General features: G+C 47.3%; 1 protein-coding gene across 2 annotated transcripts; it reads left to right on the top strand.

Moving 5' to 3' along the window:
• Window positions 1–14,634: 14,634 nt before the first annotated feature.
• Window positions 14,635–68,630, top strand: LOC140403389 (tetraspanin-1-like). 2 transcript variants are annotated; one of them, XM_072491321.1, is made up of 9 exons: window positions 14,635–14,859; window positions 25,075–25,143; window positions 41,743–41,820; window positions 44,468–44,674; window positions 48,815–48,889; window positions 57,744–57,851; window positions 61,172–61,306; window positions 64,318–64,401; window positions 67,874–68,630. In XM_072491321.1, the coding sequence occupies exons 2-9, from the start codon at window positions 25,123–25,125 to the stop codon at window positions 67,937–67,939; spliced, it is 774 nt and encodes a 257-aa protein (XP_072347422.1). In that variant the 5' UTR covers window positions 14,635–14,859; window positions 25,075–25,122; the 3' UTR covers window positions 67,940–68,630. The 2 variants fall into 2 exon arrangements, with proteins under 2 accessions (XP_072347422.1, XP_072347423.1); XM_072491322.1 differs by lacking the exon at window positions 25,075–25,143 and having other exon boundaries at window positions 14,636–14,859.
• Window positions 68,631–72,089: the final 3,459 nt, after the last annotated feature.

Here is a 72,089-nt window from a genome sequence, read left to right as displayed (position 1 = left end):
AACTTTTGCTACCCTTTTTGATATTCTGTGCTAATTTCTTTTCATAATTTACCTTAGCTTTTTTATTACTTTTTTAATATCCCTTTGTTTTTGTTTGAATGTTTCCCAATCTTCCAGTCTGCCATTGGCCTTGGCAATGTGATATAACTTAGTTTTTGTTTGTATAATGTCCTTGACCGCCTTGTTTAGCCATGGATGTTTATACCCCTCTTCCCATCTTTCTTCCTCACTGGGATATATTTTAGTTGTGAGGAATTGAGTATCTCCTTAAACAAGTGCCACTGCTCATCCGCTGTCCTGCCTTTTAGCCTTCCTCCCCAGTCTACATGGGCCAAATCTGTCCTCAAGCCGATATAATTTCCTTTAATTCCAGAACATTAGTGTGGAACTCCACTTCCTCGCCCCCAAACTGAATCTTGAATTCTACCACACTATGGTCCCTACTCCCTAGTGGATCTTTATTAACTATGAAGTCATTAATTAATCCCTCCTCATTACAGAATACCAAATCGAGAGTAGCCAGCCCTCTGGTTGGTTCCACAACATACTGTTCCAGGAAACAATCTCTAATACATTCAATGAACTCTGCCTCCAGGCTACCCTTGCCAATTTGATTTCTCCAGTCTACATGCATATTAAAATCGCCCATTATTATTGCCGTACCTTTCTTATAAGCCCACAGTATTTCCTGGTTTATAGTACAGTGCCCCACTGTAGAACTACTGTTTGGGGACCTATAGATTACTCCTAAAAAGGTCTTCTTCCCTTTATAATTTCTTATTTCTAACAAGACTAATTCCACATTTGATCTCCAGTGCTTATGTCATTTCTCATTACAACACTGATCCCATTCCTCCCCAGTAGGGCTTTTTCCTTTCAGCTTATCTTTCTGAAAAACTGCGTACCCTTGGATATTCAATTCCCAGACCTGGGGCGTCATTCTCCGACCCCCCCCGCCGGGTCGGAGAATGGCCGTTGGCCGCCGTGAATCCCGCCCCCGCCGAAGTCTCCGGTACCGGAGATTGGGCGGGGGCGGGAATCGGGCCGCGCCGGTTGGCGGGACCCCCCGCTCAATTCTCCGGCCCGTATGGGCCGAAGTCCCGCCCAGAAATTGCCTGTCCCGCCGGCGTAAATTAAACCTGGTATTTACCGGCGGGACCAGGCAGCGTGGGCGGGCTCCGGGGTCCTGGGGGGGGGGGCGCGGGGCGATCTGGCCCCGGGGGTGCCCCCACGGTGGCCTGGCCCGCGATCGGGGCCCACCGATCCGCGGGCGGGCCTGTGCCGTGGGGGCACTCTTTCCCTTCCGCCTCCGCCACGGCCTCCACCATGGCGGAGGCGGAAGAGACTCTCCCCACTGCGCCTGCGCGGGAAACTTTCAGCGGCCGCTGACGCTCCCGCGCATGCGCCGGGAAACTGTCAGCGGCCACTGACGCTCCCGCGCATGCGCTGCATTTCCGCGCAATTGGCGGGGCAACAAACGCCATTTCCGCCAGCTGGCGGGGCGGAAATCCCTCCGGCGTCGGCCTAGCCCCTCAATGTCGGGGCTCGGCCCCCAAAGATGCGGAGCATTCCGAACCTTTGGGCCGGAGCGATGCCCGTCTGATTGGCGCCGTTTTTGGCGCCAGTCAGCAGACATCGCGCCGTTGGGGGAGAATTTTGCCCCTGGTCTCCTTGTAACCACATTTCAGTAACCCCCACCAAGTCCCAACCTTTTGTTTGTATTTGCGCCGTAAGCTCATTAAGTTTGTTACAAATGCTTCTTGCATTTCAATACAAAGCTTTTAAATTCATTTTAGTGTTAGATTTCACAACTCTTCTATAATTCCTTGGTGCATAAAGACATTTACCTGTTCTGTCCCTCACTTCTATTTTCTGGTAACCATCCAGCATATTGCTCATCTGCACTCTTAATCCCTCCTTTAAATTGTTTTTAAAAATTTCCCCTACAACTGAACCGCCCCCCCAATTTAGTTTAAAGCCCTATCTACAGCCCTAGTTACCCGCTTCACTAGGACTCTGGTCTCAGGTGATTCTGATGAAGACCATCCCATCGGAATAGGTCGCCTCTTCCCCAATACTGGTGCCAAAGTCCCATGAATTCAAACCCATTTCTCCCACACCAATCTTTGAGCCACGCATTTACCTCCTTAATCTTATTGGCCCTGTGCCAATTAGCTTGTAGCTCAGGTGGTAATCTAGAGATTGTTACCTTTTTGTTTTTCAATTTAGCTCCTAGCTGTTCGTATTCCCTTAGCAGAACCTCTGTTCTTGTTCTACTGATGTCGTTGGTACCAACGTGGACCACGACATCTGGATCTTTACCCTCCCACTCCAAGTTCCTCTGCAGCCCAGATGAAATATCCCGAACCCAAGCACTAGGTAGGCAACACAACCTTCGGAATTCTCGATCCTGGTCACAGAGAATAGAGTCAATGCCCCTAACTATAATCTCCGGACGTTGGGTATTTTTCAAAGAAATATTTGTTAATTCAATTGTGTTGTGACTCTGGGTCAAGGGTCCTGGAATTGACCGTGCCCTAGCGCAGGGTGTCGATACATAATTTGGGGTCTCGGGTCCGGGATCTTTGGAACGGTAGATGCAACGTTTGGGTTACAGTATAAATTAAAAAGCGACACCAGGTTTGTAGCAATATAAGAGGATGGCTCTGGAAGCTGCTAAGTTTTTTCTTCTGGTGGACAACTCGTCATTGGTTTATTTAAAAGACAAGCTTGTCAAATTGGCAGGTGAATTAAAAATAGAGATACCAGTTAAAGCTCGGAAGGCAGAGGTAACTGAAGCGATTGCTCAACATTTAAATTTGAAAGAGATGTCAGAAACACAGCCTGGGTCTTGGCAGCAATCAATAGAATTATCTAAACTCCAGCTACAAATGAAACAATTAGAGAGGCATCAAAAAGAAAAGGAAATGAGGAGGTTGGAACGAAAAAGCAATAGAGAGAGGAAAAAGCAAAAAGAGAGAGAGTTACAACTTAAGGCACTGGACATTAGAGGGAGCAGACAGGAACTAGAGGGGGGCTTAATCTTAGAACGGAACCCAATGGTGATATGTTTACATTTTTACATGCCCTCCCAAAATTCGAAGAGAAGGTGGTAGAAACCTTTTTTAGGACTTTTGGGAAAATAGCAACCCAAATGGGGTGGTCAGAAGATTAGTGGACATTATCCACGCAAAGTAAATTGATGGGGGTGGGCACATGAAGTTTATGCTTCCCAGATAGGGTGTCTAAGAATTATGATGAGGTTAAAAAGGCTATTCTGGGTGTATATAAATTGGTTCCCGAAGCATACTGGCACAAGTTTTGGAACTTAAGACAACAGTCAGGACAGGTGTATGACGAATTTGAAAGGGTTAAGCAGAATAATTCTGATAGATACGTACAAGCAATGGGAGCTGATACTACCTATTAGGCTCTGAGAGTGGTCATTCTCTTCGAGGGATTTAAGAATTTCTTACCTTCTATGATAATAACCCATGTTGAAGACCAGAGGGTGACAACTGCTAACTGCTAGACAAGCAGAAATTATGGCTGACGATTATGAGTTAATCTATAAATTTAAATCTTTGTTCCATCACCCCCATAATTTTGAAAAGGATAGGATGTGGGAGAGTGAAAAGAAGGCAGATAGCCAAGGTAAAGAATGGATAGCTGACAATGCTCCAAGACCTTCTCCTCAGACCAGGAAGGAAGGCACCCAGGGTGAAGGTGCGATTCAAAGCCCAGGTGTTACCATTGTAATAAAGTGGGACACGTTCATTCAGCATGTTGGAAGTTGCAAGGAAGGCCCATCGGACTTGTTGGGGTTCATAAGGAGGATCCTGAAAAGGGAACAAAAGTGGAGACTACTACAGGGCAGACTGTAGCTTTAACAGGGCTTACGGCACCCGAGGTAAACACTGCTGTGGGAGCAGGTAGGATGAATGAGGTGGAGGAGAGATGTGTAGGGTTTTTGTTAAGGGGAAAATCATCCCATTTTCCTCTTGGATGGGCACTATTTACCCATCTACCTACAGGCCATGTATAAGTACATTATTAAAATTTTGAATGGAAAATTTGCAAAGGAGGAAGTAATTAAATGTGAAAAATGGAAATTTTGCAAATAGATTAACATACAAACAGGAGGGTAATTTGAGACATTAGAGATGGGACAGATTTCCAGAAACCCTGCATGCTACAGCTTTAATATCAACACAGGAAATATGTAATGTGTGTGCTTTGTACCGGAACTAAGCCCACTGTTTAGTTTCCAAATAATTCAATGTGTTTTAATTATGTAGGGTTGTGAGTCAGAACATCAATTATTTGGTGGAGGGTATTTATATGTAATGTGACACCTCCTCCCCTGCATCTATTTATCTCCCTTTTGAGGAGTTTATACTCTTCCAGTGTTGTCTCCCATTTCTGCTCCACATGCTTGCCAATAATCAGGGAGCATGTTTCCCTCTCGGGCAGGGAATGAAGGCATTGGAGTTGGAAATCTCAGATAGTGCAGTAAATGGGATGGTGTCTGAGATAAAACACATGAAGGCAAATAGAGTTGCTGGTGGCTGGTGGAAAGCCAGTGCTGGCCTAGCTGAAGGAAAGCAGTGGCATGCGCCAGTACTGCTTTGAGAGAGCCAGTGGTCAGTTCTCATCTTACTGGAGAAAAGCCAGTGAGCCATAACAGTTTCTGTTCTTTAGGGGGGGAGGGGGGGGGCAATTCTGTTGTTCTGGAAGAGCCAGTGTTCTTTCTCTGATGGTCCGGGAGAGCCAGTGCTGTTTCCTTGGGACGGCCAGTGCTTTATCCCTGGGAGAGCCACTGTGTCATCTCTCAGGGACAGCCAGTGTTCTGTCGCGCCAGGAGATCAATGTCCTTTCCCCAGGAGATCCAGTGTTCTGTGTCTGGGAGAGTCAGTGTTCTTTCCCCAGGAGATCCAGTGTTCTGTCTCTCTGGGAGAGTCAATGTTCTTCCCCAGGAGATCCAGTGTTCTGTCTCTGGGAGAGTCAGTGTTCTTTCTTGGTGAGATCCAGTATTCTGCATCTCTTGGCAGAGCCAGTTCTTCCTCCAGGAGATCCAATGTTCTGTCTCACTGAGAGAGCCAGAGCTCTGTCTCTCTGGGAGAGGTGGTGCTCTTTCTCTCTGGGAGAGCCAGTGCTCTGTCACTGGGACAGCCAATGCACTGTCTCTCTAAGAAAGCCAATGTTCTGTCTCTCTGGGAAAGCTAGTATTCTGTCTCTCTTGGAGAGTTTGTGCTCTGTCCCAGTGGGAGAGTTGGTGTTCTTTCCCTGGGAGATTCAGTGTTCTTTCCTCGGTACAGTGTTCCCTCGCTGGGAGAGCCAGTGTCCTTGCTCTGGGCAATCCAGTGCTCTGTCTCTTTGGGAGAGTCAATGTTCTTCCCCAGGAGATCCAATGTTCCGCCTCTGGGATAGTCAGTGCTATGGTTCTGAGAGATCCGGGTTGTATCTCTGGGAGAACCAGTGTTCTGTTCCAGGAAGACCCAGTGCTCTGTCTCCCTGAGAGAGCCAGTGCTCTGTATCTCTGGTAGAGCCACTACTCTGTATCTCTGGTAGAGCCACTACTCTGTGTCTCTGGGAGAGCCAGTGCTCTGTATCTCTGGTAGAGCCAATGCTCAGTATCTCTGGGAGAGTCAGTGCTCTGTATCTGGGAGAATTGGCATTTTCTCTCCAGGAGCCAGTGTTCTCGCTCTGTGAGATTTCATGCTGTCTCTCTGGAACAGCCCATGCTCTCTCTCTGAGAGGGCCAGTGATTTCTCTCTGGGAGATCTCATGCTCTCTCTCTCTGGAAGAGCCAGTGTTTTTTCTCCCTGGGAGAGCCACTGTTTTGCCTTTGGGAGAGCCAGTCTTCTCTCACTTTGGGATAGTCTGTGCTCTTTCTCTGGGAGCGCCAGGGCTCTCTCTCTTGATCCCTGGGAGATTCAGTGTTGTCTCTCTGGGAGATCCAGTGTTATGGCTCTCTGGGAGGTCCAGTGTAGACTCTCTGGGATGTCCAGTGTTTTCTCTCTCTCTCTCTCTGGGAGATCCAGTGTTCTCTCCCTCTCTCTGGGAGATCCAGTGTTCTCTCCCTCTCTCTGGGAGATCCAGTGTTCTCTCTCCCTGGGAGATCCAGTGCTGTCGCCTTGTGCAGTCCCCGCGATGATCTGCAGGAGGCGCTGCCGCTTTACTGTCGGCCGACTTTAAATTCCCTCCCGTCTTAAAGGCGCAGTCCCGTGACATGTCCAGGCCGCCTCCCCGCCCCTGGCGCTCAGATGGAATTGGCCGGAGGGTGAGTAACAGCCCCCCCCCCCCCCCCCACACTGCCCCCTTCCCCCACTGCCCCCCCCCCCCACTGCCCCCCCCCCCCCCCCACCCTCCCCCACTGCCCCCCCTCCCCACACTGCCCCTCCCCACCCCCAAACTGAGCCCTGCAGACCCCCTCAACCATGGGCTGGGCTGTCAATCCATTGGGATGCTTCACTCCACCAGGACCAGCCAGTCACACACCTGGAACATCGTTTAAAATCAGGGAATGGGGAAATATTTGAAAAGGAGCAACAGGAGAGGGACCGCGGGGTATAGTTTCAGGAGTGGACATCAGCACCGAGGGGCCGAATGGCCTCATCCTCTGCTGTGTGATTCCTCTTATTCCAAAGCCATTGAGTGCTGGGCCAGGGGTTGCTCAAGAAATGTTTGCGCTGGGCTGAGGTGTGTTGGGGCCTCAGGTTGGAGGACGGGAGGAATGGAATTAGAACCATACCAAGGGTTATTGCGTAAAATAGAAGCTTGCGGTGTAAATTAAAGTTACCATAGTCCCAGGTGACCATAGGCTGCTTTCCCCTTTAGGGGGGGGGGGGTGGGGGGAGAGCTGACTGGTGGTGATTTAACCTGAGGGTCACCACACCTCAGGCGAGGGGGGAGGTTGAGAAGGCGGGGCCTTCTCGAATAACCTCAGCTGGCAGGAGAATTGAACCCAGGCTCCACGTCACAAACCTGCTGTCCAGCCCACTGAGCTAAACCGCTCATGCTGGGGATTAGGGGAGGCACTATATTGGCATGAGTTGAAGATTGGCTACCTATTGGCATAAATGGGTGTTTTTCTGGTTGGAAGGATGTGACGAGTGCCACAGGAATCAGTGCCGGGGCCACAACCTTTTACAATTTATACAAATGATTTGCATGATGGTACTGAAGGTATGGTTGTTAAATTTGTGGACAACACAAAGATAGGTAGGAAAGTAAATTGTGACGAGGACGTAAGGAGGTGACAAAGTGATATAGAGTTAAGTGAGTGAGCAAAAAAGCTGGCAAATGGAGTATCATGTGGGCAAGTGTGAAATTGTCCACTTTGGCAGGAAGAATAAAAAGCTTGTTATCTAAATGCTGAGAGATTGCAGAGCTCTGAGATGCAGAGGGAGCTGGGTGTCCTAGTGCATGAATCACAAAAGACTAATTAATATTCAGGTACAGCAAGGAATTAGGAAAGTTAATAACGTTATTGTTTATTGTGAGGGGAATTGATTACAAAGCAGGGAGCTTGCTTCAGTTGTACAGGACATTGGTGAGACCACATTCGGGATAATACATAGAGTTTTAGTCTCCTTATTTAAGGAAAGATGCAAATGTGTTAGAAGCAGTTCAAAGAAAGTTTACTAGACTAATACCAGGAATGGGCAGGTTGTCTTAGGAAAGGTGGGTTTGTATCCACTAGAGTTTAGAAGAGTAAGAAGCAATTTGATCAAAGCCGTTATAGTCTTAGAGATATTGACAGGGCAGATATGGAGGGGAGGCTTCCTCTCCTTTCAAGAATCTGGAATTAAAGGTCATTGTTTAAAAATAAGGGGTAACTCATTTAATTTAGAGATGAAGAGACTTTTTTCTCTGGAATGGAAGCAGAGACTTTGAATGTTGCTATGGCAGAGTTGGATAGATTCTTGATGAACAAGGAGATGAATGGGTATCGAGGGTCGGCAGGAATGTGCGGTTGAAGTTACAATCAGATTAGCCATGATCTTATTGAATGGCAGAGCAGGTGCTCGAGGGGCCAAAAGGTCTACTTCTAATTCAAATGTTCATATCTTGGAGGCATTGGGGTTTGGGGGAGGGGGAGGCGAAGAGGGAAAGAGAGAGATTATATGGACAAGAAGAGTGTCGAAAGATCAGCTGGTGCCTCAGAGTCCAAATCAGTTTGAATGGTTGAATAACAACGGATTTGACGATCAAGCAAGATCGAGTGATTCAGATCCTGAGGCTGTTCGAGTCATTGTGATCTGGGAGTCTGTGGTGTGAGGCCATCGGGCAATCAAACTGGCCAATGGTCTGAGGCGGTTTGAGTTAGTGTTCCACAATCTCCAGGTGAGCAGTGATCTGAGAGTGGGCACAGGTTCTCAAAGTGGCTTTGAGGAAAGGATCCCAGATCTGCAGAGAGGATTGAAAACCTGAGGATTCCAACACTTCGAACAGCTAACCGGCTCTGTGCTAATGCGTGCTCCTGTTAAATAGTATCTCACCAGAATACGCGGCTACAACGACATACAAATCAGCATGTCAAAAACAGCTTTACTCAGTCAAAAAGAGACAATCGCTAGTCAGGCAGCAAATGTTATAAAGCAAAAGACTTTTGGCAAATGTAGGTACTGGCTCAATAAGAATGTTGGAAGGTGCATAGTCCCATCAACAAGTAAAATAATTTGCTCTAATATACTGAAAGTCTCACTGGAGCCTCTAAGTTTTAAATATGCAAGTAACACTGTTTTACCATGTGGGGGCAGCTCAGGGTACCAAAAGCAGAACAGTCAATTACCAAAAACATACTTTCCTCCCTTTAATAATCCCGTCCCTCTGATTTTTAATATTTATTTTATCGTAATTTTACTCACTTCCTGGAAGCTAAATGTTACAGGGTGTGTCGACTCCATGAAGTGTCTAAAATAAATAAAATCAGGTTTTCTGAGCAAAATCATGATGGATTTTTAACAAATACATAAATTGTATTGAATTGTACCACCATGGATGGCACTTGTACACAGTCATAGCATTTACAGTGCAGAAAGAGGCCATTCGGCCCATTGTGTCTGCACCTACTTAAACCCACACCTCCAACCTATCCTAGTAACTCCACCCAACCTTTATGGACACTGAGGGTAATTTAGTATGGCCAATCCACCTAACCTGCATAGTTTTGGACTGTGGGAGGAAATCGGAGCAGCCGGAGGAAACTCATGCAGACATGGGGAGAAAGTGCAACCTCCACACAGACAGCCACCCGAGGCCGGAATTAAACCTGGGACCCTGGAGCTGTGAAGCAGCAGTGCTAACCACTGTGCCACCGTACCGCCCGTCATTGTTCCATTAAATGTAATATCCATTCTTCCTTCAGAGAATAAGAAGCTTTGTCAAACACTTTTGCCCAGTAGAGTCTGGTTTAGGTTTTTAATCCAATTCCCTTCCTGCACCTAGTGGTGCGCTAAGGCACTCTTTCGTCTGCTTCCATAGCTAGTAATTCCTGGAATAGTTCACTAGTCTGTCTCCAGAGGCTTATAGCTTGAGGGGGTGCCACTCCACGGCAAGTGTGGCTGACCAGGAGTCTCTCCCGCTCTTACTGCCAACCATTGACATGTTTGGAAGAATTTGAAGATTGACGTTCAACCTGTTTGACCGCGTTACTGACGCACCTTCCTTGACCATCAAGTCCTGGGGTGGGACCCGAACCCGGAGTTCCTGGCTCGGAGGCAGGAACGCTAACCAGTGTGTCACAAGTGGTTTAGGTTTAATACGGTTTTAATAGTCAGAATTCAGGAGACCCAAGGATCAGACTGAGGGACGCAACCAGGGCTGGCCAGCTGCTGGTTTCCATCTGTGTTCTGTAAACTCTCTCCAAAAAAACACCCTTTTCTTCAGAAGCCTGTTTAAAGCATGTGCCTTTAATCATATATTAAACATTGCTGCCCCCACAATCTTTTTATTCCTCTCTCAATTTATAAACCATTTAAAGAAATTCTTCAGCACAAGATTATATACTGACATTGTTATTTTTGAAATAGCGTTCTTGGAAATTACATGGCATTCCAATTGAGTTTTAATATTTATAATTTATGGTAATCTTTGTTACTTTATGTCCCCATGCCTGTCACACTTTGCATTTACAGTAAGTCCTCACCCAAACAGGCCATCCAGCCCAACTTGATTAAAAGGAAATAATCCTGAATTTAGATGCATTTTCTGACTAATAATTGCCATTTTGGAAATAGAATGTATGGGCGCGATTCAGCGGAAACATTTCTAAGTGTCATTTTGGGCGAGTTTGGCGGGGTGTTCCCCAACAGCCCTGTTGGCGAGATTGCGACCCGTATTCAACGGCACTTAGTTCTGAAAGTGAGCCCTCACGCGTGTCTCGCCATTACATTGTCTCGCTGTCTGATTCGCCAGACTGGCACCTTGCCACTAATAAGGGGGAGCTGCTTTTAAACATTCCCACACCACTCACTCCCAGTCAACACACCGGCATGGCAGCGTGCAGACCTGCTCCTCGCTTTGGGGATGCTGACCTTGGTCAGGCTTCTCGATGCTGTGGATGCGAGACAGGACACCCTGTTCCCCCGGGGGGGGTGAGAGGCCCAACCGCATGGTCAGCAATGGTGCCTGGGAGGCAGTGGCGGTCAGTGCGGGCAGCGTGGCCGGGAGGACCGCCGTCCAATGTCAGGAGACCAACAACCTCCACCAGGCTGCAAGGGTAAGTTACCATCTCTCTCCTGGCATCAGTTCCACCTGCCACCCCTCAAATTTCCAAACCCCCACACATCACTCGCACCCTCCCCACACTGATCTTTGTGCTTGTTCCTCAGCACCCCCTGACACCCACCAACACAACCCCTTCATGTCCAGGTGTGGTGCCCACACATGCCACCTGCTACAGACCCCTCGGACCCATTCAACATGTGGCTCACAATGCCCTCTCTTTGTCCCCACAGGAAAAGATAGCCCATAATAAATGGGAAAGGTCCAGGACGGGAAGCGGAATCCCAGAGTCCTCACCCTCTATGAGGAACGGGCCCTGGAGATCGCGGGGTTGACCGAGGAGAGAGGAGTCACTGTCAGAGAGGTTGGCCTGCACCGCAGAGGTGAGGATCCGCTGTCCCTTCACCCAGATGACCCGTCTCAAGTGAGTTGAACATGTCAGACAAAATGATCCTTTCCTCTCACTGACCACGTGTCCATTCTCTCGCAGAATCGCCATCTAATGAGGCCGGTCCATCCGGGGTTGTGCCGCCACCGCCCGACACTCCGGAAACAATCTCGGAGGAGAGCTCCGAGGTTAACACAGGCGAGGCGTGACAGATATCACCATCAATGTGTGACTTGTTCCACGTATCAGTGCCGTTTTCTGTCCAGGAGCCGCAGCTGTGCAGGCCCCTCCCACACGACCCAAACTCACCGGAACCAAATCCTGGAGTCCGCAATTCCACTGGGGCTCAAGGTACACTTGAACATCCTTGACTCCTAGCGTATTCAACCCGCGGTGACTACCACACCAGCAACAAGAGCATCAGCAATCTGCAAAAGCATTTCTTCAACGGAGCAGGTGGCCCATTTGGATCACTGTCCTGCACCAGGTCCTGCAGCGTCTTCTTGCTTCAAACCAGATTGCCTTCTGGACTCGGACGTCCCCCTGAGTCCGGTGTTCCAGGACCCAGGTATCTTCTTTCCAGCTACAGTAAAGGAAGGAAACAGCGACAGCAGCCTCTAGGCAGTGCAGCCAGAGGCAGGAGCAAGTAGCAGACACAACCTGCAAATATTTTAGTTCATTGACGGTATTAAAATCCAAAAGACAATACAATGAGGACACCAGTCACTTGGCACCCAGAACACCCCCCGACCTACATCAGCGGAAAGGCTCACCAGCCCCGTCCTCGGGAAAGGCCTCTCCAACACAGAGTACGGCGGAGGAGAGAGAGAAAACCATTACACCCCTCCCAAGACGGGCACAGTTCAGTCCAGAACAGATCCGGCACATTATAAACCAAACCAAATACAAAGAAAACACCAAAGCAAAACACAAAATAGGCAGGAAGACGCCGAAGATACCAGCCGTACACCAAGAACGAAACCAAAACAAAGAACAAATGAACAACGCCACCAGCTGCTGAGGGAGCGGACCCCCCCCCCCCGGCCACCATCACCACCCTGCCCTGTCCCCCCCTTCCGGGGCTCCACTGCCACCAGCATCAGACCTACATTGATGCATTGACGGGAGGATGCTCAGAAGCGAGTCAAACCAATGGAAAGGACACCAACACGGGAAGGAGAGAGAAACACCAGCACCGGCTGAAAACACAAAGCAAGCAGGAATACAACGAGGACACCAGCTGCACACCAAAGACAAAAAGAATACAATACCGCTAGCTGCCCCAACAGCATAGAACATAGAACATTACAGCACAGAACAGGCCTGGTGGAAAGGCTGCCAACGCGTGTACAGGAAAGCTTTGTGTGAACGTCAGTGCGTGCATATCGGCGAGAGTGTGCACGCATAAAGAGTATGTGAATGACTGCGCGTGCGTGCCAGTTAAAGTGCGTGAGAGCAAGCATCATAGACCATTGGAAAAAATCATGCCGACATGGGTCACAGCGGAAGAAAGAGAGGGAACATCCCACCCCTTCTCCAGCACTGGTAATTTGCCGGGGTCCAGGCCGTAGATTCGAGAGGGGTTGCAGCAGACAAGCACACAGCCGCCAGAAAAAGAGCAATACACTGCCAACGGCTCAAAAAAAGTCCCCCCCCCCCCCCAGTGGACCTGCATCAGTGGAAAGCTGCTTGGTAAGCCAACCACCAGATGATCTCACCGACCTGGAGCATAGCAGAGGAGGGAGAGAGAGCACTGGCAGCGTCTGCCAGCGACTCCCAGGCCACAGAGGCAGGAGGGGCTGCAACTAGCAAAAAAATAATCCTCAGTTACATGGAATCCAACATACAACTCCCCCCTCCCTGGGAAGTTGGTTAAATTCCAGGAGGCTGCTGCACTCAACTTCAATCTCACCTATGTTTTGATCAACGTATTCCATGTTTTTCTCCTCTATCTATTTATTTTTGGAAAAGTACAGAAATTACACTTGGGCCGGAATTCTCCGGTCGATGTGCTTCACTTTTCCCGCTGGTTGTGTACCCCCGTCTGCCGGTTTCCCGGCAGCCTGGGGTGTCAATGGGAAATCCCATTGACAAGTGGCGGGAAGATTGAATTCCAGCACCTACGAATGTCGTGCGGCCAAGAAACACGGGGTTGGGAGAGCGGAGATTCCAGCCCTTGCAATATATTATGAATGGTTTTAAAAAGAAAGCAATTTTAGAATTAGAAATAACAGGATAGGTCAGTGAGCAATCGTTTGTCTTACAGGGCGTTTTCAGAATGTCATAGCTCTCGACTAGGCAACACAGATAAAGTTTTGGACAAGATGCAGAGGGAAAGCAAGGAAGCTTTTTGTGCAGAAAGTGCTGACGATCTGGAACTCGCTGCCCACAAGGGTGGTGAAAGCAGGGACGATCAATGATTTGAAAAGGAAACTGGATTTGTACGTGATGCAGGACTGTGGGGTGTAGAGTGCAGCAATGGGCCTGACTGCATTGCTCCACAAAGAACCAGAATGCACCCAATGGACTGAATGGCCTCCTTTTATGTCGTGAATGATTCTTGAAATATCCTTGTTCCAAACACTCTTATTTTAGAGTCATTTGGGCAGCTGGTCAATTGCTTGCCAAAGTTGCTACTGTGGAGCCTTCCTGGTTTCCAAGGCTTTGTAGCGTAGAATCAAGGAAAGAGCTTTCTTAATATTCTCCCGTGATGTCACTGATTAGGCTATGGTGCCTGATTAATCAGTGAGGTACAACTGGTCATTTTCTTGTGTGTCGTTCCTCCTCCTCCAGGTGCCAGGCCCCATAAGAGGGCTTTTGCAACCATGGGGTGCATTGGATTGGCCCATGATTATCTTGGCAAAGTGCTGCAGTGGTATGCAATCGTCTTCTGCAGCATGACTGACCAGAAATCCGATCATCCTACCAGACATATTGGAAGGATTTTTACAGACTGATAATCAATCTGTTTGGCCATATTATGGACATACATCTGCGGCCACGAAGTCCTGAAGTCCAGCACTGGTAATTTGCCCAGAGTTTCTGGCCCCAGAGGCATCACCAGACCCCCTTGTTCGATATTAGATAGTTAATTTCAGCAAGCCAATCCTAAACCTGTTCTCAGACAGCATCAACACAATGCTTTACAGCAGAAATGACTGGATTTGTAAAATAAATCTGCTCTTATTTCCACCACCAAGTTCAGAAACACTGACACCAGTTGTGGGGCGATTAGCGCTGTGAGCAACACAGGGGGCAAACCTGGCATATTTTTAGTTTGGAGCCTTTACCAACAGAACCACCAAGAAGCGCCATTCTTCAGGCAGCATTTGCAAGGCAGCAAAGGTAATTTCCTCCCCCCCCCCCCCCCCCCCACCCCGCGAAGTACAACTGGGAATAGCTTTGCCAAACACTTTGCTCTGTTGATGATTGCACTTTAAGTATAATACGACATGTAAAAGTCACGCATTATGCAGCCAATTAAGTGAGCATGCAAAGCTTACTTTATTTTCCCACCCCCAGTGGAAAAAAGAGAGAGTAGGAGAGATCAGGTGTGCAACTAGAGTTTACACCAGTGGCTCTGGTTGTATGTGTGTGCAAGGACAAAACACAGCTTTCATCCAGGCACTTAAAACAACAGTGCTGCTTTGAATAGGAGACTTCAGACAGGATTACTGACTTGAAAATCTTGGATCCAGACCTCCAGATTAGGGAAGAATACATCAGGGCTACTACTTACGGTAAGCAAATAAACTGACTCAATTTGCAGTCGTTACCCTGTTTCCCCAGTAACTAATATTTGTCGATCCAATCGGGATCATCAGTTTCTATTACCGCTGAAGCCTGTTTGTGTACGTACATCTCAATGGCATTTTGATTTGCAGTTTATTGATTAAAGATTTGCCCTGTGAAACGGCATATTTAATTCCGCTTTTCAATGCTTATTTCAATTTTTAAATAAAACCAAACAGGTTTTAGAGTAATTTAAAGCATATCCAGAAACAGTAAGTGTACATTGGGTTGGAGAATAAGCATTTGATTCCCAGTCTCCTGACCCCAGCAGCAATGTGGAACGGGAAAATCAAAAGTGGAAAATAGGGGGAAATCTAGATGGTGTCACTGTGCATTCGTCTAATCTCAGATTTAAAATTACATCCTTTTTTTTTAATGAAATGACATTAGTAAGGCCACACTTGGAATACTGTGTACAGTTCTGGTCACCCGATTATAGAAAGGATATTATTAAACTAGAAAGAGTGCAGAAAAGATTTACGAGGATGCTATTGGGTCTTGATGGTTTGAGTTATAAGGAGAGGCTGGGACTTTATTTCCTGGAGCGTAGGAGGCTTAGGGGTGATCTTATAGAGGTCTATAAAATAATGAGGGGCATCTATTCCCAAAGGTAGATGGGTCTAAAACTAGAGGGCAGAGGTTTCAGGTGAGAGGGGAGAGATACAAAAGGGTCCAAAGGGGCAATTTTTAACACGGAGGGTGGTGAGTGTCTGGAACGAGCTGCCAGAGGCAGTAATAGAGGCGGGTACAGTTTTGTCTTTTAAAAAGCATTTGGACATTATATGGGGAAGTTGGGTATCGAGGGATATGGGCCAAATGCAGCAAGTGGGACTAACTTTGTGGTAAAAACTGGGCGGCATGGACAAGTTGGGCCGAAGGGCCTGTTTTCATGCTGTAAACAGATATGACTTCTAAGAGCATTATACAATACCAGAGTATTCCCGCTGTAAAATTCTAAATTGCATTTAATGAGAAACAGCATTATGCAACTGCTGCCAGCATCAGAATGTTTGTTTTTATATTGTCTAACCGGCTTGAAAATTTACTTTTTAAAAAATGATTTCAAAGTCACGGCTTTATATATATATATATTTACAGACAATAAAAGTCGCCCATATTCTTTGCAATTTCAGTTTACATTACGTGACATTCCCACCGCTATCATTTCGCTTCTTCACTATATGCACACTTGTAGCCGAGGTGTACCAACAAGAAGCAAAATAACAGTTAATTTAAACTTTATTTTCATTAATCCTATTTTGGAAATGGGTTTCTGTGGAAAATGGTTGCTCTTAGTCGTCCTCTGAACAGCAGGGAGAGAGGGTATACATTTCCCCAAACCTGAGAGCTCCGTTCTCGCAGTGAGTGTTCAGGCATCTACACATTTCTAATAATCAATATATTGTAGCAGTTTTCTTTCTAAAAATTTAAACAGTTTAAACTAATAAACCATGGGGCAGCACGGTGGCGCAGTTACAAGATATGTAAACACTTAATTAACTGCAAATGCTCGCATTCTAAGCATTGTCTTGCATCTTTGAATTTGTCTATATATATGTTTCTGGAACATACTTAGGAATAATGCATGGGATCTTTAAAGTCCAGCTGAGGGGACAGGCAGGGCCTTGCTTTAATGTCTCATCTGAGAGCTGGCACCTTCGACAGTGCTGCTTGCTCAGTACCTCAATGAAGGGACAGCCTTGAATTCTGTGCCCAGATCCTGGAGTGGGATTTAAACCCACAACAGTCTGACCTGAGGTGCGAGGGTGCTTCTAACAGAGCCACAGCTGACATTATTATTTACTATTAGTTACCTATTCTAAATGCATTTTTCACTTATGAAGAGGAATATTTAAGGTACAGTACACAGATGTTTCATTCCAGTTCCTCAGAACTTCAGAAAGCTTGGTTGGGTTCTGTAATCTTTCGTTGAGTGAATGAGTAATTATTGTTAAACATTAAAGTACTTAATTTTGAGTCTGTTTGCTTCTCCCTGAATTTAAACATTGCGAATTTGTGAGTTCTTGACAACAATTCTTAACAACTGAAATGACCTTGGTTCCATTGCTTAAAGTAAAGAAATGCTAAGGTAGGTTATTAAAATAAATTGGGTTGCTGTTGAATATATTACGAGAAGATAAATTGTATGTATAGGATGTGCCGTGTCTTGTAATTGGGAGAGAAAGTAAATCCAATTTCATTACTGTCCAAACCATAAAATAATGCCATAACAATGTTGTTACAGAACAGGCTTGAAGGGCTAAAAGGCCAACTCTATTTTTGGCCTTGGTTGGGTAACTAGATCCAGGGTGTACGATTGGGCCATACTGATCAGGAAGCATCAAAGGAAGATAGCACTGTTGCTTCACAGCGCCAGGGACCCGAGTTCGATTCCCGCTTGGGTCACTGTCTGTGCAGAGTCTGCATGTTCCCCCCGTGTCTGTGTGGGTTTCCTCTGGGTGCTCCGGTTTCCTCCCATAAGTCCCGAAAGACGTGGGACGGGATCTTCGCCTGGCCGCGCCACTATTCAGCCCCGACCCACCGGCGGGGATTCTCCGTTACGCCGGCCAGTCAATGGGGGTTCCCATTGTGGGGCAACCCCGCACCGTCAGGAAACCCCCAGGTGCCGGCATATTGGAGAATCACGGCAACGGAGAATCCCGCCCATGCTGTTAGGTGAATTAGACGTTCTGAATTCTCCCTCTGTGTACCCGAACAGGCGCCGGAATGTGGCGACTAGGGGATTTTCACAGTAACTTCATTGCAATGTTAATGTAAGCCTACTTGTGACACTAATAAATATTATAAAGCACAGAGGAATTTGGAACTTAAGAATTTCAGCAATTTAGGACTGAGATGAAATAATGTCTTCACCTAAAGAGTTGCAAATCTTTGGAATTCACAACCCCAGAGAGCCATGAGTGATCAGTCTTGAGTATATTTAAGAACAAAGTCAACCGATATTGGGAAGTAAGGGATAGGGGAATAGTGTGGGAAGGTGGAGTTTAGGTAGAGGATTGCTGAATGATACAGCAGCTCGAATGGCTCAATGATCTACGCCTACACCTGTCTGTTATGGTCTTGAAAAGGTCATCTGGCCATTGTGCCTGTATTGGCATTTTGAAAGAGAGACTCAATTAGTTTCATTCCTCTGCTCTTTCTTCACAGCTATGCAAACATTTCCCCTCAAGGTACTTATTCAATTCCCCTTTTGAAATTTACTACTGAATCTGCTTCCGTGACCTTTTCAGGCAGAAAATGAGGAAGATGCTCGACTACTGGTCCATGATAAACCAACTCATTTCAGCATAGTGTTCAAAGAACCATAATATTTATTTTGGGAAGAATCTTGGGGAAGATTCCTGGGGAAAATTGATGTACAGAGAGATCTGGGAGTTCAGGTCCATTGTACCCTGAAGGTGGCAACGCAGGTCGATAGAGTGGTCAAGAAGGCATACAGCATGCTTGCCTTCATCGGACGGGGTATTGAGTACAAGAGTCGGCAGGTCATGTTACAGTTGTATAGGACTTTGGTTAGGCCACATTTGGAATACTGCGTGCAGTTCTGGTCGCCACATTACCAGAAGGATGTGGATGCTTTAGAGAGGGTGCAGAGGAGGTTCACCAGGATGTTGCCTGGTATGGAGGTATGCTATGGTATGCTAGCTATGAAGAAAGGTTAAGTAGATTAGGATTGTTTTTGTTGGAAAGACGGAGGTTGAGGGGGGACCTGATTGAGGTCTACAAAATTATGAGAAGTATGGACAGGGTGGATAGCAACAAGCTTTTTCCAAGAGTGGGGGTGTCAATTACAAGTTGTCACGATTTCAAGGTGAGAGGGGGAAAGTTTAAGGGAGATGTGCGTGGAACGTTTTTTACGCAGAGGGTGGTGGGTGCCTGGAACGCTTTGCCAGCGGAGGTGGTAAAGGCGGGCACGATAGCATCATTTAAGATGCATCTAGACAGATATATGAACGGGCGGGGAACAGAGGGAAGTAGATCCTTGGAAAATAGGCGACAGGTTTAGATAAAGGATCTGGATCGGCGCAGGCTGGGAGGGCCGAAGGGCCTGTTCCTGTGCTGTAATTTTCTTTGTTTCTAATGTAGAAAGGACGCACAGGCGAAGTAGGATTGTGGTTTGAATTAAAGAAGCAACCAAGGTGGGATCTTATGGACAACTATAGGTAGCAAATGGGACAGGAAAAAGTTAATGGAGAATGCAAACTTCAAGTGGCACAATTACACAGGATAGCACAGATTCAAAATGGCATATGGGAAATTTAGGATTGCTTCCAAGAAGTTTTTCTTCACTCAACGAGGGAACAACACTGATTAATTCAAGCAAATCTTGAGAGCTGCTGTTGTTGGGAATGGTAGATTCTTTCTCTAGGAGCTAGTATGAGCAGGATGGACTTTCTGATCTGCACCTATGTTATACACTAGAAAATACCTCGGGCCAGATTCTCCGATTCCGGTCACGGAAGCAGATTCGGTAGTAAATTTCAAAAGGGGAATTGAATAAATACCTGAGGCCAAGTGCAGAAGATCTGTGGCGTTTTACGTGGAAAAAGTTGACGGCGCCCCCTCACCGATCCTACGTAAACCATATGTAAAACCTGCCATAAAACATGGTGCCGGCTGTGCGCGGACCCAAACTGCCAGATAGTGCCCCGCTGGACACCCACTCCCCCAGCCCTCGCGGAAGCCCCCCCCCAGCCAGCAGCACGGCTCCCGCCCGACTGTGGCGGCGCGGGACACAGAACGCAGCCGCCACGCTGGGTTCCCGCACGGCTGAGACCACACGTGTCCCACGCGGTCAGAAACTCAGCCCATTGGTGGCGGAGCATCGGGGAGGGCCTTCAGGTGACATGCTGAGGCTGTCCCAATGGTGTGCGGCGTGCACCATGATGATGCCATTTTGGAGGGGGCCAAGCATACGAAACATACGTCAAACAAGCGCCACCCCCGATTTCGGCGTCAAAAGGGATTCTGTGCCCCATCACCAATTATGAAATTGGCGTCGGGAATGGTGAATCCCGTCCATCATTTTTCTCCAGTTCCTCTTAATTACATACCTGAAGCATTCACTCCAATGGCAGCATGATACCAACTCTTGGTAGTAACATTAACAAACTATCCTGTAATCTTGTGAGGGGAAAGTAATTGTTAAGTGGTTGCTCCTGCTCAGTGCACTTGTATAGACACTGGATGCGTATAGATCTCATTCTAAGGCCAAGCAGTTTATTAATAATCACCGCCCAAGCATACACCTTTAAGGGGTCTAGACAGAGGGAGTTGCTAAGGGCAGCCACCACCTTTGAAACTATACCCAGCCTGAATCGTCAACTCAGGGGAGAATAAGGAAGACAAACTGGGCAAGAAAAATATAGGTTAGTGGCTGAGTCAAGGACACAAAGCATAGGACTGAGCCCTTTAATGCATAACAGCTCAATGGCTCACCCCTTGAAGTGCATTATCAAACTAGTCCTGTACACCAAATTAAGCTGTGTTATTAGCTATGCCTGGTGTACCTTAATTTATGTAGTACTAGGAAAGGTGGAGTACACAAACAAAATGCACCAGTTTAAAATGACTTAGCAATCTAACAGAATTATTTAAAAGTAGAACAATGGGTGTTTGTGAGCAATGGATCAACACATGATTTGCCTATTGTTCATCTTACAGTAAAATTATTGCTCCACCAGGAAGTTGTAAGTTATACTGAACCCTCTGGGATCATGCAAGTCTTTTTCCATAACATTGCATCAACATTATGCCTGTAAATAAAAAAACAGTACTGTTTGTGCAGTATAAATCGGATCCAGATACCCCTGTGATTAAAGGAGGTATGTGCCATTAAAACAAGTCTAAAATTCAAAGCAACTCCTCCAATTAAATGGAGCTCCTTGTAACAGCAAAATAAGAAGCCGCGACAAATATTTTTCCGTGTTTGCCAAATATTGAGAAATAATGATGCACTTCTGTCACGTGCAATATTTATTCAATTCCATCCTGCCCAAAAGATGAAGCGTTCTTCCCTGCCAGTCAGAGTCTCTTTAACTATTTATTTATCTATCAGAATATAAAAACAGATGTTCACTAAATATGAAACACGATGTGCATGTTTTATTTTGAAAGATGAATGCCCTATTTACCAGCCTAGGGCAGCACGGTAGCACAGTGGTTAGCACTGTTGCTTCACAGCTCCAAGGTTCCAGGTTCGATTCCCGGCTTGGGTCACTGCCTGTGCGGAGTCTGCACATCCTCCCCGTGTCTGCGTGGGTTTCCTCCGGGTGCTCCGGTTTCCTGTTGGAAATTGCTGTTCGGTAATTTGGACACATGGCTGGCTTGTAATGCAGAACAAGGCCAGCAGCACGGGTTCAATTCCCGTACCAGCCTCCCCGAACAGGCGCCGGAATGTGGCGACGAGGGGCTTTTCACAGTAACTTCATTGAAACCTACTTATGACAGTAAGCGATTATTATTCTGAATTCTCCCTCTGTACCGGAACAGGCGCCGGAGTGTGGCGACTAGGGGATTTTCACAGTAACTTCATTGCAGTGTTAATTTAAGCCTACTTTTGAAAATAACGATTATTATTATTATTAGGTAAGAGCATAAGAAATAAGAGGAGGCCATTTGGCCCCTCGAGCCTGCTCTGCTATTGAGCTGGTCTGATTGTGGCCCGAACTCCCCTTTTCTGCCTGCCTCCTATAACCCCTGACCCCTCTTGTTGATCAAAAACCTGCCTCACCCAGCAGTGAATACATTCAGTTACCCAGCTTACACTGCTCTCTGAGGTAGAGAATTCAAAGCTGATCGACCCAGTGAAAGAATAAATTCCTCCTCACCTTTCTTTAAATAGGAGACAACTTATTTGGAAACTGTGCCCCCTGACTTTAGGTCAGGATTGTCTGTCCCCACCACCTGTAGGCATCGTCACGGGCAGAGTGGGAAGAGCTGGAGAACTGTCGCGGCTCTCTGAATTTTCCCACCCTTTCTGCAACAATGCCCACTGGTGTCAGGGCCGAAAGATCCCACTCTAGGCGTTGCACCTGTTAAGATACTGTTGTCATCTTTTGTTGGTCACAGCTGACAAAAACTGATTTGTGTGTTATTCACTTAATAATGCCAACCTTGCTGTGTATTTCAATCTCCATCAAAAGTTTGTTCACAATCAGGTATTTGGATGCGTTAATCTGGTGTCTAGTGAGGTCCCAGAACCAGCAGAGATGTGCCTAGTGAGGTCCCAGAACCAGCAGAGATGTGTCTAGTGAGGTCCCAGAACCAGCAGAGATGTGCCTAGTGAGGTTCCAGAACCAGCAGAGGTGTGCCTAGTGAGGTCCCAGAACCAGCAGAGGTGTGCCTAGTGAGGTCCCAGAACCAGCAGAGATGTGCCTAGTGAGGTCCCAGAACCAGCAGAGATGTGCCTAGTGAGGTCCTGCAACCAGCAGAGATGTGCCTAGTGAGATCCCAGAACCAGCAGAGATGTGCCTAGTGAGGTCCCAGAACCAGCAGAGGTGTGCCTAGTGAGGTCCCAGAACCAGCAGAGGTGTGCCTAGTGAGGTCCCAGAACCAGCAGAGATGTGCCTTGGAGTATAGTGTTCAATTCTGGTCGCCACACTACCAGAAGGATGTGGAGGCTTTAGAGAGGGTGCAGAAGAGATTTACCAGAATGTTGCCTGGTATGGAGGGCATAAGCTATGAGGAGCGATTGAATAAACTCGGTTTGTTCTCACTGGAACCAAGGAGGTTGAGGGGCGACCTGATAGAGGTATACAAAATTATGAGGGGCATAGACAGAGTGGATAGTCAGAGGCTTTTCCCCAGGGTAGAGGGGTCAAATACTAGGGGGCATAGGTTTAAGGTGAGAGGGGCAAGGTTTAGAGTAGATGTACGAGGCAAGTTTTTACGCAGAGGGTAGTGGGTGCCTGGAACTCACTACCGGAGGAGGTAGTGGAAGCAGGGACGATAGGGACATTTAAGGGGCATCTTGACAAATATATGAATAGGATGGGAATAGAAGGATACGGACCCAGGAAGTGTAGAAGATTGTAGTTTAGTCGGGCAGTATGGTCGGCACGGGCTTGGAGGGCCGAAGGGCCTGTTCCTGTGCTGTACATTTCTTTGTTCTTTGTTCTTTGTCCCAGAACCAGCAGAGATGTGCCTAGTGAGGTCCCGGAACCAGCAGAGATGTGCCTAGTGAGGTCCCAGAACCAGCAGAGATGTGCCTAGTGAGGTCCCGGAACCAGCAGAGATGTGCCTAGTGAGGTCCCGGAACCAGCAGAGATGTGCCTAGTGAGGTCCCAGAACCAGCAGAGATGTGCCTAGTGAGGTCCCAGAACCAGCAGAGATGTGTCTAGTGAGGCCCCAGAACCAGCAGAGGTGTGTCTAGTGAGGTCCCAGAACCAGCAGAGATGTGCCTAGTGAGGTCCCAGAACCAGCAGAGATGTGTCTAGTGAGGCCCCAGAACCAGCAGAGATGTGCCTAGTGAGGTCCCAGAACCAGCAGAGATGTGCCTAGTGAGGTCCCAGAACCAGCAGAGATGTGCCTAGTGAGGTCCCAGATCCAGCAGAGATGTGCCTAGTGAGGTCCCAGAACCAGCAGAGATGTGCCTAGTGAGGTCCCAGAACCAGCAGAGATGTGCCTAGTGAGGTTCCAGAACCAGCAGAGATGTGCCTAGTGAGGTCCCAGAACCAGCAGAGATGTGCCTTGTGAGGTCCCAGAACCAGCAGAGATGTGCCTAGTGAGGTTCCAGAACCAGCAGAGATGTGCCTAGTGAGGTCCCAGAACCAGCAGAGATGTGCCTAGTGAGGTTCCAGAACCAGCAGAGATGTGCCTAGTGAGGTCCCAGAACCAGCAGAGATGTGTCTAGTGAGGTTCCCCAAACAACAGTGAGGTAAGTTGCCAAATAATTTGTTTTAATGCTGTTGGTTGAGGATTAAACATTTTCCAGGCTGTTAAAGAAGCTTCCTTACTATTCTTCAAGTAGTGCTCCAGAATCTATTACAGCTGCCTGAGGGGACAGAACATCTCCTTCAAAAGATGGCACCACCGACAGTGCAACGGCCTTTCAACATTGCATAGTGGTATTTTCACTGTTTTGTATGTTGTATTTATGTTTATTTACATTTGTATTATCGGACACAAAATAAATTGTGTCTGTACATCAGTATTGACAGTTTCAGGATGTACTGAAGTGTTTCACTGCTAGTGAATTACTTTTGATGAGTAGCTACTGTTAAGTAGTCAAATGCAGCAGCCAGTTGGGGAGGCAGTGGCTTAATAGTATTGTCACTGGACTAGTAATACAGAGACCCAGGATAATGCTCTGAGGACATGGGTTTGAATCCCAACGGAGCAGTTGGCGGAATTTAAATTAAATAAAAATCCGGGATTAAAAGTCTAATGGCGACCAATTGTCGATTGTTGTAAAAACCCATCTGGTTCACTAATGTCCTTTCGGGAAGGAAATCTACCGTTGTTACCCGGGTCTGGCCTCCATAGGACGCCAGACCCACAGCAATGTGGTTGATTTTTGTGCCCTCAGGGTTGGGCAATAAATGCTGGCCCACCCAGCGAGGCCCACATAAAAAAAAAAGTTTTCATTGAGTGGGGTCCCGCAGACAATCGAGACAAATGGTGAATTAGTCAATTATGTTGGCCAGTGCATCAGAATATCCTCCTCTTCTTTGAAGTGTTCTGTAACGTCAACTCAACATCTTGCCTGAAAGATGGCATCTCCCAACAGTGAAGCACTCCCAATACTGTGCTGGAATGTCAGCCTGGATTAGTAGCTCAAGATAGCTTGCATCCAATGTTGATTCATAGAATGTTTCGCGATCAAAAATGAGCCCTTTTATCATTAACCCTGCATGTGTTTTTCTCCATAAACCACCCAGTCTCATCTCAGCCACTTGCTTTTTCTGCAGACATTTTAACCTTCTCCTTCTGCAAGGAACTAAATACCTTTTTTTAAATAAAAATCTAATTTACTCTATTTGTTAGGGATGAGATTTTTTGTGTATTTGTGCTGGGGCCAAAGGGAGATATTTTTGAGGCATTTGCTCCTAATTTTGGACACTGTGTCCAGAATCAGCCGGTAAAATGATCTCGGCCACCTTTTGATTAATGAGTTTTTATTTCAACCTCCCATTTTTCAGCTCGACACCAGCCATTATACTCAGTAAACCGGAGAGGGGCCTCAGCGGATGTTCAGAACAAGTCTGTCCGTGAGTGACTCCATAGATTTGACACAGCTTGGCAGCCTTCTTGGTCGTAATGTCAAATATGGAATTACAAATAATTTTTAAGTCTACGCAACTGTGTCAATTAAATTAAAATATTTGTTTCAGAATGCAAATGAAAAAATTTTTTCTCCACAAGTGAAATCATAGAATTGCTACAGTGCAGAAGGAAGGCCATTTGGCCCATCAAGCCTGCACCTAGCCTCTGAAAGAATACCCACGACCCAACCCTATCCCTGTAACCCCACGTAACCTTTTGGGCATTAAAGGGAAATTTATCATGGCCAATCCACTTCACTTACACATCTTTGGACTGTGGGAGGGAACTGGAGCACCCGGAGGAAACCCACGCGGACACGGGGGGGAGAACGTGCAAACTCCACACAGTCATCCAAAGTCGGAATCTGCCGCTCTGGCAGCAGTGCTAGCCACTGTGCCATCATACCGCCCGGCAGAATAAGATCACGGCTGATCTGATGTGGTCTTAACTCCAATTTCCTTCCTCTGCTTATAATCCTTCACATCGTGGTCAATTAAGTATGTCTTGGATACGTTCAATGACCCAGCCCCGCTGTGAGAGAGAATTCCAAACATAACTCTCCTCAACTCTACCTTAAATGACAGATCCCTTACTTTGAAACTGCCGCGGTTCTAGATTCCTCCATTAAAGAACCACCTCTCAGCATCTACCCTGTACCCTGTCGAGCCTGCTGAGAATCTTATATATCTCAACGTGATTACTTCTCATTCTTCTAAGCTCCAATGACTATGGGTCATAGAACATTACAGCGCAGTACAGGCCCTTCGGCCCTCTATGATGCGCCGACCTGTGAAACCACTCTAAAGCCCATCTACACTATTCCCTTATCGTCCATATGTCTATCCAATGACCATTTGAATGCCCTTAGTGTTGGCGAGTCCATTACTGTTGCAGGCAGGGCATTCCATGCCCTTACTACTCTCTGAGTAAAGAACATACCTCTGACATCTGTCCTATATCTATCTTCCCTCAATTTAAAGCTATGTCCCCTCGTGCTAGACATCACCATCCGAGGAAAAAGGCTCTCACTGTCCACCCTATCTAATCCTCTGATCATCTTGTATGCCTCAATTAAGTCACCTCTTAACCTAGAAGAATCTCTCTAACGAAAACAGCCTCAAGTCCCTCAGCCTTCCCTCATAAGATCTTCCCTCCATACCAGGCAACATTCTGGTAAATCTCCTCTGCACCCTTTCCAATGCTTCCACATCCTTCCTATAATGCGGCGACCAGAATTGCACACAATACTCCAAATGCGGCCGCACCAGAGTTTTGTACAGCTGCAATATGACCTCATGGCTCCGAAACTCAATCCCTCTACCAATAAAAGCTAACACACCGTACGCCTTCTTAACAACCCTCTCAACCTGGATGGCAACTTTCAGGGATCGATGTACATGGACACCGAGATCTCTCTGCTCATCCACACTACCAAGAATCTTACCATTAGCCCAGTACTCTGTCTTCCTGTTATTCCTTCCAAAATGAATCACCTCACACTTTTCTGCATTAAACTCCATTTGCTACATCTTAGCCCAGCGCTGCAGCTTATCTATGTCTCTCTGTAACTTGTAACCTCCTTCCGCACTGTCCACAACTCCACCGACTTTAGTGTCATCTGCAAATTTACTCACCCATCCTTCTACGCCCTCCTCCAGGTCATTTATAAAAATGACAAACAGCAGTGGCCCCAAAACAGATCCTTGTGGTACACCACTAGTAACTGGACTCCAGTCTGAACATTTCCCATCAACCACCACCCTTTGTCTTCTTCCAGCTAGCCAATTTCTGATCCAAACTGCTAAATCACCCTGAATCCCATGCCTCCGTATTTTCTGCAGTAGCCTACCGTGGGGAACCTTATCAAAGGCTTTACTGAAATCCATATACACCACATTAACTGCTTTACCCTCATCCACCTGTTTAGTCACCTTCTCAAAGAACTCAATAAGGTTTGTGAGGCACGACCTACCCTTCACAAAACCGTGTTGACTATCTCTAATCAAATTATTCCTTTCCAGATGATTATACATCCTATCTCTTATAAACCTTTCCAAGACTTTGCCCACAACAGAAGTAAGTCTCACTGGTCTATAGTTACCGGGGTTGTTTCTACTCCCCTTCTTGAACAAGGGGACAACATTTGCTATCCTCCAATCTTCTGGCACTATTCCTGTAGACAAAGATGACTTAAAGATCAAAGCCATAGGTTCATCAATCTCCTCCCTAGCTTCCCAGAGAATCCTAGGATAAATCCCATCCGGCCCAGGGGACTTATCTATTTTCACACTTTCCAGAATTGCTTACACCTCCTCCTTATGAACCTCAAGCCCTTCTAGTCTAGTAGCCTGAATCTCAGTATTCTCCTCGACAACATTGTCTTTTTCCTGTGTGAATACTGACGAAAAATATTCATTTAGCACCTCTCCTATCTCCTCGGACTCCACGCACAACTTCCCACTACTGTCCTTGACTGGCCCTACTCTCACCCTCGTCATTCTTTTATTTCTGACATATCTATGTCCAACCTGATCAACCTTTCCCCATAAGATCATCACTGAGAATTCACTAATATTACAGTCAAATAATCAATGTTTTGCCAAAATTGGTTCCATTGGAGATTTTGCCAATAAAATGTAATATATAGATGCAAGACCATCTTCTAAATATTAATGATTCAATTTTCCTGTGGGTTGGTGGTAACCAGTCGGACAGTGAACGTGTTTCTACCTCATTTTATCCAAGAGAAAGTGGGTGGGGGTCTTGAATGTCCAACCCCAAGAATGGTTTGGTATCACCACTACTGACTAAGCTGGCTGAATGCTGAAGGAAACACCTCCCAGACGGTGCCTGTAGGAAACCAACAAAAGGGAAAAATCTACTTGACTTCATCCTCACCAATTTACCCGTCGCAGATACATTTGACCATGGCACTACTGGTAAGAGTGACCACTACACAATCCTTATGAAGGTGAAGTCACGCCAAGGACTTCCTTATGAAGGTGAAGTCACGCCAAGGACATCCTTCTTCATGTCGTGTGGAACTAACATCATGTTAAAATGGGACAGATTTAGAAAAGATCTGGGGCTGGATTCTGTTTAGCCAGCTGCCCAGGGGTTTCCCGACGGCGTGGGGCTGCCCCACAATGGGAAACCCCATTGACTAGCCGGCGAAACGGAGAATCCCTGATGTCGTGGGGCTGCCCCACAATGGGAAACCCCATTGACCAGCCGGCAGCCCGGGGGTTTCCCCGACGGCGTGGGGTTGCCCCACAATGGGGAACCCCATTGACCAGCCGGCAGCCCGGGGGTTTCCACGACGGCATGGGGTTGCCCCACAATGGGAAACCCCATTGACCAGCCGGCGAAATGGAGATCCCCATTGGGGTATCAGTGTTTATCTCTATGTGTGGTGTGGTGTCCGGGCTAGGGGTATCATGTTGCGTGGTCATGTTCGGGGCTGGTGTGGTGTAGGGTACAGAGTCTTGTAACGCACGCAGTTGTAGGAGTTCAGCGATGATCACAATGGAGGTCATCAGTCCTGTCTTCATCTTGTCTTCTGTCTTCCGTTCTTCGTATATTCCTGGGGATGCAAGCATAATATTTGTTATTATCTTTGGTTAACATCGCGTTTTGTTTGTCTTTCTCTCCTTGACTTCAATTACCCATTAGAATCGTTACCATGTACGACTCCCTCATTTTTTTTTTGAAATACCATTTTGGAGAGACAGGAAATGCAAATTCTTAAAGTACAGAGACTCTCGCAGCTTGTGGTCGATGCTTGGAGTGGGCGGACAATTTATTTGACCAGTCTTTCTTAAATCACAACCATGGGAGGTTGAGGTTTATTCTTAAGTAGCCGAATTTTAGGGCGGCTGGTTTTACAAAGCTTCTTTGTCCCAGGGTCCAAAGGTAGTTCGGGTATAGCAGCATATATGTGGCAACCAAGTGTGTCAAACATGTAAATAGCAGGTGGGGAAGCGACCACAGAGTCGCGGAAGGTAAAAAGTTGAGTGTACAGACTGTGGCAAAGGGCATTCTTTAAACCACAATAAGAGCAGAGAAGGGAAAACTAAGACCTGCCAAAGACAGTGAAAAGTGTAAAGAACCATTCCAGAGTACTCAAAGTGACGGGAACATGAGGTGCGTGTGGGCCGCGGCAGGGCAAGAATGGGTGGGATTCCCGGGTCGGGCGGTGATCAGTGCCGTTGCTCCACTACCCGATCTTAGCTGACCGGATACATTTGGGGTCCTCAGGCAGCGCGGGGATTAGTGCCGTTGCTCCCTACCTGGGTGACCGAAACGAGCGGAAAGAATTTGTAACACATGTGAGATCCAACAATTCTTCCTTTAACGACCATTGGTCAGTAAATGGTGTCGGAAGATTAGCTATGACTGTATCAAGAAATTGGGTGTCAGGCCGACATTAATTAAAACCATGTAGCAATAAGAAAGAAAGGAAATTAAAGGCGGGCTGGCTCCATCAGGAAGTAGGACACCGTAATTCTTGTGCGGCTACTTTTTCTCATCATCTGGACACCTCAGGGTTCTGTATCGAAAAGGGTTCCCGTAACGGGAGTCAGACTCGGAATCGTCACCATCTCCCGGTTGCCAGACTCGTGTCTGCCGTTTTTGTGCCGTGACCACGTGGGCGGTCGTGGAATCCGAATCGTCATGTCTTACCAGTCTACAAGAGTTGTCGCAGTGCCAAAAAGGGGTTTGTTTGTCATGTGGCATAGGGGCGGTGGCAGTGAAGGGCAAATTACTGTTGTCGGGCGGTGGCTCTGGCTGTGGAAGGGGACATTGGGGGCCAAACATGTCCTGGTCGTGGTTCCAGGGGTTGGAGTGACTGGAGCCGAGGAGGTTGTACCAGTGGTCAGTGATCGTGGTCAATTCGGGGAGGCTGGCGCTATCGTCTGAATCAAGCTCAAGGTGGAAAGTCGTACTTGTGGGCGGAGACGAGGTCGGGTCTGTGGGCGTGGACGTGCTGTCATGGCTGGGGGAGGGTTGGACTAGGTTGTTGATGGGCAGGGTGGAACCGTCTGCTATTGCCAGGGAGATGTGGTGGGAGGGGCTACATTGGGTTCCATGGACTTTGAGCTGGTTGATGTGGAACCAACCAGTTTTACCATTGAGGTACGTTATCTTGTACACAGAAGGGCTCACTTTGTCCGAAATGAAGAAGGGTCCTGCAAATTTAAGGGAGAGGAACGAACTGGGATTGTACAGGGAAACCATCACTTGCTGACCGATTGTATACTCTACGGGGTGGACTGTTTTATCAAAGCAGGCCTTACTCTGCTTTTTCCTAGCGCCTAGTCGGACAGCTGCAGCGAGCTGTGCTGCTTTAATATTTTCCGTGACTTGGACTGTTTTTTCATGGTGAAGGCGGTGACTGTGGGGCTTGCCAAATCGAGACCTAATAAATATTTAGTTGCTTTGATGGGCTGTCCGGTCATGAGATTGTGAGGGATGAAACCTGTGGAACTGGATACTGTGTTCTGAATAAACATAAGGGCGACTGGGAGGACTGTGTCCCATGTGGTGTTATGCTGTTGCACCATTTTTCTAATGGTCGCTTTCAAGGTGCAATTCATTCATTCAACAATGCCACTGGATTGGGGGTGATATGCTATGTGAAATTTTTGCTTGATTCCAAAATTGTTAGGACATTTTGCATGACTCTGCTGGTGAAATGGGAACCTTTTCTGACTCAATGCTGCGGGGAAGACCCCAGCGTGTCAATATCTTAGCTGTGGCTTTCGCTGTGTTCGTCCGGGAGGGAAGTGCTTCTACCCATTTTGTAAAGGTGTCGATTACTACTAATACATATTTAAAACCATTTCTGTAGGGGGGGAGGGGACCAATGTAGTCGAGTTGTAAATTTGTCCATGGGCCATTATGTGGTGGAATGTATTAGGGGTATTAAGGTACCCTGTGATGCCGAGAGACTATTGGTGGATAGAAGCTGGGTCCCGATTGGATCAGCCGCCTGCTGGCTCCACCCAGTAAGGCCCGGGTTCTCCCAGCAGCCGCATTCTGTAACTGTGCTGCTGGGGAACAAGTCTGCGTAATAAAGCCATCGTTCGACTCCTTCTCATCCCGTCTCGTGAGTGATTGATTGTGCTACAATTTATTACGCAAACTTTAAAAGACACGGAGCTCCGAATCATTCCGGAGTGTCTGCGAATCAGCCCCCATGCGGCAAACTCAGCGGCCACTTTTAAACAGTAGTTAGCGTGTTTTCAGGGATACCTCCGAACGGCCCCCGGCATACCTACAGAAGACCAGAAAATGCAGGTCCTGCATGCCACGGTGAGCCCGGAAATCTACACTCATAGAGGATGCGGACGATTTCCAGGCGGCACTCGCCATGCTGAGAGGAATCTATGTTCGGCCCGTAAATCAGTTCTGCGCACACCACCAGCTCGCGACGAGACGGCAAATCCCCGGGGAATCGCTGGACAAATTCTACAGTGCGCTGTTAATACTGGGGAGGAACTGCAACTGCTCATCGATTTCGGCTAACGAACACACAGAGCTACTGGTCCGAGATGCGTTCGTGGCAGGTATGCTTTCATCCCAAATTTGCCAGCGATTGCTGAAAAGAGACGCACTAGGCCTCAAAGATGCATGGGCCCTCGCGGCCTCGTTCGATGTGGCATCGCAGAACGCCCGTGCCTACGCCCCCGACCGTGCGGCAGCCCCTTGGGCACCGTGGACCCCCGCCGCGACTGAACCCCCGGGACCTCCCGCCGCCCCGCAGGCCCGCGCTGCCAGAGCGGCAGATCACCCGGGGGGGGGGGGGGGGGGCCCGCTGCTACTTCTGTGGGCAAGGGAAACATCCCCGAAAGCGCTGCCCGGCCCGCTCGGCCCTCTGTAAAGGGTGCGGCAAAAAGGGGCACTTTTTAGCAGTGTGCCAGGCCCGGAGGGTAGCCGCAATCTCTGGGGCAGAACCCCAAACTCAATCCCCCCAGTGATCCATGTGCGGCCAACGGGCGCCGCCATCTTGGGTCCCGGACTCCATGCGGGAGGGATGGCCGCCGCCATTTTGTGCTCCTCCAGCAACGTGCGATCCATGGGCGGCACCATCTTGTCCACCCCCGACTGTGTGCGACCCATGGACTCCGCCATCTTGGCTGACGGCTAAGGACCCCGGGATGGACGGCCCCACGGGGCCTGAAGAAAACGCCCCGATGCAGCAACTACGACTGGCTTCTGTGATCCTGGACCAGTCGCGGCCCCGAACGCTCAAAACAGCAACAACGACAGTATTTATAAACGGGTACGAGACGCCCTGCCTGATCGACTCTGGGAGCACGGAGAGTTTTATACATCCCGATATGGTAAGACGCTGTTCCCTTCCGATCCACCCGAGTAATCAAAAAAAAATTCTAGTGGCAGGGCCCCATTCTGTAGAGATAAAAGGGTTCTGCATCGCGAACCTCACGGTGCAGGGGAGGGAGTTCAAGAACTACCGGCTTTACGTCCTTCCCCACCTCTGCGCTGCCACAGTCCTGGGGTTGGATTTTCAGTGTAACCTCCAGAGTTTAACGTTTAAATTCGGCGGCCCTATACCCCACTCACTATCTGCAGCCTCGCGACCCTCAAGGTCGATCCGCCTTCCCTGTTCGCGAACCTCACCCCGGATTGCAAACCAGTCGCCACTAGGAGCAGACGGTACAGCGCCCAGGACCGAACCTTTATCCGGTCAGAAGTCCAGCGGCTGCTGAGGGAAGGCATAATCCAGGCCAGCAATAGTCCCTGGAGAGCTCAGGTCGTAGTTGTAAAGACCGGGGAGAAGCAGAGGATGGTCGTAGACTATAGTCAAACCATCAATAGGTACACGCAGCTGGATGCGTACCCTCTCCCCCGCATATCCGACATGGTCAATCGGATTACACAGTACAAGGTCTTTTCCACGGTGGACCTTAAGTCCGCCTATCACCAGCTCCCCATCCGCCCGAGCGACCGCAAATACACTGCTTTTGAAGCAGATGGGCGGCTCTATCACTTCTTAAGGGTTCCATTCGGTGTCACTAACGGGGTCTCGGTCTTCCAACGGGAGATGGACCGAATGGTTGACCGGTACGGTTTGCGGGCCACGTTCCTGTACCTCGACAACGTCACCATCTGCGGCCACGACCAGCAGGACCAGGACGCCAACCTCCGCAAATTCCTCCAGACCGCGAACGCCCTGAAACTCACCTACAACAGGGAGAAATGCGTGTTTAGCACCGACCGTCTAGCCATCCTTGGCTATGTAGTGCGAAATGGAGTTATAGGCCCAGACCCCGAACGCATGCGCCCCCTCATGGAGTTCCCCCTCCCCCACTGCTCCAAGGCCCTGAAATGCTGCCTGGGCTTTTTCTCTTATTACGCCCAGTGGGTCCCCAACCACGCGGACAAGGCCCATCCGCTAATCCAGTCCACGGTTTTTCCCCTGTCGACAGAGGCCCACCAGGCCTTCAGCCGCATCAAAGCGGATATCGCAAAGGCCACGATGCACTCGATTGACGAGTCCCTCCCCTTCCAAGTCGAGAGCGACACGTCCGACGTAGCTCTGGCGGCCACCCTCAACCAAGCGGGCAGACCCGTGGCCTTTTTTTCACGCACCCTCCACGCTTCAGAAATCCGCCACTCCTCAGTGGAAAAGGAGGCCCAGGCCATAGTGGAAGCTGTGCAGCATTGGAGGCATTACCTGGCCGGCAAGAGATTCACTCTCCTCACTGACCAACGGTCGGTTGCCTTCATGTTCGATAATGCACAGCGGGGCAAGATCAAGAACGACAAGATCTTGCGGTGGAGGATAGAACTCTCCACCTACAACTATGAGATCTTGTATCGTCCCGGAAAGCTGAACGAGCCTTCCGATGCCCTATCCCGCGGCACATGTGCCAACGCACAAGTGGACCATCTCCGAACCCTCCACGAGGACCTCTGCCACCCGGGGGTCACTCGGATCTATCACTTCGTAAAGACCCGCAACCAGCCCTACTCCATCGAGGAGGTCAGGACCGCCACCAGGAACAGCCAAATCTGCGCAGAGGGCAAGCCGCATTTCTACAGGCCAGAGAGGGCGCACCTGATAAAGGTGTCCCGCCCCTTTGAGCGCCTCAGTCTGGACTTCAAAGGCCCCCTCCCCTCCACCGATCGCAACACGTACTTCCTGAACGTGAGTGACGAATACTCCCGGTTCCCTTTCGCCATCCCCTGCCCCGACATGACCGCGGCCACAGTCATTAAAGCCCTCTGCACCATCTTTACACTGTTCGGTTTCCCCGCCTACATACATAGCGATAGGGGGTCCTCCTTCATGAGCGACGAACTGCGTCAATTCCTGCTCAGCTAGGGAATCGCCTCGAGCAGGACGACCAGTTACAACCCCCGGGGGAACGGTCAGGTAGAGAGGGAGAACGGTACGGTCTGGAAGACTGTCCTGCTGGCCCTACGGTCCAGACGTCTCCCAGTTTCCCGCTGGCAGGAAGTCCTCCCGGACGCCCTCCACTCCATCCGGTCACTGCTGTGTACAACAACGAATCAAACACCTCACAAACGCCTCCTTGTCTTCCCTAGGAAGTCTTCCTCGGGAACATCACTTCCGACCTGGCTGGCAGCCCCGGGACCCATCCTGCTCCGAAAGCATGTGTGGACGCACAAATCGGACCCGTTGGTCAAGAGGGTTCATCTCCTCCACGCGAACCCTCAATACGCCTACGTGGCGTACGCCAACGGCCGACAGGACACGGTCTCCCTGCGGGACCTGGCACCCGCCGGAGCTCCACACACACCCCCAACACCAATCACCCCCTCCCTCCCACCGGCGCACCTCACAGCCGCCCCCTTCCCGGGTGGATCGGTCCTTCCCCCGACCCCGAATAGGGGTATTGGAGCGGGAAGAGGCATCGCGACGCTCCCAGAGACGACGGGGCCCGAACCAGCGCCTGCATCACCACCGGGGCTAAGACGATCGGCGGCGACGACCAAGGCACCCATTCGACTCATCGAATCAGCATAGTAAAGCAAGAAATGCCTCTGTAAATAATTTTTTTTGGTTGCCCAGTAAAAGCGGCATTGTAAGTAGTACTAGTAGTTGATATCGGAGCACAGCCGCCGTGTTAGTGGCATCCTAGGTACCGACTCTGTAAACCCGTATCACCATACGGCCCACTACCCCGCCGGGTTCTTTTTTAACAAGGGGTGAATGTGGTGGTATGTATTAGGGATATTAAGGTACCCTGTGATGCCAAGAGGCTATTGGTGGATAGAAGCTGGGTCCCGATTGGATCAGCCGCCTGCTGGCTCCACCCAGTAAGGTGGAGTATAAGAGCCCGGATTCTCCCAGCAGCCGCACTCTGTAACTGTGCTGCTGGGGAACAAGTCTGCATAATAAAGCCATTGTTCGACTCCTTCTCATCCCGTCTCGTGAGTGATTGATTGTGCTACGCATTAACAGGTGGGTGTGTCTCAATTGTCCTTTCTTGGAGTACCTTTCAGGATTGTTCTGTGCACAGATTAAACAATTCTCAACCTAATGCGTGACGTTGGCTTTTAAATCGGGCCACCAGCACAAAGGCCTTAAATGGGCACTGGTATTGTCTGTCCCCTGATGTCCGTGTCTGTCATGAAACTGGTAAATTATCTGGTTTCTGTCCTGGGTGGGGACCACATAAATTCAATTTTTCAAAACGATACCCTCCTGTACCGTCAGTGAGTCCTTGAATTTGTCGTAGGGGGCTGGGAAGTTACCGTCTAAAACTTGCTTAAGAGTGCTGTCTGCCTTTTGGGCCTGGGCTAAATCTTCAATATTGGTCGGTGAAACCTGGATTGCGTGTATTGGTTCACTTTCGGGGGATTGCCTAAAGTGTCCATGTCGTGATCCTGACTTGGCTACGGCATCTGCCTTTACGTTACCGGGTGGGGAGGAACGATGGGTGGGTCCCGGGTGGCTTCTCACTTTGATTCTGCCATATGTGCGGTCTTTTGCTGTCTTAAGGATATGCTTCAACAATGGGGCTGAGGGTAGGGGTTTACCATCAGCGGATACGAATCCTCGAGATTCCCACAGGGGCAGGAATTCTAATGTTGAACTATTGCAGAATATAAACTGTCCGAATGTATGTCCGCTGTGGTCGGAAAGGAATCTGGGTGTTGCACTACATGTGCCACAGCTGCTAATTCGGCTGCTTGTAATCCTAGGTGGCCGGGCAATTTAAAAGATATTTCCTCTAATGCGCATCCCTGTGCGTCTTCCACATAAATTCCACAACCAGTTATTCTCTTTCCATTTTCTATGGTGGAGGAACCGTCTACATAAATCTTTAAAGCGTTGTCCGTGGTCTGGGGATTCTGTTTTCTGATGCCTGCTCGTGTGTGTAGTGACTTCGGAATAAAGGGTCCTTTTGGCTGCAATGATCTGGCACTCGTGGGGTACCTGCATACTGAAGGTTGTCTGCTAAAAATGTGTGGGTCTTTGTACGTTTAAATGTAATGTCCCTTGTAACAACAGCATCCAGCGAGCTTCTCTAATCTGGCTGACTGAACCGTCCTTTAACCTACCATCTAACAACAGCTGCGTTGGGGTGGGCTCGGTTAAAATCGTTACTGGGTTAAGGCCGGTGATATATGCAAAATACTGCACTGCCCAAAAGACTGCGAGCAAGTGCCATTCGCAGGCTGTAAATCCTTGCTCTACGGGATCCAAAATTTGTGAGGCGTGGGCTACGGGTCCTAATCGGTCATGTCTTTCCTGTAGGAGAACTGCTGATAGGGTTTGGTCGGTGGTCGCTACTTCTATGGTGTAGGGAGAGTGCGGGTCTGGAACTTGCAAAGCGGGACTGTGCCTAGGGCGCGTTTTAATTAATCGATGGTGTCCGTGTGCTGAGGAAGCCATTTCCATGGGGTGTTCTTTTTTAGGAGCTCTGAGAGTGGGGCTAATTTTGTGGCAAAACCATCAATATGGTTCCTTCAATATCCAACTAATCCTAAGAATGACTGGAGTGCAGTGACATTGTGGGGCAGGGGCAATTTAACTATTGATTCAATTCATTTGTGTTCAATCTCTCTCTTTCCGTGGGTGATAATGGTGCCTAAGTAAAGGACCTTTTCTTTTAGGATCTGGGCTTTTTTCGGGTTAACCTTGCATCCAATTGATTGTAAGAGACCTAACAATTCTGAAAGAAGCCTAACATGCTCTTCCCTTGTGTCCGTAGGAGTAAGTCGTCCACATACTGAATAAAGTACTCGGGGCGGGAAAATTTGGAAAGTCCGTTGGCCAATTGTCAGTGGAAAATGGAGGGGAAGTTGTGGAAACCTTGCGGGAGGCATGTCCATGTATACTGCTGTCCTTGAAATGTGAACGCGAACTTGTATTGACAGGCCTTATCTAAGGGAATGGACCAGAAGCCATTGCTAATGCCCAGCACTGTAAAGTACTTTGTGTGTACTCCCTGTTTGAGCATGGTTTCGGGACTCATGGCAACGGTGAGGGCTGCTAATGGGGTGACCTTGTTGAGCCCTCGGTAGTCAATGGTTAATCTCCATGAACCATCGGGTTTCTTTACGGGCCAAATTGGGGCATTGTTTGTTGAGGCTACGGGCCAAATTACTCCTTGATCCAGTAAGCTATTGATGACTTTTGAGATCTCACCCTCGGCTTGTTGTGGGAAACCGTATTGCTTCTGGGGCTTGGGGTCGGGACCTGAAATTGTGACCATGCCTGGGATCTTCCCACAATCGTGTTTGTGTTGGGCGAAGACTGCTTTATGTTTTCTGAGGACCTCTCGAATTGTCTGTTCTGTACTAATTGTTTGCGGATCAAACTAATAGTCTCCTACTGAGCAAATCCTATGTTCGTAGTCCCCTACTGTGAGCGTGGCGGGGGCTCTCGCTGTTTTGACCATTTTCCATACACACCTATTCACGGGGTCAAATAAAAGGTTGTGGAAGCTCATAAAGTCGATTCCTAGAATGTGCTCGGCTGTTTGGGGCAAGTCGACTAAAACAACGGGGTGCTTGGTATTTATGGTTTCTATCTGAATATCGACGGGGGCTGCAATGTATCCCTGCTGTACATGTCCTGTAAATCCACTAAGGGTGATGGTGTCTGTGGTGGGCCATTTGTTGCGCTGAAACATTGTGGAGGAGTTTAAATTGGTGCGGGACCCTTCTGTGTCCCAAAGGAACTGGATGTCCCCAGACTGCGCCTGTGACTACTGGTCTGCCTGATCTGTCCCAGAGTGTGTTGCAGACCCAAGTTGGGGAGTCCGAACACCGTTAATCAGTGGTGTTGATTACTGCATTAACTGTTCGGGTGCTAATGCTATGTATGGGCCTAACATTGTTTCTAGGTGGGGCGTTCGATTGCTGGTGCCGTTGCTGGTTCGGGGGGGGGGGTTTGTCTGCATTTGCGGGCGTAATGGCCTATGTGTCCACAATTATAGCAACCTCACGGTGCCTGTGCTCTGGGGTACTGTCCTTCATGTCTGCCCTCATTTACCCATGCTGGGTCCTGATTAGTCCTGACTGGGTGCATATTGGCCTCTTCCTTTTCCTGATCTGCCTTCCTATGTAGGGATTGTTCCTGAGCTCTGGAGAGTCGCTTTAAAACCCAAACTTCATTATGTGTGGCGTCTGCGGAGTCGTAATTTGCACAAGCCTCTTGACCTGCTTCTGTGGCGTGGGAGACTAAAGTGCGGGCCCATTTAGTTGTTTCGTCTTCATTTAAGTGTGCGCGGTTCAAATCCCCAAATACTGCTTTAAAATGGATCCAAAGGCGACCTGCAAATGCAGTTGGATGCTTTACCTTCTTTTGCCTACAGCAGTTCAAACCTTCTACTGGGTCTCCCTTGTTGTACCCGTTTTCATCTGTAGTGTTCCTCCTCCTACATTCAAAGCTGAGCTAACGGACGGGTCAAGGCTCATGACTATAAACTTAACTTCCTCTGGTTCGTCTAGACTGTACATAACCGTTTGCTGTCGTACGCTCTCAAAGAAATTATGTGGGTCTGCGGTGGGTTCAAATGGTTCAATTTTGGCGCAGGCATCTCTCAATTGGGTGATGGTTAGTGAGGTGGTGTAAACGAAATCAGACTCTTCCCGATCCGATGACTTGTGCTGTGTGGTGACTGGATTCATGGGGGTGTGTGCTGCCTGTGCAGTCGGTGGTGCGGGTGCTTTCCTTTTCAGGACCTGGGGGCTCTATTGTGATTTTCGGTATCCTCCACATACCTATGGGCGGTTTCATTTAGTTCTTGCCAATGGGGACCATTCTCCTCATCTAAATCTTGTCCAAAGGTATCTCTGAATCCGTTTTGCATTGACAGCAGTGACTGCAACTTCTCTATTTGTCATCTACATTTCGCATGATCTACTGTGCTGTGTCTTTGTTCTGTAGTGGAGCTATGGAGTGCTTGTAAAGCTGCCTTTAAATCTGCGCATTGTCTTGTTAACTGTGCTACCTGCTGTTCTGTCTCTTCTCGTACCAAAATTGCACGCTGTGTATCTTGGTAGGCTTTATCGTTCTGGGTCTGAAAGCTGCTACGGTGAACTAAACAAGATTGGTGTGCCCGTTTGACATCAGCCATCTCTTTATCTTTAGCTGCCAACTGTTCTCGGAGTTGCTCAATTATCTTTTCACTTTCAGTATTGTTTCCCTCATTCTTCTCGTCTTTCTCAACTAACTGCCTGCGGAGCGTCTTCACGACCTCCTCTGTGCCTCGCAACTGTGCCAAACAGGACACTATTGCCATTGGCTTACGAACCTTCGCTGCATTCTTCTTATGTACCTCGGTTAGGTTGTCCCACCAGGTTTATCCTATGCTTCCTGGACCTGACTCATCATTTGAACAAAACTCGGACCAAAGGGGCCATCCTTTCCCCTTCAAATACTCCCTCAACTCTTCTTCCCATATGGGGCACTGCCCTGCTCTGTTGGTCGCTGTGACCTCGTGTTCCTGCGGGTTCATTAGGCGTTCCATCGCTTTTGTGGCCATTGCTACTATTATCTCTGTTTTCCTACCGTTAAGTTCTCTGTTTTCCTACCTCTAAGTTCTCGTTTGTTCTGCTTCTAACTTCTCTTTTCCTACCGTCAGTTTGGGACAGGGGGAATAAGGCGGTGATTCGAACAGCGGGTATGGCCGAGGCTATTTTCCGGTTCACAATACTCCCGATAGTTTTATGCAAAATCTAACAAGTTTAACTTATGTCCCTGTTAGTATGCATGCAGGTTAATACACACTTCCGAATCTTGGTGATTTGATCGATACGGGCCTGCACTTGTGGTTTCTTTCACTTTTTCTCAATTGGATTTCTAATGCAAAGTTTTGTGGGTTCTCGCGGAGTGACATAATCACTTCTAATTCGAGTCCCGTCAGAGGTCGCCAGTAATGTTGCTAAATTAACTAGATATGGCAGTTATTAATGATAATATTGCTTTTCAGAGTCGCCAGGTATCAAATGATACCACCACAATGCTTCCCCGGATATCGATCAAAGGACCACACAACCAGTTAGTCAGTTCAAGTTCAAAGATAGTTTATTTACACACAAGGATTACTTCGACATGCAACATAAAACACTACAAGTTAAACTACACCTAACAACTACAATAACCTATACTTAACTTCAGGGCAACCGGCTCTTTGCAGATGAACAAGGCCTTTGTTCGGATCTTGCGTGGCTGGGTAGAAGAAATGGCTTCGTTTCTGCTGGGCTCATCCGTCTGGTAGCGATCGTTGGTCTTGAACTTGTCTGTCTGGTCGTTATGCTACACTTGGTTTTAGGCGTAGGCCGGGCCAAGAGAGACCAAACACATGGCTGTGTCTCTTTTTATCCCTCTGGGATTTCGCACTATTTGGGGCGGTCCTTAGCTTTGGACTCAATAATTTGTCAGGCTTCGATCACTGCCTTCGATTTTGGCCAATAAAGTGCGGGTGCCTTGATGGCTGGGTGTGTCCTGAGCGGTCATTGACCTTGGCTGTTTGGGCTTTCTTAGCAAAGGGAGTGGCGCCGGTTAGTCTGCATCTTTATCGGTTACCTGAGTACAGTCCTTATGTTCTGGGGAAATGGGCCATTAGAATGCAAACGAGCGGGGGTTTCGATCGCGTCCAGCTATCTGGGTTGCAAATATCAGGGGCTGGTTTAGCACAGGGCTAAATTGCTGGCTTTGAAAGCAGACCAAGGCAGGCCAGCAGCACGGTTCAATTCCCGTATCAGCCTCCCCGAACAGGTGCCAGAATGTGGCGACTAGGGGCTTTTCACCGTAATTTCATTTGAAGCCTACTTGTGACAATAAGCGATTTGCATTCATTTTTCATTTCATTTTCAGATACACACACACAAGCTCTGAATGTGTCCGAGTCCTGGATTGGCCATAATTCCCACGATCCTTTGCAGGTGGCCATCTGAGATGGCTACAGTGGCATAGTCTCTAGTAAATGTTCAATGGGTCTGGCTGCATGAGATTCTAAAGGTGAAGGTGATACCTGTTGCTGCTTAATGTTATGAAAAATATGGGGAAAGAACTTGGCCTTTTTGATTTCCAGATAACAGAAAATAAACAGAAGATGAGTTGTTTCAAGTTTTTGAAGATTGTGATGTTCGTCGTCAATGGCATCATCTTTGTAAGTAGCCTAATGATTATTTCACTGCAAATTCTTGGTGGAGCTGGCTGTTGAAAATGCTAATGTGTAGAATCACAGAGGGTAAAACACAGGTTCGATGCCCGGACCCATCTGAAATTTGGCATTATCAAACGGAGACCCTAGTGGCTCCTGAAGGCAAGAGAGAATATTATAGGGAAGACTCTTAGAAGTTTGAGTATTTATATGGTGTAGATAGAACATAATTCATCACCTCTGTACTACAGACTACTTTCTCAATATTTTATTCAACAAAGTTTATTCTCAGTTTTGTTAAAATTCAGTTTCTTCTCAATTTACATCAAATTTAGCTTTGTTTCCCTTATTTCCTACTCAGCCCAAATCTATGTCACCAAATTAAATTGGAGAACTTGCTAGAGAGAAAACATTATCTGCCTTAATCAGACACAGATCTATTTTTTGCTCCAATTTCCTGGTATGTTTTGTTGCCAGTAAAGAATCACGGATAGTTACAGCACAGACCAAGTCTATTCAGTCCATTGTGTCTGAGCTGAGACCTTGCTCTGGTATCTGCAAAAAACTAATTTGGGTGCTTTGTTCTCTCCCTCGCATCGTCCTCTACTACGAACAAGTTATTCACTTCCTAAAAGATGCAGAAGTCTGTGGCTCAAATGTCCCTGGAAGTATCCCCAATAACAAGGAGGTCATCGAATTTAAAATTAACCAGTTGTGATGGGCTACGAATTCATAATGATATCCCTGTACCACTGTAATCTCTCTTGTCTGGAAATCTATTGGTCAGACACACCAGTTATCCAGAAAGTCTCTGACCAAACCCAAACAACTCGCATAGTGATGCCCTCATTTATTGAATCGTGGCAACTACAGCACTTCTTATGGGGAAGGGAAAATAATGCATGTGGTACTTGAAACATTGACAACATTTATTTTATATCTAATACAGACAGAGGGCATGATTTAACCACCGTGTTAGGCCCGATGTGGATCTGGGCGCACCGGTTAAATAGCGGGCAAGGCCAAAATCGAGATACGTGCCGGGCATGATTCAATTTGCCACCTATCCAGCGCACTCCCGATGGCGAGTTCAGATCTCGCCCAAATATGGCGTGCATATTATTAGCCCAAATTCACATTAATTTCAATCTCATTAACGATATTGACGTCAAATGTAATGGCCTCCCGGGAATTAACCGGCTCCCCAGCGGGAAATCATGCTGGTCTCGTTTAGTACTCCTTTTTAAAAACATGAAACTGACGCAATAGCTGCTGAGGGGAACTGAGGAGGCGAGTAGCCATTTCCATTTACATGAAGCTCAACTCCAGTGCTCGGGGGTAACCCCTCAGGGGGGGTTGGACTTGTTTGGGGGGGCCGAAGCGTTCCAGTTCAAGGTCGCGGCTGGGCCCAGGGATGTGGGGGGTGAGGGGCTTTTCATCTGTGAGGCCTTCAAGCCACCTTTAAATATTGTGGATACTGATAACAGGGGGAACTACAGCTGCTGCCTATCTGTCCTACCAAACACTTTCGGGACAGAGCCCTGTCATGGATACATGCTGACGGTCACTTTAACTCCTTTTGACTGTGAGCAGCCTCTAACTTCACAGCAGCAGGCTATTGCTGATAAGGAATTGCCGTTGTTAGTTGTGACAGCACCTCACAGCAGCAGGTTGTGTTTGTTGCTTGCTCCTGCTGGTGGCTGAAGATGCCTGGAGGCTACTGTTGCTGTTTCGTTCCTTTTCTGCAGCTGGAAAGAAGGACAATTTTTTCTATGATATTTGGGTCCTAGAACACCGGGCTCAGGGGGACATACGAGTCCAGAAGGCATTCCGGTTTGAGGCAAGAAGACCCCATGGGACCTGGTGCGCGACATTGATCCAAATGGACCACTTGGCCCAGGGATTGGGGGAATCCGATTTTATGGCACGATTAAAGAAATATAATTAAATGTCAGTTGTGTGTACATACAAGTAGCACTTGGAGTGAGTAGGCCCTTTGAGCTTGCTTTGTCTGCCATTCAATAAGATCAAGGTTGACATTCTATCTCCGCTCCGCCTTCCCCTACTGTCCCCGTACCCCTTAATTCCCTTAGAACCCAGAAATCTTTGGTACAGAGCATTCCAAAGATTCACAGCCCTTTGAGTGAAGAAGCTTCTCTTCAGATCAGCCTTAAACCCCTTATCCTGAAACGGTGGCCTCCCGTTTTAGATTTCCCCGCTCAGGGTAAAACAATCTCTCAGCCCCTAGCCTACCAAGTCCCTTAAGAATGTCATATGTTTGCATTTGGTGATCTCTCGTTCTTCTTAACTGCCTAGATGCAGTCCTTGTCTATCCCTTCACCTGGGCTAATCTCTTCATCCAAGGAAACAGTTCAGTAAACCTTCGATGTACACCCTGTAGGGAAAGTGTGTCCTCCCTTGGGTAAGGAGACTAAATTTGCAAACAGTACTCTTGGTGTGCCCCTCGTCCTAAATAATTGTGGAAGTAGGTATAGATTGTGCAGAATGCACAGATAACCTTATTGAAGCATACAGCATTTTTCATGTTGTACATTATTTAATATGTATTCAAATATTGATTGATCTGGAAGTACGATCCTTCAATGCACCAAATTAATGCACTAACGAGTGTCATCTTTTTTGTCTTTTCTAGCTTGCAGGTGGTGCCATATTGGGAGTTGGAATCTGGGTGAAAGTGGATGCTGGATCCTTCATTGATATCCTGGCGAAAGCGGCGCCACAACTGAAGCAAATAGTGAATGTGGGGTATCTCTGCATTGCTTTGGGGGCCTTCTTACTAGTGATTGGCTTTCTAGGATGCTACGGAGCAGTGAAGGAAAACAAGTGCATGTTGATGATAGTGAGTAAAATCCTCTTGGTTACAACTCAAGGTTCTGCTGGAAGAAGAAATGATAATAGGACTGTTTCATGGCTTTGCTGTTTAAGAGATGGTAGAAGTAGATATAGATTATATGTTTGATCAGAAGTTATACTTACCATTGAGTGATCTGGAACTAAGATCCTTAAATGTAGTGATTGAGCCTTACAGATCAGTAACATCTCAGGTTCAGCCATTGTTCTATACATTGCTGAAAAAAGACACATACTGTCTTTTGCAGTGATCAGTATATGTTGCAAGGATTGTAAAGGGAGTTGTAAAGGGAACAATTTGTACTGCGTGAGAGCAGAATGCTGATTGCTGGTTAGTGGACTTCCCACTTACCAACCAATCACCAATCTCTTCTCATGCAGGACAGGAATGTTCCAATTGTTGGTAAAAAGGTGAAAACTATCTAGAATTCCTGATCACTATCTCGTGACCCTTGTGGATGCCAGCTAAGGAAAGCTTGGGCTTAGCTGCGATACCTCCTGCAGTCAAATAGCATTTTAACCTTCACCTTTTAAGCTCAAATATGAAAAACGGGTATTTGTGGCTAATTAGCATCTGTGAACTAGCCTCGGATCAACTCCTGCAGGAGAAAACGAGGGGAATAAATTGGAAGAAAAAAAATGATGGAGAATTATATTGACTTGGGAGGTATGATTCGTTTTTGCACAGCGTAAGGAGGGAGGGTTAGTTGGATGTTATACCTTCAATCATTCTGGGTCTTCAAATACACAGCGTGACTAAACATTTCAAAATTTCATGGATCAGTCATAACAAGGAAACTTGTTGTACATCACACTGTAATTCAGCCTTCAGATTGCAAACATGGTTCCTGAATAAATGCCATTATTATTACTATATTTATTTTCATTTCAATATTCAGATCTGACTGATGATTTGGCACTCTCCTTTCAATTCTAGTTTCAAATTCAGCCATTCTGGGATAAAAGCTCTTTCTAGCTGAGAGGACCAAAATGTTATATCAAAACCAAAACATGGCAGAATTTGGAGCTGGGAAATAACAGCAGAAAATGCTCGTTAACACTTAGCAGGTCTGACAACATCTGTGACGAGAGATAGTGAGTTAACGTTGCAAGTCGATGACTTTTCCCCAGAACTGAAACATGTTAGATTTAACAGCAAGTTGGAGCCAGGTAAAAGAGGGGTGGGGAATGTAGAACAAAGGGAGGGGGAGGGATTGTGATGGGGTGAAGGGCAGGAGTGATTAAATGACAAAAGTGAAAATCGAGCAAAGCAAAAAGCAGATGTGGATGGGACAGGGAAAGAAACAAAAGATGGGTTCAGCGGAGGTGTAAATGGTTACAGCAGAAGGGCAGAGAGGCATATGGGAAATCTGGGAAACAGGAGATATTGGCCAGAATTCACTGGCTGTTGGGGATTTTCTTTACCCGATGGCAACGCACCCCCGCCCACGGGTTTCTAGGAGAGAATCCCGCTCGCTGGGGAATGGTGCGCCACCAAGAAACACACAGCTGGGGGACTGGACAATCCAGCCCATTAATTCAGATCTGACTGGGACATGGATCCACAGAATGATAATTAACTAAGATATCGGGGGAAAGTTGGACATGGTGGATTGTGAAAATACACTAAAAGATTGGACAGGCAGTGGCTAGTATTTAAAGAAATGCTACACAACAAATATACATTCTCCTCCTCTAAGGCAGACACGTCCAAAAGGAAAAGATCAACTGCGGCTAAGGCAATAAGTTAAAGATCAAGGATCTAATTGCACAGAAGGATGTCAGAAGAAGTAAGGACTGGGAGCAATTTAGCATCCAGCAAAGGAAGACTAAGAAACTAAGAAAGAGAATATGAATGCAAACTAGTTATGAACATAAAGGTGGACTGTAAAAGCATCCTTAGGTATGTGAAAAGGAAAAGATTAGCTAGGAAAAATGTGGGTCCATTATAGGTGGGGACAAGAGAATTTATAGTGGAGAGCAGGGAAATGTTGGAGAAACTAAACAGTTCATTTGTATCTGTAATACAGATGCAGAAAATCTTCCAGAATTACTGGGCAACCAAGGGACTTGTGAAACTGAGGAACTAAAATAAATTAGTATTAGTAGAGAGGTAGTACTTGAAAACTTAACTGGATCGAAGATTGATCAATCCCCTAGACCACATGAGTTCCTTCCTAGTGTGTTGAAGGAGGTGGCGAGAGAGAGGGCGGATGTATTGGTAGTTATCTTTCAAAATTGGGTTCCTGTGGACTAGAAAGTAGCAAGTGTGACCCACTATTTAAGAAGGGAGGAAGAGGGAGAATGGAGAACTACACAAACCTGCTAGTTTGTTGTCGGCAGTGGAGAAAATGATAGAATCTATTGTAAAGTTTGTGAAAACTGGACATTTAGAAAAGAATGGTAAAATTAGACAGAGTCAACATGGATTCATGAAAGGGAAATTATGTTTGACAAACTGGTCGGAGTTTCTTTGAGGATATTACTTGTAGCATGCACAAAGGAGAACCAGTGGATGTATTTAGATTTTCAGAAGGTTTTTGATAAAGTCCCACACAGGTTAGTAAATAAAATTGGAGCGAAAGGGATTGGGGGAAATATACTAGTATGAATTGAGAATTGGTTAACAGAAAACAGAGAGTCGGAACAAGGAGATCATTCTCAGGATGGCAGGCTGTTACTAGTTGGATACAGCTAGTTGGATAGGTGCTAGGTCCAGAGCTGTTCACAATCCATACAGATGATTTGGATATGGAGATGAATTGGAATATTTCAAAATATGCTGATGACACCAAGCTTGATGGGAACCTAAGTTGTGAAGAGGATACAAGGAGGTTTGAAGGAGACTTGGACAGGCTAAGTGAATGGGCTAGAACATGGCAGATAAAATATAGGGCAGGGTTTTCTGTGCAACCCGCCCAGGAAACGGCCCAACAATGACTGGCAGCGGGATCTGGTCAACAGGATTTCCCATTGAATGCACCCCTAGCCGCTGAGAAATTCCTGCCGACGTGAACAGCTAGAATGTTCCGTCCACAATGTGAATAAGTGTGAAGTTATTCACTGTGGTAAAAAGGAAACAGAAAGGCAGAATATTTCTTAAATGATGAGATATTGGAAAGTGCAGATGTCCAAAGAGACCAGGGTGCCCTTGTCCATGTGTGACTAAAAGCTAGCATGCTTGCGCAGCAAGCAATTAGGAGGGCAAGTGGTACGTTGGCTTTCATCGCAAGGGGATTTGGGTACAAAAGTAAAGAGTCCTGGTGAGACCTCACCTGGAATATAGTGTGCAGTTTTGATCCCTTTATCTAAGATGATATACTTACCATGGAGGGAGTGCAGCAGAGATTCACCAGATTAATTAACAGACTAATATCTATGCCATTCTTTCTGTGTGTAGAACCTCTTTACTACACAATGATTACTTTGGACATAGTGAAATTCTTAATAATTCATAATATAATAGGGAGATGGTGGCCTGGTGGTAATGTCACTGGACTCCTCATTCAGAGGCCCAGGGTAATGCTCCGGGAACTGGGGTTCAAATCCCACCATGCCGACTGGGGGAATTTAGATTCAATTAACAAATCTGGAATAAAAAGTTAGTCTCACTAATGGTGACTGTGAAGCTATCATCAATTGCCATTAAAAAGAAACCATCTGGTTCACTAATGTCCCTTTAGGGAGGGAAATCTGCCGTCCTTCCTTCGCCTGGCCTACAAGTGACTCCTGACCCATAGCAATGTAGTTGATTCTTAACTGCCCCTCTGAAATGGTCGAGCAAGCCACTCATTTCAAGGGTAATTAGGGATGGGCAATAAATGCTGGGCCCAGCTAGTGACCCACCCACATCCCACGAATGTATAAAGAAAAAAATAACCTTTATTATTGAACTTTGGACCACAAATTCAGCCACAGGGAACTTCTGGCCCAGTCTGTTGACAAGTTCCCTTAGATGTTCTTATGCATGGTGACAGGCTAATGTAACAACCACTGGATTACCTACTGCTCTCATCTGTTGTTATCTTACCAAATATACAAACAAAAATGTTTTTAAAGTATCTTGATTTCCCATGGTACCAGTAAACTAAGAGGCAGAAGTGCTGATTTTCTCTATTTCTCTTTTTAGTTTTTCATCATAATACTGCTGATCTTCATAGCTCAAGTTGCAGGCGCTGTGGTTATTCTTGCATTTTCTGGTTTGGTGAGTATCTCTGAACTAAAATTGTTGAATGATATTAGAACAATCCAGGGAAAGAAAAACATTTAGGAGGTGCACGTATAGATTGCACAATAAGGCAGCAAGAAATATAGCTCGGGAGCCGAAGGCAGCATTCAACTAAGCACATCGATCAGATCATAGAGAAATAGAGATTTACAACACAGAAAGAGGCCCTATTTCCCATCGTATTTGTGTCAGTTGTAAAAGAAATTCCAGCCCAATCCCACTTCCCAACTCGTGGCCCGTAACCCTGAACGTTACAGCATTTCAGTTGCAGATCCAAGTGTTTTTTTTAATGTCTCAGGGTTTCTGTCTGCCTTCGAATCTGTGAGTTCCTGACCCCGACCACTCTCTTGGTGAAAGGAATTCGCAACTCCCCTCTAATCCTTCTACCAATTACTTTAAATCTATTCCCCCTGCTTATTGATTTCTCTGCCAAGAAAATGGGCCCTTTCCATCCACTGGAAGCCCCTCATGAATTTCATACACCTCAACTAAGCCTCAGCCCAACTCCTCTGTTCCAAACAATATAAATCCAGCTTCTCCTTATAGATACAATTCTCCATTCCTAGCAGCATCCACATTAATCTCCTGAATTAGCCAATCTTACTTCAGGTAGTTGAACTGCCTTCAGAACCCCGTGTATGGGTTGGACAATCAATCCGGCTTCCTACTACAGAATGAGCTGGAAAATGTACTTCCACAGATGGTGGTTGAGGACAAGATTATCGATAATTACCTCTGTGGTGGACTACTCTGACAGTAATGTTCTAATGTCTCTCAAGACATGTGTGAAGAATGACCAATTGGGCAAGGAATTGGAGATGGCCAGAGACAAGATACTGAAGAAATATATTCTTTTGGAAGCGGAAGGGGAAGGAGGAAAATCTTTATTGCCATCTCCACATAGTTTTTATATTTTCAATATTATACACACTAGTAACAATCTAGAATGTGTTCCAGGCAGGATTCTCTGTTGTGAGTCTGCCTCACTGCCGTTGTCAGTAAAGACAGAGAATTTGGCGCTCAGCCGAATCTCCATTGACTGCAGCAGGATCAGAGAATCCCGCCGGCGTGAAGGAAAGGAGAATCCCGCCGGAGTGAAGGAACGGAGAATCCCGCCCGCGTGAAGGAACGGAGAATCCCGCCGGCGTGAAGGAACGGCGAATCCCGCCAGAGTGAAGGAACGGCGAATCCCGCCGGCGTGAAGGAACGGCAATTCCCGCCGGCGTGAAGGAACGCCGAATCCCGCCGGCGTGAAGGAACGCCGAATCCCGCAGGTGTGAAGGAACGGAGAGTCCCGCCGGAGTGAAGGAATGGCGAATCCCGCTGGAGTGAAGGAACGGAGAATCTCGCCGGCGTGAAGGAACGGAGAAACCCGCCGGGGTGAAGGTAGGGAGAATCCCGCCAGGATGAAGGTAGGGAGAATCCCGCCGGCGTGAAGGTAGGTAGAATCCCGCCGGAGTGAAGGAACGGAGAATCCCGCCGGTGTGAAGGAACGGAGAATCCAGCCGGAGTGAAGGAACGGAGAATCCCGCCGGAGTGAAGGAACGGAGAATTCCGCCGGCGTGAAGGAACGGAGAATCCCGCCGGAGCGAAGGAACGGAGAATCCCGCCGCAGCGAAGGAATGGAGAGTCCCGCCGGAGCGAAGGAACGGAGAATCCCGCCGGAGCGAAGGAACGGAGAATCCCGCCGGAGCGAAGGAACGGAGAATCCCGCCGGAGCGAAGGAAGGGAGAATTAAAGTCTACAAATTCAAGTTATTTCTCACTTTTAAAAAAAATATATATTTTATTCAAATTTTTTTTTCGGCCAAACAAAACAGTACAAAAATGTTTCCCTTTTACAACAATAAAACAATATAAATAATAGTGACCGTTTTTAACAAATAAATAAATATATAAACTAAATGGCAACTGCCATAACAAAATATTAACTCTCCCAAATGATAAAGTCAAACAAGCCAATATACATATCCAAGTAAAAATATCCATACAAAAACACCCCTGAGGACCCACCCGAGCCCCCCCCCCCCCCCCCCCCCCCCCCGAGCCCCCCCCCCCCCCCCCCCCCCCCCCCCCCCCCCGAGCCCCCCCCCCCCCCCCCCCCCCCCCGGGTTGCTGCTGCTACTTTCCCAGTTCCTTTATCGGTCTGCGGGATAGTCAATGAACGGTTGCCACCGCCTGGTGAACCCTTGAGCCGAACCTCTTAGTGCGAACTTTATCCGCTCCAGTTTTATAAATCCTGCCATGTCATTTATCCAGGCCTCCACGCCCGGGGGTTTAGCTTCCTTCCACATTAACAATATCCTTCGCCGGGCTACTAGGGACGCAAAGGCCAAAACATCAGCCTCTCTCGCCTCCTGCACTCCCGGCTCTTCTGCAACCCCGAATATAGCCAACCCCCAGCTTGGCTCGACCCTGACCCCCACCACCTTCGAAAGCACATTTGCCACCCCCACCCAGAACCCATGCAGTGCCGAGCATGACCAAAACATGTGGGTGTGGTTCGCTGGGCTTCTTGCGCATCTCCCGCACCTATCCTCTACCCCGAAAAATTTACTGAGCCTTGCTCCGGTCATGTGCGCCCTGTGCAAGACCTTGAATTGTATCAGGCTAAGCCTGGCACACGAGGACGAAGAGTTTACCTTGCGTAGGGCATCTGCCCACAGCCCCTCTTCGATCTCTTCCCCCAGCTCTTCTTTCCATTTTCCCTTCAGCTCATCCACCATGATCTCCCCCTCATCTCTCATTTCCCTGTATATATCTGACACCCTACCATCCCCCACCCATGTCCCCGAAATCACTCTATCCTGAATCTCCTGCGTCGGGAGCTGCGGAAATTCCCTCACCTGTTGCCTCACAAAAGCCCTCAATTGCATATACCGAAATGCATTCCCCTGGGGCAACCCGTATTTTTCCGTCAACGCTCCCAGACTCGCAAACGTCCCGTCTAGGAACAGATTCCTCAGTTGCACAATCCCTGCTCTCTGCCATGTTCTAAATCCCCCATCTATTCTCCCCGGGACAAACCTATGATTATTCCTTATCGGGGACTGCACCGCGGCACCCGTCATTCCCTTATGCCGTCTCCACTGCCCCCAAATTTTCAGCGTTGCCACCACCACTGGACTTGTGGTGTATTTCTTCGGGGAGAACGGCAACGGCGCCGTCACCAGTGCTTGTAGGCTGGTTCCTTTACAGGACACCATTTCCAGTCTCTTCCACGCCGCTCCCTCCCCTTCTCCCATCCACTTACACACCATTGAGATATTGGCAGCCCAATAATAATCACTTAAGCTCGGCAGGGCCAGTGCCCCCCTATCCCTGCAACGCTGCAAAAACCCCCTCCTCACTCTCGGGGTCTTCCCAGCCCACACAAAGCTCATAATACTCTTCTCAATTTTTTTGAAAAAAGCCCTCGTAACCATCACCGGGAGGCACTGGAACACAAAAAGAAATCTCGGGAGGACTACCATTTTGACCGCCTGCACCCTGCCCACCAGTGACAGGGACACCATGTCCCATCTCTTAAAATCCTTCTCCATCTGTTCCACCAATCGTGTTAAATTAAGCCTATGTAGGGTTCCCCAGTTCCTGGCTATCTGTTTCCCTAAGTACCGGAAATCTCTTGTTACCCTCCTCAGCGGTAAATCATCTATTCCCCTGCTCTGCTCCCCCGGATGCACCACAAACAACTCACTCTTCCCCATATTCAATTTGTACCCCGAAAATTCCCCAAACTCCCCCAGTGTCCACATTATCTCAGGCATCCCCTCCACTGGGTACTCCCCTCCACTTCCTAGAGCCCCTCAGTGCTATGGCCAGGGGCTCAATTGCCAATGCAAACAGTAACGGAGACAGGGGACACCCCTGTCTTGTCCCTCTATATAGACGGAAGTAGTCGGACCTCTGCCTGTTCGTGATCACACTTGCCACCGGGGCCCTATATAGCAGCTGTACCCATCCAATAAACCCCTCTCCAAAACCAAATCTCTTCAACACTTCCCATAGGTAGTCCCACTCCACTCTGTCAAATGCTTTCTCAGCGTCCTTCGCCACCACTATCTCCGCCTCCCCCTCCGGCGGGGGCATCATCATCACCCCTAGCAGCCTCCGTATATTCGTGTTCAGCTGTCTCCCCTTAACAAACCCAGTTTGATCCTCGTGGACCACCCCCGGGACACAATCCTCTATCCTTGTCGCCATTACCTTGGCCAGGAGCTTAGCATCCACGTTCAGGAGGGAAATAGGCCTGTAAGACCCGCACTGCAGCGGGTCTTTTTCCTTCTTTAAGAGTAATGATATCGTCGCCTCCGACATAGTCGGGGGCAACTTCCCCCTTTCCCTAGCCTCATTAAAGGTTCTCGTCAAAAGCGGGGCCAGTAGGTCCATGTATTTCCTATAAAATTCCACCGGGAACCCATCCGGTCCCGGGGCCTTCCCCGCCTGCATGCTCCCAATCCCCTTTACCACCTCCTCCACCTCAATCCGTGCTCCCAGTCCCACCGTCTCCTGCTCCTCCACCTTCGGGAATTCCAGCCGATCTAGGAAATGCATCTTTCCCTCCTTCCCTTCCGGGGGCTGAGCCTTATACAGCCTCTCGTAGAATGCCTTAAACACCCCATTCACCCTCTCCGCTCCCCGTTCCATCTCACCTTCCTCATCCCTCACCCCACCTATCTCCCTCGCCGCTCCACTCCTCCTCAGTTGTTGGGCCAGTAACCGGCTCGCCTTCTCTCCATACTCATACTGTACTCCCTGTGCCCTCCTCCACTGTGCTTCTGCCTTGCCCGTGGTCAGCAGGTCAAATTCCATATGTAGCCTTTGTCTTTCCCTGTACAGTCCCTCCTCCGGAGCCTCTGCATATTGCCTGTCTACCCTTAGAAGTTCCCTCAACAGTCGCTCCCTTTCTTTGCTCTCTTGCTTCCCTTTATGGGCCCTTATGGATATCAGTTCCCCTCTGACCACCGCCTTCAGCGCCTCCCAGACCACTCCCACCTGGACCTCTCCGTTATCATTAAGCTCCAGGTACCTTTTGATACACCCCCTCACCCTTAGACATACCCCCTCATCCGCCAACAACTCCATATCCAATCTCCAGAGTGGGTGCTGCTCCTTTTCCTCTCCTACCTCCAGATCTACCCAATGTGGAGCATGGTCCGAAATGGCTATGGCCATGTACTCCGTCCCTGTCACCTTCGGAATCAGTGCCCTTCCCAGGACAAAAAAGTCTATCCGTGAATACACCTTGTGAACATGGGAGAAAAATGAAAACTCCTTACTCCTAGGCCTAATAAATCTCCAGGGGTCTACTCCTCCCATCTGCTCCATGAAGTCCTTAAGCACCTTGGCCGTTGCCGGCCTCCTCCCGGTCTTAGACCTAGACCGGTCCAGCCCTGGATCAAGCACCGTATTGAAGTCTCCCCCCGCCTCCAGGTCCGGGATACGCCCCAGCATACGCTTCATGAAGTTTACATCATCCCAGTTCGGGGCGTATACGTTCACCAGAACCACCGCCTCCCCTTGCAATCTGCCACTCACCATCACGTATCTACCCCCACTGTCCGCCACTATGGTTTTTGCCTCAAACAGTACCCGTTTCCCCACTAAAACAGCCACCCCCTTATTCTTCGCATCTAAGCCCGAATGGAACACCTGCCCCACCCATCCTTTACGTAGTCTGACCTGATCTGCCAGTTTCAGGTGCGTCTCCTGCAACATGACCACATCTGCCTTTAAGTTCTTTAGGTGTGCGAGTACCCGTGCCCTTTTAATCGGCCCATTCAGCCCTCTCACGTTCCACGTGATCAACCGGGTTGGGGGGCTCTTTACCCCCCCACCATGTCGACTAGCCATCCCCTTTTCTAACCCAGCTCCTCACCCGGTTCCCACGTACCCATATATCCCACCGACGGTGCTCTCCCGTCCCGCCCACCCCGCCCCATAACAGCTCCCCTTTCCCCTTAGCAGCAGCAACCCAGTTAACTCCCCCCCCCCCCCCCCTCCGCTAGATCCCTTTCTAGCGTAGTTGCACCCCCCATGTTGCTCCCAGAAGTCAGCAAACTCTGGCTGACCTCAGCTTCCCCCGTTTGTCCTCGGCCCCTCATTGTGCGAGGCCCCCTCCTTCCTGCGTCCCCGTTCCCGCCACAATTACCATAGCGCGGGAGCAAAGCCCGCGTTTCCCACTGGGCCCCGCCCCTGATGGCGCCGTTCCCTTCCCACCGGCGCCCACAGTTCCCCATACCCTCTCCCCCCCCCCCCCACCCCCCACGAGGGGAAAAGAGAAAAGTTACAAAATTGAAAGATTGAAAAAATTCCCCCCCCCCCTTCCCCTTCCTCGTCCCACATAATCACCCCACCACTTTATTACAGAAGCTTTTTCTCTCGCCAGACTATTCCAGCTTCTCGTCCACAATGAATGTCCACGCCTCTTCTGCCGTCTCAAAGTAGTGGTGCTTCCCTTGGTGTGTGACCCACAGTCTCGCCGGCTGCAACATTCCAAATTTAACCTTCTTTTTGTGGAGCACCGCCTTGGCCCGGTTGAAACTTGCCCTCCTTCTCGCCACCTCCGCACTCCAATCCTGGTACACGCGGATCACCGCGTTCTCCCACCAGCAGCTCCGAGTTTTCTTCGCCCATCTTAGAACCATCTCTCTGTCATTGTACCGGTGAAACCTCACCACTATGGCTCGAGGTATTTCTGCTGCCTTTGGTCTTCGCGCCAGAACACGATAAGCTCCCTCTACCTCCAAAGGGCCCGTCGGGGCCTCCGATCCCATTAGCGAGTGAAGCATCGTGCTCACATATGCCCCAACGTCCGCCCCCTCTGTGCCTTCGGGAAGACCCAAGACTCTTAAATTCTTCCTCCTCGAGTTATTCTCCAGGGCTTCCAACCTCTCCACACACCTTTTGTGCTGTGCCTCGTGCGTCTCTGTCCTTACCACCAGGCCCTGTATTTCATCCTCATTCTCCGCAGCCTTTGCCTTCACGACCCGAAGCTCCAACCCCTGGGTCCTCTGCGCCTCCTTTAGCCCTTCAATCACCTGTAGCATCGGGGCCAACACCTCCTTCTTCAGCTCTTCCACACAGTGCCGCAGGAACTCTTGTTGCTCCGGGCCCCATACCAAACAGCCACCTTCCAACGCCATCTTGCTTCGAGCTTCCCTTCCTTGCCGCTGCTCCAGTGGATCCACTGCAATCCGGCCGCTATCCTCTCCTTTATCCATATTTATCCGGGGGGATTCCCTCCTATTTCACCGCACAGTGATTTTGGCCATTAAAAATTGCCGTTGGGGCTCCTAATAAGAGCCCAAAAGTCTGTTTCAACGGGAGGTGCCGAAACGTGCGACTTAGCTGGTCATCGCCGCACCCGGAAGTTTATTTCTCACTTTTAATTTATGACTTCAAGTAAAACAATTTCTGGAATTGAGTATTTTTTCTTGATTTAATACGGATTTTTAGAATTTGTGGACCCATTAAAATACATTTCTAGTGCTAGATACAAAGACAACCCTAAGGACAAGATAATTCCAGTTAATTGTGTTATATTTGGTCTCTGTCATCATCGAATTGCTTTACAAAATATCCTGACAGATCAACTTAAGGTCATCCAAAACTCTGCTGCCTGTGTCTGAACTCACAACAAATGCCGTTCCCCGATCCTCCCTGTGCTCGCTGACCGACATTAGCTCCTGGTCAAGCAACATCTTGATTTTGAAGTTCTCATCCTTGTTTTCAAATTTTGGGCTGGACGTGCTGAGCGAGAGTTTAATGGTTTACAAGAGTACAGATACGAAACAATGCATCCCAGGAAAGACCCTCGACCTGAGTCCCTTCAGCCCAGCCCGAGTCCTCTCACCCCAACCTCCCTGAAGGACCCCCTCTCGACACCCTGGAGCCTGGAGGCAAGTGTAGGAGGATACACACCCCCTTGCTCCCCCCTCGGAGTGCAAGGCACCAGGTACCACCTTGTCAGGACTTCCCGCCAGCGGGACTCCCGTCTGGGGGGCTGGAACATCCCAGGAGGTTGGTGGATCGAGCTTCCTGCCAGATAATTACATTCAGATAAGTGTAAATGGCAAACAGCATGCTCTCGCCCATTGAGGGAAAGAACCTCCTCGGGGCCAGCGGGAATCTCATCGGGGCGGACCGGGAGACTCGCAACGGCGTCAATCCCGTTTTTGCCTCATGCGTGATTCAATGGGCCATCGCAATTCTCACCTGGAGCCCGTATCCTCGGAGGAACCCCCCAATATCGCCATATGTGGCTTACTGTCATAATAAAGACCAGGAGCCAATGAATGTCTGCAAACACAGGGCTGATAGCGGAAGAGGATTTGGTGTGAGTTCAGACACAAGCAGCAAAGCTTCAGATCAAGTCAAGTTTCATTTGTTAGGATATCTTGAATAACAGTTCAGGTAATGAAAAATGAAATGAAATGAAAAATGAAATGATGGTAATGATGGAGACTACAATACAACACAATTACCTGGGATTTATTTTGAACTTTAGATATTTTATTATGTTAAAGGCACAATATAAATATAAGTTCTGGTTTACTTTATACAAAAATAAGTATTATCAGTATCAGTAAAGCAGACGTAAAGGTAGATGTTGCAGATTGAACAGTCCATATCAATAAAAAGAATAAGCTCCAACTGAATGCCAACCAAGCTGAATGCTGTCGTTAAATCTAGCCTCTAGAACCAGCAAAACAAAGATAGCTTAGATCATCTATTTTAATTATTTCGAAATTACAACGTTGTGCTTGAAAATAGCCTTGGCTCTTCACTTCAAACTTATTTCTTAAACAAATCTTTTTGCTTTTTTTCAGGCTGACGTTTTTATTAGTTACATTCAAGTCTGGGCAGTGAACTCAATCAAAAAGGATTATGGCCAAGTTTCTGACATTACCACAATATGGGATACAGTCATGAAAGAGGTAAACGATGTATAGATTATAAATGTTTAAAATTTATAAGTGTGGAATCTAATATAGAGTTCAGGCTCTTTGATAAGGCCACGAAGGAGTCCACACCAAGTAGTTAAAAAAAAACACCTGGGGTTTATTTACAATAACTATTATATACATCTCGTGGTAGATCCCAATTGGGTCTGCCCCGCTGGTGCCTAACTGTCCGACTTTATACACCATACAATTATATATTGTTTTATATATTGTTTAAAGGTCCCCTTTAAGGGGGAAGTTCATGTTCTACAAGGTTCATGGAGAAGTTAAACGCACGGCAACACTCTCAGGATGTTCTCCATTACTCGTTGAAATACAGCACAGGCAGAGGACACCCAGAAAGGCAGACGGGTGTATTCGTAAAGGCCTCTGAGTGTATTCATTGTAATTTATTTCCAGGAGGCTGCACCCAACTCAAGCTGTAAATACACATAGCTTATATCGAGTTTTGTCAACGAGCATCCACCCGCCAACTTCGCGTCAAGATCTTCAATGAAGGGCAGGGGTAGCAATTCATCGGCATCCGCCTGGTACTGGGTCACGTCCTTCATCGAGTTGGACAGTCTGCCGAGGCCCTCAGCCATGGATGTCACTGACTGCGGCACACCTTGGACACCTCCACTTATGCTGCCAACGTCATACACCAGGCTCTCCACTGAGGCCACCACCCTGGCAGTGTTGGCCTTGGTGCCACGCATTGCTGGCGCCATCTCCTGCGTCTGTAGCTTCTGGACCCCTCTATTCGGCTACGGACCTGCTCGACTGTCACTGTCATCCCCCTCTGAATATCCTGGCCACACCCTTTTGTCTGCATCAGCTCCAGATAAACCTGTTCCAGATGCTCAGCATCTGACTGGGATCAAGCTGGGTCTTGGAATCCAGCAGACCTCTGCTCGCCTGGGCGTTCCTTCCGCTACCTGATATGCATCAGCAAATGTATGATGCTCACCAGATTATGCCCCAGAAGCCTGACCACTAACGTAGCCCACCGAGGTGCGTGTCTCTGCACAGGTGGAGGGTGGGGATGACAACTGTGACGCATCGACTGTAGCATCCTTGGAGATCTCCTCCAAGGTGTTCTCCTGGGAGCCGGTGGGGGGACCACCCTGCATTGGCCGGCGACATCGGCTGAACGTCTTGTGGGAGGATGAACACGTGGTCAGTGAGAGGGATGGGTCAGCATGTATGGCAGTTCACGTGTGCCAGGTCATCCGGGTGGGGCCAGGTGGGTCCTCACCTCTGCAGCGTGTGCCAACCTTCACATCGGTGACCGCTCAGTTCTTGGCCACCCCAAGACCCATTCCTCGAATGTGGTGAGGATTCTGATTTCCGCGTGGCACGTGGTCTGAAATAGCCACTGCCGAGTATTCCGCACTCTTCACCCCAGGTATGAAAAAAATCGATACACAAATATACCTTATTTGCCAGTGGAAAAAAACGAAACCTTACCTCTGTGGTGCATAAACCACCATGGATTTCCCCCCCTGTCTCTTCCATAAATGCCGTTAACTCCTTTGCTATTACCAAAGGCACCAACGGTCTGGGCCTAGAGCGATCCAACTTTGGATCCGAAGCGCAATTCCCCCTTCTCCCCCACCCCCCTAAAATCAGCTGGTGTATGTCCAGTTCTGGAATGGTAGCCATCAGCCATCTCATAAACTTGACGTCATCCCAATTCGGGGCATAAACGTTCACCATCACCACAGCCCTCTTCTCCAACGTATCTGTGACTATCACACCGACCCCCCCAGGAGAGCCACCACCACAACCTCCTGAAAATGGACCCCCCTGCTAATCAGAATCGCCACGAGACAAAGAAAAGCCCCTGGTCACTGTCAGTTCCCCCTCCCCCTCCCAATGCTCCCTCCTCCCCTTTCCAGGTGCCACATCCTCACCATCCCTCCATCACACAAACACAAAACTATGGCTAGACCTATTGTGCGCCCTCCCAACCTGGCAGCCCCACCAACCTGAGGTTTAACCACCATGACCTATTCTCGAGGTCCTCCACTTTAAGTCTTAGGCCTTTATTGCTTTCTGCCACCATCAGCAATTCTGCCTCCCCCGAGGCAAACTGATGCTCGTGTCTCAGTAAGGCCTCCTCCTTTTAGCCTTGTGCCTTCACCATGTTCAAAGTTTGCACCAACTGTTCATGGAACAAGCCCAAAGCCTCTTCAATAGAGGCTTTAAAAGATCCCTTAATTTCCTAGACCTGCCGCTCGAACGGCCTGTCCATTTGTTTGCCGAACCTTTCAAGCTCCTGCGCCATGAGCACTCCCAACGTGTCTAATGGGCACAGCGGCCACCTTCACTCCTTCCTTCGACGGGCTGCCCTCCTGAGACTTTTGAATATATTGAAATTCTTTGTTGACGATTTTGACATATCCCAGCCTGGAGAGAGTTCACCTGCTCAGCTCACTGGGTTTGGGCACCAAATCCCCCAGAGAAAAATGGGTAGAAGGGATCAAATGCCAAGATCTTACCAGGAGCCACTTTCTGTGCATCTTTTTTTTACATGACCTCACCAAAAGTTCCCTGTTTTTGTGATGTTGACTGAGGGATAAACATTGATCGGAACACTGGGGCAAACTCCCCTGCTCTTTTTCAAAATAGTGTCATGGGATCCACTGGGCAGGCAGGCGGGGCCTCTGGTTAACTTCTCATCTGAAAGATGGCATCTCTGACAGTGCAGCACTCCCTCAATACTGAACTGGAGTGTCAGCTTTGATTTTCTGTTCAAGCCCTGGAGTGAGACTTGAACTGGTGGACCTTTAACAGGTAAATGCTTCTTCTTGCCCATCACTTTTCTTTTCAGCCATGTGGAAGTGAAACCGTTGAGGAGTTAATGCCCTGAGATGTTACACCGATATGATTTTGAAAGACATACAGCAGAATTCTCCGTTGATGGGATCCTCTGGTCCACCGGCAGCGCACCCACGTCCCACGGGTTTCCCGACGGAGTGGGGTGGCCACAATGGGGAACCATTGTGGCTGGCTGCGGGAACAAAGAATCCCGCTGCCGGCGTGGGCGGGCCACGTTGGAAAACGCGGCTGGCGGACTATGGCATTGCAGATGAATATTGGCTGCGCAACTTTAATTAACAACAGGAAACCCAAATAACAATACAAAGAAATCCAGATATACTGTATAATGTTTTACATTAAAGCCACAGCAATCCATTGAAATTTCTTAGCAGCATTTTGGTGTTTCTTTAGCAATGTCGGATATTAAAAAAGAGAATGTTCTAAAACCACAATCTTTTAATAGATTTCTTTCTTTTTTTCTTTTCCAGTTCAAGTGTTGCGGGTTCAATAGCTACAAAGATTTCGCAAACTCTTCTTCCTATTATTTAACATCAAAGTATCCTGACGATTGCTGCCGCACTCCATATCCTTGCTCACTTACTGGCATTGATCATAATGTACCGGTAATGTATGCATTCATAAACACTTTTACATAAACATCTCATTTTTTAGGATATTATACCTGTACATAATCTGCTATAGCTTCCTAAAGACTCAGCTAATTAAAGCAGAGAGTATCACATTCAATAGCATTTCCATTGCTGAATCCCCCACTATCAACATCCTGGGAGTTACCCTGGACAGAAACTGAACTGGACCAGCCATATAAATACTATGGCTACAAGAGGAGGTCAGAGGCTAGGAATGCTGCATTGAGTAACTCACCTCCTGACTCCGCGGAGTCAATCCATTATTTACAAGACACGGGGAGGCAATGGCACAGAGGTATTGCCATTGGTCTAGTAATCCAGAGACCAGGGTTTGACCCATGGCAGATGGTGAAATTTGAATTCGTAAAAGTCTGGAATTAGTTTAATGATGACGAGTGTCGTAAAAATCCATTTGGTTCACTAATGCCCTTTCAGGAAGAAAATCTGCAAAGCTGTGTGGCCTACATGTGACTCCAGACCATATAGCCATTGACTGCAAAAGCAAACCATTCAGTTCAAAGGCAATTAGGGATAGGCAATAATGCTGGCCATGTCAGGAACGTGATGGAATACTCTTCATTTGCCTGGATGAGTGCAGTTTCAACAACACTTAAGAAGCTCAACATCATTCAGGACAAAGCAGCTTGCCCCATTCATAAACATTTGCTTCCTCCACCACAAACGCACAGTCACAGCAGTGGGCATCATCTACATGATGCAGTGGAGCAACTCAACAATATACCTTCGGCAGCACCTTCCAAACCCACGACTGAACGACAATGACAGCAGACAAATGGGAACACCACCACCTCGAAGTTCCACTCCAAGTAACACATTATATCAGCATTTCTTCACTGTCACTGGGTCAAAATCCTGGAACTCCCTCCCTTACAGCACTGTACCTACACCACATGGACTGCAGCTTCTCAAGAAGATGTGCCAACAGTCTATAGTCTCACCCCCAGTGCCACGTGCTAGCGAGTACAGAAATAGGAGAATAGCACAGATGAATGTGTGGCTTAAGAATTGGTGCAGGAGGGAGGGATTTAGATTCCTGGACCACTGGGGCCGTTTCTGGGGAAGGTGGGACCTGTGCAAACGGGACTAACATCCTTGCTAATGGATTTGCTAGTGCTGTTGGGAGGAGTTTAAACTAATTCAGCAAGGGGAGACTGTTAGCAGAGTAGGAACACAGCATTACACAGAAAAGCAATCAGGTCGCAGGGAATATAGCGGTAGTAAGTTTCAAGGGAGTAAGACAAGGTTGATGGCCTCTACTTTAATGCCAAGAGTATTACAGGTAAAACTGATGAGGTAAGGGCGAGGATTGACATGTGGAATTGTGATATAGTAGCAATCATGGGTATGTGGTTGAGGAAAGGGCAGGATTGGCAGCTCAACATCCCGGGATATAAAATCTTCAGGCGAGAAAGAGGAGGGGGCATTGCATTATTAGTTAAGGAGTCAGTTACTGCAGTAAGTAGAGATTATATCTTGGAGGGCTTTCAAATGAAGCTTTGTGGGTAGAGCTTAAGAATAAAAAAGGGACCGCCAATCGCTAGGTGTTTATTATAGACTCCCAGATAGTCAGCGAGAAATTGAAGAGAAAATATGTGCGCAATTCGCAAAGGTGTGTAAAAATAATAATAGGGTAATTATATTAGGTGATTTCAACTGTCAAAACATTCATTTCATCGTGTTAAGGGCTTAGATGGAGTGGAGTTCTTAATGTATACAGAACTTGTTAGCTCAATATGTAGAGGGTTCAACAAGGGATGGGGTAGTGCTGGACCTAATTCTGGGGAATAAAGCTGGATAGGTGGTTGATGTGTTGGTGGGGGAGCATTTTGGTGAAGCGACCACATGTTACAATTTAAGTTTGTTATGGACATAGAAATTAACAAGTTTCAAAAAATGTTTTTGGATTGGGGGAAGAGTAGATTTTAGTGGGGAAATCTACAGAAGAGGGGTGGGGGAGGTTCAAAAAGGAAATGGGAGGGTACAGGCCCAACATGTTCCCTCTAGGGTAATAGGAAGGAGTAACAAGCTCAGAAAACCATTGATGATCAGAGATATTCAGGATACGATGAGAAGGAGAAGAGAGGCTTTTAGCAAGTATAAGGAGAGCAAATCAACAGAGGCAATAATGGAGTACAGAAAGTGAAGGATGGAGCTTAAGAAAGCAATTAGGAGAGCAAAGAGGGGATTTTTAAAATTTGTTCATTGGATGTGAGCATTGCTGGCTGTGCCAGCATTCTTTGCCCAGCCCAGTGGGCACGTAAGAATCAGCCACATTGCTGTGGGTCTGGAGTTACATACAGACCAGACCAGGTAAAGATGGCTGCTTTCCTTCCCTAAAGGACATTAGTGAACAAGATGGGCTTCTACGACGTTTGACAATGGGTTCACCTTCGTCATTAGACTTCTAATTCCAGATTTTTATTGAATTCAAATTCCACCAACTATCCTGGCGGGATTCAAACCCAGGACCCCAGGGAACCCGGGTCTCTGGATTACTGGTCAAGTGACAATACCACTACGCCACTGCCTCCCTGAGAAAGCTCTGGCTGATAAAAATAGGGGAAATCCAAAGATATTCTATAAGTATATCAATGGTAAAAGGATAACCAGGGAAACAAACCTGTTGGACTTTAACCTGGTGTTGTAAGACTTCTTACTGCTCTCTAAAGAGCAAGAAGTAAGTCCTGTTCTGGGCTGTCTGAAAGGGCAACAGCGCAGACTCCCAACCATTAGCTCCCACTAGCTGAGATTCTGCTGCCTCGATGGGCCATGTGCTTCTAAAAATGCCACTGCCCAGTACCAATTATTCTGATCTGAGATTTTTCAAATTTACCCGCAAGACCATAAGCCCATATACTCAGCATTCTTGCAGTGTTTCTGTGCTCAATATTTTTAAGGGAGGAGAAAGGCAAAAAAAAGGTAAGAAAATAAAGATTTAATGTAATTTTCTTAATTGTTCTCAGGGTTGCTACAGCCAATTGCTCAATTTTCTGAAGAGCCACACCAAGATTCTTGGTATCGTCGCTTTGGTAATTTGCATACTAGAGGTAATGTGGATTCACAGCACAGAAACAGCCTGTTTAGCTCAACTCTTCCACGTGTGTATTTATGCTCTACTCGAACCTCCTCCCATTTTTCCTCATCAAATCCACCATTGTAACCCTCTATTCCTTTCTTGCTCGTGTGCTTGTTTAGTTTCCCCTTAAATACTTATATATTACTCCATCAAAACCTTTTCATCATTTTAAAGACCCCTGTTAATTCACAGCGCAGCCTTCTTTCACCAAGAGAAAAGAGACCCAGCTTGTCAATCTTTCCCTGGCTAAGTATATCTACACACGTCTAGTATCATTCTTGCAAATCTGTTCTGCACCCTCTCCAGTGCCTCAATATCCTTTTTTGATAATATAGTGACCAGAACTGTACTCCAATTACACTCTAATCAAGGTGCAATACAGCTCAGGAACAGGCCCTTCGGCCCTCCAAGCCTGTACCGGTCATGATACTACCCTTAGCCAAAAGCCTCAGCAATTCCTTGTGCCGTATCCGTCTATACCCATCCTATCCATGTATTTGTCAAGATGCCTTTTGAACGCCGTTAATGTATCTGCTTCCACAACCTCCCCTGGCAACACGTTCTAGGCACTCTCCACCCTCTGCATAAAAAACCTGCCTCGCACATCTGTTCTAAAATTTTCCCTGTGGACCTTAAATCTATGCCCCCTGATGACTGACCCCTCCACCCTGGGAAAGAGTGCCTGCCCATCCACTCTATCCATGCCCCTCACAATCTTGTCGACTTCTATCAGGTCACCCCACAACCTCCGTCGTTCTAATGAAAACCGTCATAGTCTATTCAGCCTCTCCGCATAGCTAACACCGTCCAGACTAGGCAACATCCTGGTTAACCTCCTCTGCACCCTCTCCAAAGCCTCCATATCCTTCTGGTTACAGGCTTAGCATTACTTCCATACTTTTCAATTCTATTCTATTTTATGCCTCAGCTGGAAATGTTTACAATGGGAATGGTGACTGCATTTATGGAGTATTAGGGTTAAATTATAAATGGGTTAAATTATGCGGACAGGTTACAAAGACAGCTTACACTCTCCTAGGTATATGAGAATAACGGGTGAGATGTTTAAGCTGATTAAAGATGTTGCCAGAAGAGATACAGAAAAACTACTCCTCTTTGGGCAGCACGGTGGTACAGTGGTTAGCACTGCTGCCTCACTGCACCAGGGACCCGGGTTAAATTCCGGCCTCGGATGATTGTCTGTGTGGAGTTTGCACTTTCTCCCCGTGTCTGCGTGGGTTGCCTCCGGGTGCTCCGGTTTCCTCCCAGTCCAAAGATGTGCAGGTTAGGTGGATTGGCCACGCTAAAATTGCCCCTTAGTGTTGAAAAAGGTTAGATTGGGTTACTGGGGTACGGGTGAAGGTGTGGGCCTAGGTAGGGTGCTTTTTCATAGTGTCGGTGTAGACTCGATGGGCCAAATGACCTCCTTCTGCACTGTAGGGATTCTATGATTCTATAGAATGGGTTGGGCAATCAAAATAAGAAAGTATAGTGTTGAATTTAGAGAGACCAGTCAGAGTTGATGGCCGGGATTTTCCGCTCTTATTTATGTCGGGTAGGTTTGGCGGTGAGAGCGGAAAATATCGCAAGGCCTTAGTCGCTTTTACCAGCGACGTAAATGCAGGATGTGGTCGACACTTCGCCTATCAGTTGTGTGCTGCTTTCCTGTCATTCAAGGTCGCTTATTAGCTTATCATTATCAGGCCCATATGCCGGAATCGCACCCCCACTTCAAAAGTCCATCCATGGCGGTGTTATAACAGAACGGTGTTGTAACAGAATGCCATGATGCACAATCTTTGCAAAAGGTGTGCACGTGGTGAGCAGAACTCCGAGGGGAGCTTGGAGGTGGCGGAGCAGCTCCGCGTCCTCTTGGGAGAGGAGGGGGAGGAGTTGAGTTGGGGGTTAAGTAGGGGGGGGGGGAAGGGGGTGAAGAGCAGAGTGACCAGCCTGCCACTTTTCAGACTTGTGGTAAAAGGCAAAAAGGGGAGATGGAGAATACCATTGCGGGGGCAGGGGTGCCCCTATGCCCTTTCAAGATGCCTGTCAAAAGCCAGCATTGAGCACTCCTGACCTGATTAGCTCCAATGCGGAGATAGACATCTCCTCCTCCTCTGTGAACCCTGACTGCAGTGTGGTGGGGGTGGGGTGGGTAGGGGGCCCTTTCAAAAGATAAGTTCAAAAGGTGGCCCAATGCCAAGGCACACTCCATTTTGCTTGCTTAAATTGATTAGTGGCCGCAAAATATTCACCCAAGGCATTAGTTGCTAAGTTCAACAGGCAAAGCTTGCACTGCAAACTATTAATCAAATACGAAAATCCCAGCTCTCATGCAGTCATCAAAATGCCTCTGACAGCTAATAAACAATCAGTCCCATTGTTATTCAAAGCCAGTTATTCAAATGAATTATCGGTATTTTCTTAAATTGAATATTGGGTTTGACTAAATTTGCTGTGGTAAATTATTATAAATTCCTTAAAGTATAGTCTTAATATAAATTCCTGTCTGCAATTGTGTGTTTACATCATCCTTCCGAAGACTGAAGAATGAGTTTGGGTTTTCCCTTCTGAGATTTATTTTGCCTCAATTATGCGAAGGTTCTAACTTTTTGATTCTCTGAAATTATCTTAAAATGTTTACAAGGTATGAATGTGTATATTTAATGTGTTGTAAACTAGATGCACACTAATGCAATTAATTGCAAACCTTAGTGAATCTTGCCATTTTCATGCGCACTAATGCTCAATGGTTTATGGAAAAATACAGGGGGTGGTATTTTCTGCCCCCCACCCACGGTGTGTTTCTCGGCAGCGGCATGCAGCAGTTGGCTGATGATGGGATCTTCTGGTTCCACCGCTGTCAATGGAATTTCTCATTGAATCCAGCACCGGGGAACCCGCGGCAGGGGGTTCACCATCGGGGGGCCCAAAAGATCCCGCTGGTGAGAATGGGAGGAAAATTTGTAATCTTTATTGTCACAAGTAGGCTTACATTAACACTGCAATGAAGTTACTGTGAAAATCCCCTAGTCGCCACATTCCGGAGCCTGTTCGGGTATCGTGAGGGAGAATTCAGAATGGCCAATTCACCTAACAGCACTGTCGGGACTTGTGGGAGGAAACCGGAGCACCCGGAGGAAACCCACGCAGACACGGGGAGAACGTGCAGACTCTGCACAGACAGTGACCCAAGCCGGGAATCAAACCCGGGATCCTGGCGGTGAAGCAACTGTGCAGATCATGCAATCATGTCGGATCCATCAAAAAACTTGCGTTTTTAAATAATGCAACACATATTCCTCTATGGGGTTCCTCTTGGAATTGTGAGTTATTTAAGATTTGACATGAGTTTTTTCTGCTTGGTGTTTTCCTCCTTCCCATTTGTGTACTGTTATAATATCAATAAATGTATGCTGACTGTTCTCTTCTTTTCAATGTTACAGATGGGGGCGATGGCAGCATCCATGATACTGTACTGCCAAATCAAAAAACAGGAACAGACCGTATGAATATGGAGCAGGAATGATATATTTGCTGTATCATTTTATTTTACAATTTAGATTTCTTTGAATTGCATTTGTTTATTATTAGACAAAGGGTGTTTGTTACAAATAAACTAAAAGGCTTCGCAATACCAATATGCATCATGTGCACAGGATGTCAATGGAACAAGAATGTGATCTCCTTCCAGCAATGACCCCACTTTAACTCGCTTTGCCCAATTACTGGGTTTTGGACTGGACAGCCTCGTTTTCTCAGTGTACGGTCTAGAAGTATTGTAATGTAGTGGCTTTCATCATTGTGATCACTAAGGTTTGCAATTAATTTTTATCAGTAAGAAAGCCAATCTCATATACCCATTACCTTGCCCTGCCCCTAATGGTTTGACCTTGAACAAAAATATCAACCCTTGTTATAATAAAATCTGCTTCCCCCTCCCATAAGGAAAGGAATTAAAGATACAGCATAAAAAAACTCCAACCTGCATTTGGAGGTTCATTATGGTAATCTTGCCATTTTCATTTAAAGAAATGGGAAAACAAGAAAACTTTGAGGCGATTCACCAGCCGCACTGCACCCAGCTATGTTGCAGCAGACATAATCTGGTTCACACCCTCGCTGGCTGTGAACCAGATTAGCACATTTAAATCATCATTTAAATATCCTGGATCAGCCGGTTCTCCTGACTCCTGGTACCTCCCCCCCCCCCCCCCCCCCCCCCCCCCCCCCCCCCCCCCCACCACCACCACCACCACCACAGAGTGAGAACGGCGGAAGTCACTACTGGTCTCCACCGCTGAAGACCAGACTGGATGCCGACACCAAGGGTGGGGTGGGGGGGGGGGAGACTCTGAGGACATTTAAGCCATGAAGCCCCCGGGTGATCAGGGACATGGGAGGACATTGCCATTGTACTGCCCGTCACCCTGGCAGTACCAGGGAGCCAGGGGGCGTGGCTTGGAAGAGAAGGGCTTGAAGGGGGAAGCATTTGGTAACCCCCATAGTGGGGGTGTCACTTACCGGGGGGGGGGGGGGGGGGTGCCTAGTATCGGCGATTGGGGATGGGGTCTCAAGGAAGTTCCATTTGGAGGGCCCCTGATGCCAGTGAGCCTTGGAAGGGATGGGGAGGTTGATGCCAGGTTTGAGGGGGGGGGGGGGGGGGGGGGTCTTTGAAAGGTGTGCCCCGATCTCTGTGAAACCTGACATGCTGGCGTTATTCTATCCCACACCTCTCAGTGACGGTGCAAATTACACCCCACTCCAAAAAAATGACCAAAAATGCGAGCATATCGCGAGGCAAATTATGCTGGAACAGCTGGCACGAATCACCCCGATTTTCTCGCCCGAAATGACTTTTCTGTGGAGAATTCCACCCATTTTATCAATAGTGTATATTTTAGAATAATTTTCAGGCAAACATAATTGCAATTGGTTGGGTAGGATTTTCAAAAGAAGGCCAAACAAAAAGCAGAGATATTCGGTTGTTCCGCATACATCTTTCAGGTACTGGACAATCTTCTAAATGTACAATCCGGTAAGCAGGAAGCACACACTCATTTCTATCTGAAGAGGCACTGCCCACCACATTAGAGAAGGTTGTTGTACTGGCATCAGGAACATGTATTGGGAACAGAAACATTCAAATGTATTTTATTAAAATCAGAGTCCTTTGCTTCTTATGGGACCTGTTCATAATTGTCAGACACCCTAGCGTTTAACTTGCTTCATGCTGAACTCACATATACATGGTGAGAACTGGCAGAAATGTTCCTGCACTTATCTGATTGAGGAACTGAGATGAGCAATCCCACATTAAGGCAACAAGGGAAGCCCTAACCCACCGTCTGCTGATCACATCCCTCTTCTTCACACACCCGAGTTTCACATAATCCTGATCTTCAGCTACAGCTGGCTACTACTGTCTGCAGCAGAAATAAGTTTCACGGTCCAATATCAGGGGTTGTAGCCTGTGCTTGAATTTCTCGGCCGAAACTTTGTGAGCAAAGCATAAACATTCCTTGTCTGTTGCAGCTGATCAGACTCCTTTCCACGTGTAGAGCAGCACTGTATAATAGTTCACACTTGCTATGCTTTTGCAAGGGTTTTACTTGTTACTTCAGTTCAAGATATGCTTATCACTGTTCAATGGAGAAGACCAAAATAATTTATTAGTGCGAATAGAAAATCCAAAGATTTTTCTTTTGAGCCTTAATTGTAGTGGAGGGGAGAAATCATCAGTTAAAGCCTCTTTAAAACATTGCTAATATCAGGAAAAAAGAAAAAACATTAAAATAATATGCTGCTTACTATATAATAGACATTATAGCAACACCTTTGCCAATCAAATACTTCAGGTTGTATTTGATTTAAAATATTAATTTCCCTCTGTAAGTTTGTACCTCTGGCATTTTACACATTCTGCCATTAATAAAAGGTCCCTATTTGCAAAAGTTAGAGTGAAGTGAAGGGCGCAGGAGTGAGGGGAGAGGGAAATATATCTGCTCTCTTTGCACAAGTTACCACTCCAGAGAATAATAAGTTCCACACCACAGTACTGGGTAAGCTGGAAGCCTTTTGGAAACTACACCACAGCTATGCAACTACTGCCTTCAAAGTCCAAAAGTCTTTCTGGAACATAGAATGGAAATGAAGTCCTCATAAGAAAGTTAGAAATATTACTAACTTGTCCAGAAAGTTGCAGTTCAATGGTTTCTCATTTCTTAAAAGTTTGTATAACAAGCTCAGGGTGATACACAGAAAGTCATTTCTACCTAAACATTCGGACTATGAATAATTAACAGTGGAGTACTTCCATAGCTCTGAAATGCATCTGTGGATGACTGAATGAAGAAGTTGCGAAAGTTAGAATATTATCACGCCATTGCTCTCAAATGCAGCTTAGTAAAAGCAGAAATTAAAACCTTTACCATCAATAATAACTTTAAAAACAGGAGTCCTTATTTTTGCTTGATGTACAAAGAGTAAAATTAAAAATTATTTTAAATTTGGCGAATCTATCAGAGTTTCATCCTGACTTTTTTTAATGTTAATAGTTTTGACAGGATCTGTCGCTCTATTACAGGAAGCAAATGTTTGATGTTTGAAAAAGGCAGTGTATTGATAAACCTCCCTGCTCAAAAATAAATTACGTTACATGGTTCCAAATTAAGAGTGCAACGGAAATGTTAAATGGTAAAGCAACAAAGCTTTTAAATTTAAATATTATTCATGAAAAGGAATCGGGAAATTCATGTAGAACCTTTTAGGAAGTGACAGATCTTTTTTTTTAAAAGAGCAAATGTTCCAATTGTATTTTTAATATCCACTTTTCTGCATTCACCTGCTATAATTTCCAAATTATATTTGACTAATAAATGATTATCTGAATATATTTGTGGTCCGCTTATTTTGTTTTATTTTTCCATTTTCTGTTCTGTCAGGAAAGTTGACATCTATATTGAAATACAATCATTAAGCACTCTTCTTAAATGTTTCTTTCTGATATGAAGCTGTACACTATCGGGGAGCCACACGATTACCGCAGAAATTCACAGACGAGCCCAATCTTCATCTGAATCATGCTGGGACCAGAGTCCTAGCAAATCGCGTAACTAGGGCTGTGGATAGGGCTTTAAATTAGATGGCGGGGGGTTCAGTTGTAGGGGAAACTAGAGAACCCAGTTTAAAGGAGGTGGTAAGAGTGCAGGTCAGCAATGTGCTGGATGGTTACCAGAAAATAAAAGTGAGAGACAGAACAGGTGAATGTCTTTATGCACCAAGGAATTATAGAAGAGTAGGGAAATCTAACATTTAAACAATTTCAAAAGCTTTGTATCTAAATGCAAGAAGCATTTGTAACAAACTTAATGTGCTAACAGCGCAAATATAAACAAAAGATTATGATTGATGTGGATTACTGAAACTTGGTTGTAAGGAGACCAGGTCTGGGAATTGAATATCCAAGGGTACGCAGTTTTTCAGAAAGATAAACTGAAAGGAAAAAAAGGTGGCGTGGCCCTACTGGGGAGGAAAGGGATCAGTGTTGTAATGAGAAATGACATAAGCACTGGAGATTAAATGTGGAATTAGTCTGGGTAGAAATAAGAATTAACAAAGGGAACAGGAGTAATTTTTATGGAATTTACATGTCCCCAAACA

This window comes from Scyliorhinus torazame, chromosome 27 (genome assembly GCF_047496885.1).
Source record: "Scyliorhinus torazame isolate Kashiwa2021f chromosome 27, sScyTor2.1, whole genome shotgun sequence".
In the NCBI taxonomy this organism is placed as follows: domain Eukaryota; kingdom Metazoa; phylum Chordata; class Chondrichthyes; order Carcharhiniformes; family Scyliorhinidae; genus Scyliorhinus; species Scyliorhinus torazame.
This window is presented reverse-complemented; position numbering and strand designations above follow the sequence as displayed.

Bases quoted from the DNA above. Each gene is read 5' to 3' on its own strand.
- LOC140403389 (XM_072491321.1), top strand. From the start codon at position 25,123: ATGTTCAGAACAAGTCTGTCC. The intron at 41,821-44,467 runs GTAAGTAGCCTA...TGTCTTTTCTAG, and splicing joins TCGTCAATGGCATCATCTTT to CTTGCAGGTGGTGCCATATT. The intron at 61,307-64,317 runs GTAATGTATGCA...AATTGTTCTCAG, and splicing joins GCATTGATCATAATGTACCG to GGTTGCTACAGCCAATTGCT.